Below are 63,137 nucleotides of genomic sequence, written 5' to 3' on the forward strand. Positions count from 1 at the left end.
TGCCCACAACAGGAGGCTGGGTATGTTGGTGTACACAGTTAATTCATGAACTCATAAATCAGGCAGGATGGTCTCTGTCAGTTCAAGGACATTCTGTACTTAATTTATTTGGGGAGTAGGAGAATGTAAGTTGAATTGTAGGTATCAAAAGATAACTTGTAGGAATCAATCTTTCCCTTCCTCTGTTTCCAGTCTCAGGTATCAAATTCAAGTTGTCAGTCAGGCTGCCAAGTAGGTTTATCACATTGGTAGTATGATTTACACTTTGGTTAGCATTAACAGACAAACAGTAGATAAACTCTGCATGTGTGTGTGGGGGGGGTTATTTAACATTAACACAAATGCTAAGCAGTGCATGGGAGGATCAGACAAAGAGATGGGAGTTCATGTGATTGAACACTTGGCCACTGATGGGAGATTGTTTAACTTTCGGGGTCTGGCCTTGCTAGCAGAAGGTTTTCAGTGGTAGATTTTAATGGCTATGACTACTTGTGGTACCAGTACTGTGTTATCTGCTTCCCGGTCTACCAGCATGTGAGAACCAACAATGAACTGCCAAAAGTCAGGCCTCCCTGTTCCTTCCTTGAAATAAGTGACTGGTTTTCCCCATCAGATATTTTGTCACAGAAAGTACAGAAACAAATTCAAAAGTAACAGCCATCTTTCCTGTTTAAATCCCCTTTCAGAAGTTACAAAGCAAGCAGAAGGGTGTGTCTGCTGATCTTACACACACTACTTACTCCTTACTCCACTGCATACTGTCAACACGTAGCTAACTACCTTCCTCTAGACCTCTAATTTCATCATTAGGAAAGAGGAAGTTCAGATATAATTATTACACATAATGGAATCATTAGAAACTGTAATTTACAGAAACCAAACTCAAATGCTCTTCGTTTATGCCTAGATCAATTTGGTTTCCAATTAACTACTACAGGTGATGAACCTGAGTAATTTTTATTCTAGGAAGAACTTAGCAAAGACATAGAACTCAGGTACTTTAATAAACAGAAATTCACTCGGCAATCACCTTCTATTGCAGTGAAAAGTCATTAGAATTTTCTAAACTAAAATTTCTAATGCAAACACATTTTATCCTAACTAGAATTTTATGATGCTATGGAATGTACAAATAATTGTGATGAATATAGTAACTAAATTTTATATGCCCATGATTAGAATACAATCCACAATATCATTACAGCAGTGGGATCTTACAGAGACAACTAAGACAAAGGTAGTTTCCATTCTTCCAAGGAATAAATGTCACTGAAGTAAAACTAAACATCATTTCTGATGTTAAATTTGAGTAAAACCAAACGAACACAAGACTTCCCACAAGACTACATGGGAAATGCAGTGTAATGAGTATAAAATAAAAAAATGAAAGACCTTAGCTAGTTAATACCAGTTCTCTACCCCATGCTAGCGGAATACCAGGTATAAGTCATTATAAACAAGTACAGCCAGCAGGATTTACAATGACACAGGCACATTTCAAAGGTGATGCCTAGTTTGGCTGAAAGAAAAAGATCACATGAATGAGAAATTCACACTTACTACATTTCATTTTTATTCTAAACGGCTATACACCAATCTTTCTCCTTTTATTTTAAAAGCAGTAAATATATATACATATATACATATATACATATACTTGCATATATATGCATGTATACACATCTTCTCACGTACACATATGTAGTTACAAATACATAAATGCGTATAAGTGCACACACATGTGTATATGCATATTTGCCAGCCAGATGGTTCAATGGGGTAGTGATAAGTAGTCTGGTAACACATTGCATATGAAAACATGACTATGTGTGTAACATACCCCATGGTTTGCTATATTCAAGTCTGTCTTTCTCAGGAAATCCAAGGAACTTAAATTCTCTCATGATCCATTTTAATAGTGTGAACACTAAGAGGAAATGCATGCTTCTTCAACATTATTCTTTGATCAACAGTCCTCCTTCACCTGTTCTGTTGAATCTTCTCTGTGATATATTGCTTGTTGATGCAGAGAATGTTTGACGTGTCAGTTTTGCAAGTAAGAAACGTAAATCATCCTCAAACCTGGCACTGAAAGTCAAAAGTAGACTGCCATGTTATGGGTTTCCCTGAGGTGTAAGGAAGAACAAACATGTGAAGATCTTATTTCTTATGCAGTATGAGTCAATGAGGCTTCCCATTTACAATGCAGCATCAAACCCATTCACAAGCCCAACTTCCTGAATTTATCTATTTAAATCAACGAGTGTTCCGGGCATCCTATCTAAGCTAGCTTTATGGAATTTGATAACACATTTTGTGACCAAATCCCCTGGGTAACACCACTTCACAGCTTTGAATGAATCCTTCAGACTCTGTTAAATACACTCTTATTGTAACTAGCTGATGCTTATGTTAGTCACTTTCTATAGTTGTAAAAAATATCATGGGAAAGAAAATGTTTAGAAGAAAGAGATGGTGTGAAGTGGGTCTCTTGGTTAAATTGGATACAGAAATCACCATCATGATTCAGGCAGACAAGCATGACGATGAAGCAGCAGCTGAGAGATCACATCTTGACCTACACAGGAAAGAGAGAACTTAGTGGAAATGACACCAGTCTATTGAAATCTTTTTTTTTTATTAACTTGAGTATTTCTTATTTACATTTCGAATGTTATTCCCTTTCCTGGTTTCTAGGCCAACATCCCCCTAATCCCTCCCCCTCCCCTTCTTTATGGGTGTTCCCCTCCCCATCCTCCCCCCATTGCTGCCCTCCCCCCAACAATCACGTTCACTGGGGGTTCAGTCTTAGCAGGACCAAGGGCTTCCCCTTCCACTGGTGATCTTACTAGAATATTTATTGCTACCTATGAGGTCAGAGTCCAGGGTCAGTCCATGTATAGTCTTTAGGTAGTGGCTTAGTCCCTGGAAGCTCTGGTTGCTTGGCATTGTTGTTCATAAGGGGTCTCGAGCTCCTTCGAGCTCTTTGAGTTCTTTTTCTGATTCCTTCAACGGGGGTCCCGTTCTCAGTTCAGTGGTTTGCTGCTGGCATTCGGCTATGTATTTGCTGTATTCTGGCTGTGTCTCTCAGGAGAGATCTACATCCGTATCCTGACGGCATGCACTTCATCGCTTTATCCATATTGTCTAATTGGGTGGCTGTATATGATTGGGCCACATGTGGGGCAGGCTCTGAATGGGTGTTCCTTCTGTGTCTGTTTTAATCTTTGCCTCTCTATTCCCTGCCAAGGGTATTCTTGTTCCCCTTTTAAAGAAGGAGTGAAGCATTCACATTTTGATCATCTGTCTTGAGTTTCATTTGTTCTATGCATCTAGGGTAATTCAAGCATTTGGGCTAATAGCCACTTATCAATGAGTGCATACCATGTGTGTTTTTCTGTGATTGGGTTGCCTCACTCAGGATGATATTTTCCAGTTGCAGCCATTTGCCTACGAATTTCATAAAGTTATTGTTTTTGATAGCTGAGTAATATTCCATTGTGTAGATGTACCATATTTTCTGTATCCATTCCTCTGTTGAAGGGCATCTGGGTTCTTTCCAGCTTCTGGCTATTATAAATAAGGCTGCTATGAACATAGTGGAGCACGTGTCTTTTTTATATGTCGGGGCAACTTTTGGGTATGTGCCCAAGAGAGGTATAGCTGGATCCTCAGGCAGTTCAATGTCCAATTTTCTGAGGAACCTCCAGACTGATTTCCAGAATGGTTGCACCAGTCTGCTTTCCCACCAACAATGGAGGAGTGTTCCCCTTTCTCCACATCCTCGCCAGCATTTGCTGTCACCTGAGTTTTTGATCTTACCCATTCTCACTGGTGTGAGGTGAAATCTCAGGGTTGTTTTGATTTGCATTTCCATTATGACTAAAGATGTTGAACATTACTTTAGATGTTTCTCAGCCATTTCGCCTTCCTCAGCTGTGAATTCTTTGTTTAGCTCTGAACCCCATTTTTTAATAGGGTTATTTGTCTCGCTGCGGGCTAACTTCTTGAGTTCTTTGTATATTTTGGATATAAGGCCTCTATCTGTTGTAGGATTGGTAAAGATCTTTTCCCAATCTGTTGGTGGCCGTTTTGTCCTACCCACAGTGTCCTTTGCCTTACAGAAGCTTTGCAGTTTTATGAGATCCCATTTGTCGATTCTTGATCTTAGAGCATAAGCCATTGGTGTTTTGTTCAGGAAATTTTTTCCAGTGCCCATGTGTTCCAGATGCTTCCCTAGTTTTTCTTCTATTAGTTTGAGTGTATCTGGTTTGATGTGGAGGTCCTTGATCCACTTGGACTTAAGCTTTGTACAGGGTGATAAGCATGGATCGATCTGCATTCTTCTACATGTTGACCTCCAGTTGAACCAGCACCATTTGCTGAAAATGCTATCTTTTTTCCATTGGATGGTTTTGGCTCCTTTGTCAAAAATCAAGTGCCCATAGGTGTGTGGGTTCATTTCTGGGTCTTCAATTCTGTTTCATTGGTCTATCTGTCTGTCTCTGTTCCAATACCATGCAGTTTTTATCATTATTGCTCTGTAATAGTGCTTGAGTTCAGGGATAGTGATTCCTCCTGAAGTCCTTTTATTGTTGAGGATAGTTTTAGCTATCTTGGGCTTTTTGTTGATGAATTTGCAAATTGTTCTTTCTAACTCTTTGAAGAAATGGATTGGTATTTTGATGGGGATTGCATTGAATCTGTAGATTGCTTTCGGTAAGATGGCCATTTTTACTATATTAATCCTGCCAATCCATGAGCATGGAAGATCTTTCCATCTTCTGAGGTCTTCTTCAATTTCTTTCTTCAGAGTCTTGAAGTTCTTATTGTACAGATCTTTACTTGCTTGGATAAAGTCACACCGAGGTACTTTATATTATTTGGATCTATTATGAAGGGTGTTATTTCCCTAATTTCTTTCTCAGCTTTTTCTCTTTTGTGTAGAGGAAGGCTACTGATTTATTTGAGTTAATTTTATACCCAACCACTTTGCTGAAGTTGTTTATCAGCTTTTGTAGTTCTCTGGTGGAACTTTTGGGATCACTTAAATGTACTATCATATCATCTGCAAATAGTGATATTTTGACTTCTTCTTTTCCCATCTGTATCCCCTTGACCTCCATTTGTTGTCTGATTGCTCTGGCTAGAACTTCAAGAACTATATTGAATAAGTAGGGAGAGAGTGGGCAGCCTTGTCTAGTCCCTGATTTTAGTGGGATTGCTTCAAGTTTCTCTCCATATTGTTTAATGTTAGCAACTGGTTTGCTCTATATGGCTTTTACTATGTTTAGGTATGGGCCTTGAATTCCTATTCTTTCCAGGACTTTTATCATGAAGTGGTGTTGAATTTTGTCAAATGCTTTCTCAGCATCTAATGAAATGATCATGTGGTTCTGTTCTTTCAGTTTGTTTATATAATGGATCACGTTGATGGTTTTCCGTATATTAAACTATCCCTGCATGCCTGGGATGAAGCCTACTTGATCATGGTGGATGATTGTTTTGATGTGTTCTTGGATTTGGTTTGCCAGATATTTATTGAGTATTCTTGTGTCGATATTCATAAGGGAAATTGTTCTGAGGTTCTCTTTCTTTGTTGGGTCTTTGTGTGGTTTAGGTATAAGAGTAATTGTGGCTTCATAGAAGGAATTCGGTAGTGCTCCGTTTGTTTCATTTTTGTGGAATAGTTTGGAGAATATTGGTATGAGGTCTTCTATGAAGGTCTGATAGAATTCTGCACTGAATCCGTCTGGACCTGGGCCCTTTTTGGTTGGGAGACCTTTAATGACTGCTTCCATTTCCTTAGGAGTTATGGGGTTGTTTATCTGGTTTATATGTTCCTGATTTAACTTTGGTACCTGGTATCTGTCTAGGAAATTGTCCATTTCCTGCAGATTTTCAAGTTTTGTTGAATACAGGCTTTTATACTAAGATCTGATGATTTTTTGAATTTCGTCTGAATCTGTAGTTATGTCTCCCTTTTCATTTCTGATTTTGTTAATTTGGACACACTCTCTGTGTCCTCTAGTTAGTCTGGCTAAGGGTTTATCTATCTTAATGATTGTCTCAAAGAACCATCTCTTGGTTCTGTTGATTCTTTCTATGGTCCATTTGTTTCTACTTGGCTGATTTCAGCTCTGAGTTTGATTATTTCCTGCATTCTACTCCTCCTGGGTGTGTTTGCTTCTTTTTGTTCTAGAGCGTTTAGGGGTGTTGTCAAGCTGCTGACATATGCTCTTTCCTCTTTCTTTCTGCAGGCACTCAGCGTTATGAGTTTCCTCATAGCACAGCTTTCATTGTGTCCCATAAGTTTGGGTATGTTGTACCTTCGTTTTCATTAAATTCTAAGCAATCTTTAATTTCTTTCTTTATTTCTTCCTTGACCTGGTTATCATTGAATAGAGCATTGTTTTATTTCCACGTATATGTGGACATTCTTCCATTATTGTTATTGAAGACCAACTTTAGGCCATGGTGGTCTGATAAGATGCATGGGATTATTTCTATCTTTCTGTACCTGTTGAGGCCCGTTTTTTGACCAATTATATGGTCAATTTTGGAGAAAGTACCATGAGGAGCTGAGAAGAAGGTATATCCTTTTGCTTTAGGATAGAATGTTCTATAAATATCCGTTAAGTCCATTTGGCTCATGAATTCTCTTAATCTGTCTAGGTCTCTGTTTAATTTCTATTTCCATGATCTGTCCATTGATGAGAGTGGGGTGTTGAAATCTCCTACCATCATTGTGTGAGGTGCAATGTGTGTTTTGAGCTTTAGTAAGGTTTCTTTTATGTATGTAGGTGCCCTTGTATTTGGGGCATAGATATTTAGGATTGAGAGTTCATCTTGGTGGATTTTTCCTTTGATGAATATAAAGTGTCCTTCCTTATCTTTTTTGATGACTTTTGGTTGAAAATTGATTTTATTTGACATTAGAATGGCTACTCCAGCTTGCTTCTTCTGACCATTTGCTTGGAAAGTTGTTTTCCAGCATTTCACTCTGAGGTAGTGTCTGTCTTTGTCTCTGAGGTGTGTTTCCTGTAGGCAGCAGAATGCAGGGTCCTCGTTGCGTATCCAGTTTGTTAATCTATGTCTTTTCATTGGGGAGTTGAGGCCATTGATGTTGAGAGATATTAAGGAATAGTGATTATTGCTTCCTGTTATATTCATATTTGGATATGAGGTTATGTTTGTGCGCTTTTCTTCTCTTTGTTTTGTTGCCAAGACGATTAGTTTCTTGCTTCGTCTAGGGTATCTCTTGCCTCCTTATGTTGGGCTTTACCATTTATTATCCTTTGTAGTGCTGGATTTGTAGAAAGATATTGTGTAAATTTGGTTTTGTCCTGGAATATCTTGGTTTCTTCATCTATGTTAATTGAGAGTTTTGCAGGATGCAGTAACCTGGGCTGGCATTTGTGTTCTCTTAGGTTCTGTATGACATCTGTCCAGGATCTTCTGGATTTTATAGTTTCTGGCGAAAAGTCTGTATGATTCTGATAGGTCTGCCTTTATGTTACTTGATCTTTTTCCCTTACTGCTTTTAATATTCTTTCTTTATTTTGTGCGTTTGGTGTTTTGACTATTATGTGACGGGAGCTGTTTCTTTTCTGGTCCAATCTATTTGGAGTTCTGTAGGCTTCTTGTATGCTTATGGGTATCTCTTTCTTTAGGTTAGGGAAGATTTCTTCTATGATTTTGTTGAAGATATTTACTGGTCCTTTGAGCTGGGAGTCTTCACTCTCTTCTATACCTATTATCCTTAGGTTTGATCTTCTCATTGAGTCCTGGATTTCCTGTATGTTTTGGACCAGTAGCTTTTTCCGCTTTACATTATCTTTGACTGTTGAGTTGATGATTTCTATGGAATCTTCTGCTCCTGAGATTCTCTCTTCCATATCTTGTATTCTGTTGGTGAAGCTCGTATCTACAGCTCCTTGTCTCTTCTTTAGGTTTTGTATTTCCAGGGTTGTTTCCATGTGTTCTTTCTTGATTGCTTCTATTTCCATTTTCAATTCCTTCAACTGTTTGATTGTGTTTTCCTGGAATTCTTTCAGGGATTTTTGTGACTCCTCTCTATGGGCTTCTACTTGTTTATTTATGTTTTCCTGGAATTCTTTCAGGGATTTTTGCGATTCCTCTCTGTCGGCTTCTACTTGTTCTCTAAGGGAGTTATTCACGTCTTTCTGGAAGTTCTCCAGCATCATGATCAAATATGACTTTGAAACTAGATCTTGCTTTTCTTGTGTGTTTGGATATTTTGTGTTTGCTTTGGTGGGAGAATTGGGCTCCGATGATGCCATGTAGTCTTGGTTTCTGTTGCTTGGGTTCCTGTGCTTGCCTCTCGCCATCAGATTATCTCTAGTGTTACTTTGTTCTGCTATTTCTGACAGTGGCTAGACTGTCCTATATGCCTGTTTTTCAGGAGTGCTGTAGACCTCTTTTCCTGTTTTCTTTCAGCCAGTTATGGGAACAGAGTGTTCTGCTTTGGGGCGTGTAGTTTTTCCTATCTACAGGTCTTCAGCTGTTCCTGTGGGCCTGTGCCCTGAATTCACCAGGCAGGTCACTTGGAGCAGAAAAGTTGGTCTTACCTGTGATCCGGAGGCTCAAGGTTGCTCATGGGGTGTTGCTTATGAGCTCTCCGCGGCGGCAGCCACCAGGAAGTTCTGACCGCCCTTTCCGGGAGCTTCTGTGCACCAGGGTTCCAGATGGCGTTTGGTGTTTTCCTCTGGAGTCAGTAATGTGTGCAGAGTGCAGTCTCTTCTGGTTTCCCAGGCATGTCTGCCTCTCTGAAGGTTTAGCTCTCCCTCCCACAGGATTTGGGTGTAGAGAACTGTTTATATGGTCAGTCCCTTCAGGTTCTGGCGGTGTCTCAGATGCCAAAAGAAAGCACTGTTGTTCTACTCTGTTTCCAGCTCTGTCTCTCTATTGAAATCTTAAACCTCATCCTGGCAACAGTTTTACTACAAAACAGCCCCACCACCTACTCCTTTTGAAAATAATTCAGCGCTCTGCACAGCAAGCATAATGTGAGCCTATGGGGCTGTTGACATTCAAGCCACCACAGAGGTGCTGGATGAGGTCTTAATATACATCCTGTAAGTGTAGCAATAGTCATGATGTTACAGAATAGTTGACGATACTGTGCCCTCCTCCCAGATTGCGTTGTTTACTTATAAACAAATTTCTACTAATTGCTGTGGTTCAGCCTTTGCACAGACCTTTAATCTCTCAAACTGGAATGTAGACATTTCCTTAGTACCCACCCTTAATGCTAAGTAATCAATGTAACCTTAGTTTATAGAATGAAGCACCTTGTTTAAAAGTGATGCTTAATTGCATGAAAGAGAAGGTGATTATCCAGAGAAAGATTTGGTATAAAGAATATTCCCATCTCTCTCACGAAGGAATAAGAAAAGTGGCTACTTGAGGGGTAGTGCAGCAGAAAGTACAAAAAGACGGGGGGAGAGAGAGAGAGAGAGAGAGGGAGGAGGGAGGGAGGGGCGGAGGGAGGGAGGTGGCCTTTTTACTTGGAGAGTTTTAGAGAGAAACAGTGCAGAATGAACCATAGAATATGAAGGAAAGAGAATATTACAAAATCACTATTTAGAGGAAGAGTAGAGCAAAACATCAGAGGCCAAGAGTCACATTTTGTCCTTTCTATTTATATATTTCCATCTTACAAGGAAAAATGACTTCAGGTAGCAAAGAGCAGAAGAAATCTAAGTATAAACCTAAAGAGATCCACAGTAAAGACTTTGAAAAACTCTGGGCCAATTACTCAAGCAGACAGGAAGCAGACTTCACTGAATGTCACTGAATGTCGTGCTAACTTTCGACAGAATACACAAATAGTTTGGGGACTATGAATCCAGGTTCTGACATTATCAGAAGGGTGATAGAATGAATAAAATCAGTAAATTTTCAATCAAAAGTATCACTGCTAATTTTCGTTTTAGGATGAAAAATATAAAACAGATAATTTCTATGCGGTGTCTTCTGAGCATAGAAATTCTATTCCTAAGGCTACTGCTGATCGTGAAGCTTCCACCTCTACTGCTGACAGCCTGGATGCTGCCGAGCCTGACCCAACAAATTCTACAAATGCTACTGACTGTCTGGCTGCTCTTGAGCGTGAGCTGACTAATTCCAACAACACTGCTGACTGTCTGGCTGACCTTGAGCCTGATCCGACGATTTCTACCAATGCCGCTGACTTTCAGGCTGCTGTTGCACCAGAGCCAACTATGTCCACCCACCCTGCTGACTGTCTGCCTGATGTGGAACCAGAGCCAACTATGTCCACCCACCCTGCTGACACTCTGGCTGCTCTTGAGCCTGAGCTGACTACTTTCAACAACACTGCTGACTGTCTGGCTGACCTTGAGCCTGAGCAAAACATGTCCACCCACCCTGCTGACAGTCTGCCTGATGTGGAACCAGAGCCAACTATGTCCAATCACCCTGCAGACACTCTGGCTGCTCTTGAGCCTGAACTGACTAATTCCAACAACACTGCTGACTGTCTGGCTGACCTTGAGCCTGATCCGACGATTTCTACCATTGCCGCTGACTTTCAGGCTGCTGTTGCACCAGAGCCAACTATGTCCACCCACCCTGCTGACTGTCTGCCTGATGTGGAACCAGAGCCAACTATGTCCACCCACCCTGCTGACATTCTGGCTGCTCTTGAGCCTGAGCTGACTACTTTCAACAACACTGCTGACTGTCTGGCTGACCTTGAGCCTGAGCCAAACATGTCCACCCACCCTGCTGACAGTCTGCCTGATGTGGAACCAGAGCCAACTATGTCCAATCACCCTGCAGACACTCTGGCTGCTCTTGAGCCTGAACTGACTAATTCCAACAACACTGCTGACTGTCTGGCTGACCTTGAGCCTGATCCGACGATTTCTACCAATGCCGCTGACTTTCAGGCTGCTGTTGCACCAGAGCCAACTATGTCCACCCACCCTGCTGACTGTCTGCCTGATGTGGAACCAGAGCCAACTATGTCCACCCACCCTGCTGACACTCTGGCTGCTCTTGAGCCTGAGCTGACTACTTTCAACAACACTGCTGACTGTCTGGCTGACCTTGAGCCTGAGCCAAACATGTCCACCCACCCTGCTGACAGTCTGCCTGATGTGGAACCAGAGCCAACTATGTCCACCCACCCTGCTGACACTCTGGCTGCTCTTGAGCCTGAGCTGACCAATTTCAACAACACTGCTGACTGTCTGGCTGACCTTGAGCCTGATCCGACTATTTCTACCAATGCCGCTGACTTTCAGGCTGCTGTTGCACCAGAGCCAACTATGTCCACCTACCCTGCTGACTGTCTGCCAGATGTGGAACCAGAGCCAACTATGTCCACCCACCCTGCTGACACTCTGGCTGATCTTGAGCCTGAGCTGACTAATTCCAACAACACTGCTGACTGTCTGGCTGACCTTGAGCCTGATCCGACGATTTCTACCAATGCCGCTGACTTTCAGGCTGCTGTTGCACCAGAGCCTGCTATGTCCACCTACCCTGCTGACTGTCTGCCAGATGTGGAACCAGAGCCAACTATGTCCACCCACCCTGCTGACACTCTGGCTGCTCTTGAGCCTGAGCTGACTAATTCCAACAACACTGCTGACTGTCTGGCTGACCTTGAGCCTGATCCGACGATTTCTACCAATGCCAATGACTTTCAGGCTGCTGTTGCACCAGAGCCTGCTATGTCCACCAACCCTGCTGACAGTATGGCAGCTGTTGAGCCTGAGCCGACTATGTCCACCCACCCTGCTGACATTCTGACTGCTGATGAGCCTGAACATAATAATTCTACCAAAGCTGCTGACTGTCTGGCTGACCTTGAGCCTGAGCCAAACATGTCCACCCACCCTGCTGACAGTCTGCCTGATGTGGAACCAGAGCCAACTATGTCCACTCACCCTGCTGACACTCTGGCTGCTCTTGAGCCTGAGCTGACCAATTTCAACAACACTGCTGACTGTCTGGCTGACCTTGAGCCTGATCCGACTATTTCTACCAATGCCGCTGACTTTCAGGCTGCTGTTGCACCAGAGCCAACTATGTCCACCCACCCTGCTGACTGTCTGCCTGATGTGGAACCAGAGCCAACTATGTCCACCCACCCTGCTGACACTCTGGCTGCTCTTGAGCCTGAGCTGACTAATTCCAACAACACTGCTGACTGTCTGGCTGACCTTGAGCCTGATCCGACTATTTCTACCAATGCCGCTGACTGTCGGGCTGCTGTTGCACCAGAGCCCGCTATGTCCACCAACCCTGCTGACAGTATGGCAGCTGTTGAGCCTGAGCCGACTATGTCCACCCACCCTGCTGACATTCTGACTGCTGACGAGCCTGAACATAATACTTCTACCAAAGCTGCTGACTGTCGGGCTGACCTTGAGCCTGAGCCAAACATGTCCACCCACCCTGCTGACAGTCTGCCTGATGTGGAACCAGAGCCAACTATGTCCACCCACCCTGCTGACACTCTGGCTGCTCTTGAGCCTGAGCTGACCAATTTCAACAACACTGCTGACTGTCTGGCTGACCTTGAGCCTGATCCGACTATTTCTACCACTGCTGCTGACTTTCAGGCTGCTGTTGCACCAGAGCCAACTATGTCCACCTACCCTGCTGACTGTCTGCCAGATGTGGAACCAGAGCCAACTATGTCCACCCACCCTGCTGACACTCTGGCTGCTCTTGAGCCTGAGCTGACTAATTCCAACAACACTGCTGACTGTCTGGCTGACCTTGAGCCTGATCCGACGATTTCTACCAATGCCGCTGACTTTCAGGCTGCTGTTGCACCAGAGCCTGCTATGTCCACCTACCCTGCTGACTGTCTGCCAGATGTGGAACCAGAGCCAACTATGTCCACCCACCCTGCTGACACTCTGGCTGCTCTTGAGCCTGAGCTGACTAATTCCAACAACACTGCTGACTGTCTGGCTGACCTTGAGCCTGATCCGACGATTTCTACCAATGCCGCTGACTTTCAGGCTGCTGTTGCACCAGAGCCTGCTATGTCCACCAACCCTGCTGACAGTATGGCAGCTGTTGAGCCTGATCCGACTATGTCCACCCACCCTGCTGACATTCTGACTGCTGATGAGCCTGAACATAATAATTCTACCAAAGCTGCTGACTGTCTGGCTGACTTTGAGCCTGAGCCAAACATGTCCACCCACCCTGCTGACAGTCTGCCTGATGTGGAACCAGAGCCAACTATGTCCACTCACCCTGCTGACACTCTGGCTGCTCTTGAGCCTGAGCTGACCAATTTCAGCAACACTGCTGACTGTCTGGCTGACCTTGAGCCTGATCCGACTATTTCTACCAATGCCGCTGACTTTCAGGCTGCTGTTGCACCAGAGCCAGCTATGTCCACCCACCCTGCTGACTGTCTGCCTGATGTGGAACCAGAGCCAACTATGTCCACCCACCCTGCTGACACTCTGGCTGCTCTTGAGCCTGAGCTGACTAATTCCAACAACACTGCTGACTGTCTGGCTGACCTTGAGCCTGATCCGACGATTTCTACCAATGCCGCTGACTTTCAGGCTGCTGTTGCACCAGAGCCTGCTATGTCCACCTACCCTGCTGACTGTCTGCCAGAAGTGGAACCAGAGCCAACTATGTCCACCCACCCTGCTGACACTCTGGCTGCTCTTGAGCCTGAGCTGACTAATTCCAACAACACTGCTGACTGTCTGGCTGACCTTGAGCCTGATCCGACGATTTCTACCAATGCCGCTGACTTTCAGGCTGCTGTTGCACCAGAGCCTGCTATGTCCACCAACCCTGCTGACAGTATGGCAGCTGTTGAGCCTGAGCCGACTATGTCCACCCACCCTGCTGACATTCTGACTGCTGATGAGCCTGAACATAATAATTCTAACAAAGCTGCTGACTGTCTGGCTGACCTTGAGCCTGAGCCAAACTTGTCCACCCACCCTGCTGACAGTCTGCCTGATGTGGAACCAGAGCCAACTATGTCCACCCACCCTGCTGACACTCTGGCTGCTCTTGAGCCTGAGCTTACCAATTTCAACAACACTGCTGACTGTCTGGCTGACCTTGAGCCTGATCCGACTATTTCTACCAATGCCGCTGACTTTCAGACTGCTGTTGCACCAGAGCCAACTATGTCCACCCACCATGCTGACTGTCTGCCTGATGTGGAACCAGAGCCAACTATGTCCACCCACCCTGCTGACACTCTGGCTGCTCTTGAGCCTGAGCTGACTAATTCCAACAACACTGCTGACTGTCTGGCTGACCTTGAGCCTGATCCGACTATTTCTACCAATGCCGCTGACTGTCGGGCTGCTGTTGCACCAGAGCCCGCTATGTCCACCAACCCTGCTGACAGTATGGCAGCTGTTGAGCCTGAGCCGACTATGTCCACTCACCCTGCTGACATTCTGACTGCTGACGAGCCTGAACATAATACTTCTACCAAAGCTGCTGACTGTCGGGCTGACCTTGAGCCTGAGCCAAACATGTCCACCCACCCTGCTGACAGTCTGCCTGATGTGGAACCAGAGCCAACTATGTCCACCCACCCTGCTGACACTCTGGCTGCTCTTGAGCCTGAGCTGACCAATTTCAACAACACTGCTGACTGTCTGGCTGACCTTGAGCCTGATCCGACTATTTCTACCAATGCCGCTGACTTTCAGGCTGCTGTTGCACCAGAGCCAACTATGTCCACCTACCCTGCTGACTGTCTGCCAGATGTGGAACCAGAGCCAACTATGTCCACCCACCCTGCTGACACTCTGGCTGCTCTTGAGCCTGAGCTGACTAATTTCAACAACACTGCTGACTGTCTGGCTGACCTTGAGCCTGATCCGACTATTTCTACCAATGCCGCTGACTGTCGGGCTGCTGTTGCACCAGAGCCCGCTATGTCCACCAAACCTGCTGACAGTATGGCAGCTGTTGAGCCTGAGCCGACTATGTCCACCCACCCTGCTGACATTCTGACTGCTGACGAGCCTGCACATAATACTTCTACCAAAGGTGCTGACTGTCTGGCTGACCTTGAGCCTGAGCCAAACATGTCCACCCACCCTGCTGACAGTCTGCCTGATGTGGAACCAGAGCCAACTATGTCCAATCACCCTGCTGACACACTGGCTGCTCTTGAGCCTGAGTCGACTAAATCCTCCAATGCTGCTGACTGTCTGGCCTATGTTGAGCCAGAGCCAGCTATGTCCACCCACCATGCCGACAGTCTGGCTGCTCTTGAGCATGAGCTGTCTCATGCCAACAAAGATGCTGACTGTCTGGCTTCTCTCAAGGCTGAGCTGATTAATTCCACCAATGCTACTGATTGTCTGGCTTCTGTTGGGACTGAGACAACCATGTCCACCCAGCCTACTGACAATTTGGCAGCTGTTGAGCCTGAACATAATTCCACCAATACTGCTGACGGTAAGGACTCTGTTGAACAAGAGCCATTTAAGCCCACCTACCGTGCCGACAGCCTGGCTGCTCTTGAGCATGAGCTGACTAATTCCAACAACACTGCTGACTGTCTGGCTTCTCAGAAGGCTGAGTCAATTGATTCTACCAATGCTACTGATTGTTTGGCTTCTGTTGGGACTGAGACAACTATGTCCACCCACCCGGCTGACAATATGGCTACTGATGAGCTTGAGGCTACACATTCCACCAATGCTGCTTACTTTCTGGCGGCTCTTGAGCCCCAGTCGACTAATTCCTCCAATGCTGCTGATATTCTGGCTTCTGTTGGGTCTGAGACAACCATGTCTACCCACCTTGCTGATATTCCTATTGCTCATGAGCCTGACTATAATGATTCTACCAATGCTGCTGACAGTCTGGACTCCGTTGAGCCAGAGCCAGCTATGTCCACCCACCGTGCCGACAGTCTGGCTGCTCTTGAGCATGAGCTGTCTCATGCCAACAAAGCTGCTGACTGTCTGGCTTCTCTCAAGGCTGAGCCAACCATGTCCACCCAGCCTGCTGACAGTGCGGCAGCTGTTGAGCCTGAGCCTACAATTTCCACCAGAGCTGCTGATTTTCTGGCTACTGTTCTGCCAGAGCTAACTAGGTCAAACCACCCTGCTGACTGTCTGGACTCTGTTCAGCCTGAGTCATCTATGTCCACACACCCTGCTGATAATATGGCTACTGATGAGCTTGAGCCTACAAATTCGACCAACGCTGCTTACTGTCTGGCTGCTCTTGAGCCTGAGTCGACTAAATCCTCCAATGCTGCTGACTGTCTGGCCTATGTTGAGCCAGAGCCAGGTATGTCCACCCACCGTGCCGACAGTCTGGCTGCTCTTGAGCATGAGCTGTCTCATGCCAACAAAGATGCTGACTGCCTGCCTTCTCTCAAGACTGAGCTGATTAATTCCATCAATGCTACTGATTGTCTGGCTTCTTTTGGGACTGAGACAACCATGTCCACCCAGCCTACTGACAGTGTGGCAGCTGTTGAGCCTGAACATAATAGTTCCACCAATGCTGCTGATGGTCTGGGCTCTGTTGAACAAGAGCCAGCTAATCCCACCCACCATTCCAACAGTCTGGCTGCTCTTGAGCATGAGCTGACTAATTCCAACAACACTGCTGACTGTCTGGCTTCTCAGAAGGCTGAGTCAATTGATTCTACCAATGCTACTGATTGTTTGGCTTCTGTTGGGACTGAGACAACTATGTCCACCCACCCTGCTGACAATATGGCTATGGATGAGCTTGAGCCTACACATTCCACCAATGCTGCTTACTTTCTGGCCGCTCTTGAGCCCCAGTCGACTAATTCCTCCAATACTGCTGATATTCTGGCTTCTGTTGGGTCTGAGACAACCATGTCTACCCACCTTGCTGATATTCCTATTGCTCATGAGCCTGACTATAATGATTCTACCAATGCTGCTGACAGTCTGGACTCCGTTGAGCCAGAGCCAGCTATGTCCACCCACCATGCCGACAGTCTGGCTGCTCTTGAGCATGAGCTGTCTCATGCCAACAAAGCTGCTGACTGTCTGGCTTCTCTCAAGGCTGAGCCAACCATGTCCACCCAGCCTGCTGACAGTTCGGCAGCTGTTGAGCCTGAGCCTACAATTTCCACCAGAGCTGCTGATTTTCTGGCTACTGTTCTGCCAGAGCTAACTAGGTCAAACCACCCTGCTGACTGTCTGGACTCTGTTCAGCCTGAGTCATCTATGTCCACACACCCTGCTGATAATATGGCTACTGATGAGCTTGAGCCTACAAATTCGACCAACGCTGCTTACTGTCTGGCTGCTCTTGAGCCTAAGTCGACTAAATCCTCCAATTCTGCTGACTGTCTGGCCTATGTTGAGCCAGAGCCAGGTATGTCCACCCACCGTGCCGACAGTCTGGCTGCTCTTGAGCATGAGCTGTCTCATGTCAACAAAGATGCTGACTGTCTGGCTTCTCTCAAGGCTGAGCTGATTAATTCCATCAATGCTACTGATTGTCTGGCTTCTGTTGGGACTGAGACAACCATGTCCACCCAGCCTACTGACAGTTTGGCAGCTGTTGAGCCTGAACATAATTCCACCAATGCTGCTGACGGTCTGGACTCTGTTGAACAAGAGCCAGCTAAGCCCACCCACCGTGCCGACAGTCTGGCTGCTCTTGAGCATGAGCTGACTAATTCCAACAACACTGCTGACTGTCTGGCTTCTCAGAAGGCTGAGTCAATTGATTCTACCAATGCTTCTGATTGTTTGGCTTCTGTTGGGACTGAGACAACTATGTCCACCCACCCTGCTGACAATATGGCTACTGATGAGCTTGAGCCTACACATTCCACCAATGCTGCTTACTGTCTGGCGGCTCTTGAGCCTGAGTCGACTAAATCCTCCAGTGCTGCTGACTGCCTGGCCTATGTTGAGCCAGAGCCAGCTATGTCCACCCACCGTGCCGACAGTCTGGCTGCTCTTGAGCATGAGCTGTCTCATGCCAACAAAGATGCTGGCTGTCTGGCTTCTCTCAAGGCTGAGCTGATTAATTCCACCAATGCTACTGAATGTCTGGCTTCTGTTGGGACTGAGACAACCATGTCCACCCAGCCTGCTGACAGTTTGGCAGCTGTTGAGCCTGAACATAATAATTCTACCAATGCTGCTGACGGTCTGGACTCTATTGAACAAGAGCCAGCTATGCCCACCCCCCGTTCCGACAGTCTGGCTGCTCTTGAGCATGAGCTGTCTCATGCCAATAAAGCTGCTGACTGTCTGGCTTCTCTCAAGGCTGAGCCAACCATGTCCACCCAGCCTGCTGACACTTTGGCATCTGTTGAGCCTGAGCCTACTTTTTCCACCAAAGCTGCTGATTGTCTGGCTACTGTTCAGCCTGAGCTAACTAGGTCAAACCACCCTGCTGAATGTCTGGATTCTGTTCAGCCTGAGTCATCTATGTCCCCACACCCTGCTGACAGTTTGGTAGCTATTGAGCCTGAACTGACTAATTCCACCAAAGCTGCTGACTGTCTGGACTCTGCTGAGCCAGAGCCAACTATGGCCACCCACCATGCTGACATTCTGACTGCTGTTGAGCCTGAACATACTAATTGCTCCAGTACTGCTGACTGTCTGCCTGCTGTTCAGCCTGAGTCCAGTATGTCCACCCACCCTGCTGACAGTATGGCTGCTATTGATGCTGAGCCTACAGATCCTGCCATTGTTGCTGACTGTCTGGCTGCTCTTGAACCTCGGCTGTCTGTTACATGTGCTGCTGACAGTAGTGTGTTAGTTGAGAGTCATGACTCAGGACCAGCTAGTCACATTGGATTGGATTATGTAGTTGATTTACCTCTTTACAAGGAGAGTACAAGGTACAAACCCCATGCTGACCCAGAGCCCACTCCTGGTTCCTGCACTTGTTATTCCCTTGACTCCATTCAAATGACTAACCTGACTCTTTTGATATCCCTTAGTGAAGAAGAAATATTTGATTCTGCTACTTCAGATGAGGAATCTTCTTTTACTCCTGACGTAGAAGAAGGTCTGCCTGCTACTCAGGGTGCTGAGGATATTTTTCATGCTTCCGCACGAGCTGAACCAATAAACCACAGCTTGAACCTTCTCAGGGAGAGTGGATATCTTCGGGCAACAGAGATACCACGCATACCTTTTTTGCTCTTCATATGGCTTATATCCTCACTCTTATCCATCATAACATGGATGAAAATCCAAATTCAACAAGCATGGCATGAAGAAAATGGCCAAGGAGCTCCCACTAAGAAGAGAGTCGGACCAGGTAAGTTAAACTAAAATAGTAGCTTAAAATAGATTAAGATTGTTTTACTAGAAACCTAGGTCTCTTTTGTTAATAAATTTCATACTTCTATAGGGCTATTTACGCATAACCTAGAACCTGAAAACTTTATTTTTTCTCAATTTATAGAAAATAATTTTCATAATGTAACAAATCCAGTTTAGAGAAATACAACTGACCAGGTAATATTTTTTCCTACTTGGATGTTTCCTATTCTAGAATGAGGAGATTATTGTCACTTCCAGTGAAAACATGTGTTTCCTGAATGACTAAGCCGGGAAAACTTCCTGTTAAATGTTATTGTCTATTTATCGCTGTCATTCTGAACTCTGACTTCTGAAGTTAGCATAGCCTTTGACCGCAACATTCCAAAAGAAGCAACTTCTGAGATTAAAAATAACAAGAGAAGCATCCACCTTCTCACTGTTTCTCTCTACACTGATATGTCTACATTGATATCTACATGATAATGACACTGATGTTGTTGATGCTGGGCATGACAATATCACCAGAGATGTGCCTGATGATACTGTTAATAATTCTTCTTTTTCTTCTAGTGGCTGCGGCTCCTGATCCCTAGACCCTTGATGCTCCTCCAGGATCGATTGGAATATCAAAACACAGTCTGTGTGGGAGAATTGATCATATATATAAATTTTAAAATAAAATGTTCAGTCTGATTGTAGACTGAAGTAAAAATTGATTGTTTCATTGGAGTCTCAGTTGTGCCATGTGATGCTTCCTGGAAACTTTTTTCAATTATTTTCAATTTTAATATTTTCAATTTTAATATTTACTTATTTACTTTACATCCTGCTCACTGCCCCCTCCCTGTCAGCCTCTCCCATAATTGTTCCCTTGTGCCCCACTCTCCTTCTCCTCTCAGTGGGTAGGGGCCATTTGGTTATCTTCCCACCCTGGAACATGAAGTCTCTGTGAGACTAATCTAGGACACAATCTAGCTAGAAGAACCTATTCTGCATACAGGCAACATCCTTTAGGATAACCCATGCTGTAATTGTTTGGGACTCACACAAAGATCAAGCTGCACATCTCCTACCTATGTGTGTGGAGGCTTAGGACCAGCCTCTGTATGTTCTTTGGTTGGTGGTTCAGTCTCTAAGAGCCCTAAGAGTCCAGGTCAGGTGATTTGGTTAGTCTTCCTGTGGCGTTCTTATCGTCTGAGGGACTGCAATCCTTCCACTTATTTTTCCATGACAGTCTTCAAGATCCATCCAATTTTAGCTGGGAGTGTTCATCTAAGTCAGCTTCTGGGTGAACCCTCTCATGGGACAGCCTATGCTAGACTCTGTCTGCAAGCATAACAGGATATCATTAATAGTGTCAGGGACTGTTGCTTGACAATGCGATGGGTTTCAAGTTGGGTAGGCTGGTGGTTGGCTTTTCCCTCAGTCTCTCCTCCAGCCCTGTTCCTTCATTGACTGTAGACAGGAAAAAAATTGGATTTAAAGTTTTGTGGTTGGGTTGATGTTCGAATTGCTCCAGTGGGCTTGCTGCATAGCTAGAAGAGCCAGTCACCCCAGGCTCTGTATCCCCAAGGCTATGATTCACAACCTCCACTGATTCTTGTGTGCCTCCCCTATCCCATTCTCTGTCTCTCTCTCTGAGGTTGTACCCTCACTCAACACCCTTACAAGTTACAGATCTCCATTCATTATCATGGTTCCCTCCTCCTTCCCACACTGAACCCTGCCTGACCCTATCCCTTTCTATCTCCTTTCTTAATCAGCTCCTTTCATCCATCCATATGCCTTCCATGACCATTCTATATTCTCAAATATCCTTTCTTGTGCCCTTCTTTTTCTACCTTCTTGGGTCTGTAGAGTCTATCATGGGCATCCTGTATTTTATGGGCTGCCTCCTGAGAGGGAGGGGTCATGCTTACCTTCCTTTTCACTGAGCCCCACTGGATTGCATTCCTATTTAGGGCTCCTAGGCATAAGAGGCCTGTATAACTAAAGAGAGCCAATCCTAGGCCTTCTATAAGAAAACATAATCATTGAATTAAGTCATAAATACTTTTCCAATGTTTCTTTTAGAGCCCATCTATTCAGCACTTTAACATGTTTAAGTTAAAGAAATTACATTTTTTTATATCATTAAATTGATTAGATTTATATGTAGAAGATTTTGCTGCTGTGCATTTTCTATGCAGTATGTGTGATAGAATTCAGTACTGGTTCCCCTGGAATTGGAGTTACAGATAGTTGTGAGTGACCAGCAATGTGCTAGCAATTAAAACTGAGAGCTCTACAGTCAAAACTAGAACTCTTAACAGCCCATCCATCTCTAAAGGTATATATATATATATATATATATATATATATATATATATATATATATATATATATATATATATATCTCAACATGGTAAATTTTATCATAAAATCTTATGAAATTTCAATACATTGTCTAGTTTATGTAAAAAAAAATTCACTAAGAACATTTTACTCTAATATGACCTGTGTTTGCAGATGGGTCAAAGACATTTTGAATTGGATCTATGACCCTGAACCCCAGTACTCACATTGTGTACATGTGTACATCTTGTTTGTGCATTGATCCACATATGAAAGATAGAGACTGATATTGTCTTTCTCTCACTTTACCCCCCACACGTGGATTACTGTGTTTGGGCCAAAGGACAATGCCACTTGACAGTTCTGTTCTGCTATACTGTGGGTTCTAGGGACTGAATACAGACCATCAACCCTCATTTTCGTTCCACCCCTGGTCCCTCCATTTTGGAGACTGTTCACTCACTCAAATCCCTAGTGTGTTTGATTTTCTGTCTTGGAGCAAAATTATCTTCATACTTGCAGGAAAGTAAGCTTTGGGGATCCCATTATACCCACATCTGCAATGAGGTTTTCAGGACAAGTGTTTTGCCAATTGAGTTTTACCAAGCACCCCAGTCTCTATCCCTTATTTCCTATTTTTAGGCTGTACTAGCTTAGGAAGGAGAACCAGTAGCACAGTAGTAGACATTCCATTGTCCACATGCTTCTTGATCATCTTGTAGTTCTAAAGGCTTAATTAATTAGTCTTTAAGCTGCAGTTTCATATAAATAATAAATTATGCATTCTAATTCCAAAATATTCCTCTGTTTATTGAACATATTCTTTAAATACTCCGACTTGATGAACTGGAATTTTTCATTCTGTCAGTCCATTTACTCCCCACATGTAACTTCCCACATGTACTGTGTAGAATCCCCATTCTACTATTTCTCAAGATTGTCCCATTCTTACACCTTTTTGTTTCTTTAGCCAGTCAAGATCCTTACACTTCATAAATTTAAATATTATGAAATGAACCCTGGTCTTTGGGACCCTCATTTCATTTTGCTTAAACCATTTTGAATCTAAAATCCAGGAGCTGGGGTGCCATTGTTTCTCACCTCATAGTGATATTTACCAATTTTGGTGTAAGTCCAGGCACACACTGACCATTTTACCATAAAGCGTGAAGTCCTGCTTTGCTACCTTTTAGTCCCTGTGTTACCATTGATACTGTATCTATTACCTAAGAAGCATGTTGTGATCCTGATGGAAGCAAATACAGAAACATTACTCCTGGGCATAAAAAATGAAATTTGGAAATGAAAAAAAAATCAAAGTACTAGTGACTGGGGGTTTCCTTGTTCATTTGTTGGTAAGAATTTACATAGATACACGTGGTCTGAAAACTGCATCAGTGGGTCATGTCTACATTGTGTCAATCATCCAGCCTAAGACCCACAGCCTGTCACTCATCCACAAGACACACAGCTTATCAAAAAATCTGTCCGCAAACCCTCCATAGTCTGTCAATTATCCATAGGGAAATCCCACAGCCTGGCAATCATCAATAAGAATTGCCTAAGTCCTGTCAATCATCCACTGGAAACCTCCTTGTCCTGTCAGTCATCTACAAGCAACTCTCAACTCTCTGTCATCCAGAAGAAATTTTCACAGCCTGTCAATCACGCATAAAAAATAGCCATAGTCTGTTAATCATCCACAGGTCATGTCCACAAGCTTACATACAAACCTTACATGGAGATCTGTAACTTGTAAGAGTGTTGAGTGAGGGTACAACCTCAGAGAGAGAGACAGAGAATGGGATAGGGGAGGCACACAAGAATCAGTGGAGGTTGTGAATCATAGCCTTGGGGATACAGAACCTGGGGTGACTGGCTCTTCTAGCTACACAGCAAGCCCACTGGAGCAATTCGAACATCGACCCAACCACAAAACTTTACATCCAATTTTTTTCCTGTCTACAGTCAATGAAGGAACAGGGCTGGAGTGTAGAGGGCCGCAATAACATTCGCCACCACAAGATGGCGCGGGCCTCCGCCGCGCCAGCCGACTTCCTTTCAGGAAGTTAACTGTGTGTGCATGTGCAAGAGTGCCTTCGTGCCAGGTCTTTGCCCACTCCGGGGTGTGCCTAATGAGATCTTGGGTAAGCGACCAATCAGGTGTGGATGTGCCTCGCTAGGGTGTATATAAGCCGCGCCCTGCCGGCGTCCCGGGCCTCTCCTTAAGATTCAAAAAATGTTTAGCTGCAGTAAGAATTCGTGTGTTCCCATGTATTCTTGCTGGCGAGCTCGCGCGGGACACTGGAGGAGAGACTGAGGGAAAAGCCAACCACTAGCCTACCCAACTTGAAACCCATCACATTGTCAAGCAACAGTCCCTGACACTATTAATGATATCCTGTTATGCTTGCAGACAGAGTCTAGCATAGGCTGTCCCATGAGAGGGTTCACCCAGAAGCTGACTTAGATGAACACTCCCAGCTAAAATTGGATGGATCTTGAAGACTGTCATGGAAAAATAAGTGGAAGGATTGCAGTCCCTCAGACGATAAGAACGCCACAGGAAGACTAACGAAATCAACTGACCTGGACTCTTAGGGCTCTTAGAGACTGAACCACCAACCAAAGAACATACAGAGGCTGGTCCTAAGCCTCAACACACATAGGTAGGAGATGTGCAGCTTGATCTTTGTGTGAGTCCCAAACAATTACAGCATGGGTTATCCTAAAGGATGTTGCCTGTATGCAGAATAGGTTCTTTTTTTTTTTTTTTTTTTTTATTAACTTGAGTATTTCTTATATACATTTCGAGTGTTATTCCCTTTCCTGGTATCCGGGCAAGCATCCCCCTCCCCATTCCCCTTCCTTATGGGTGTTCCCCTCCCAACCTTCCCCCCATTGCCGCCCTCCCCCCACCAGTCTAGTTCACTGGGGGTTCAGTCTTAGCAGGACCCAGGGCTTCCCCTTCCACTGGTGCTCTTACTAGGATATTCATTGCTACCTCTCCCTTCCCTACAATCTTAGTGTTGTTCTTGATGGTGACAATTACTTAAGTATGAATATTAAAATGATATTAAATGATTTGAAAAACTCAGAGACAAATATTTAGAAAGCTTATGACACAGGAAATACGGAGACTGTTCCAACACAACAAAAGAACAGCAGTACCAGGATTACTACATAGTTCAGTAGTTCAGTTCGTGAGTCATGAACCAAGACAAAGAATAAGCTAGATCAGCTGTTGGTCCACTTCAGTATTTTTTATTTTGACACAGTTTGCCACTGAATTAAAGGTCATGTGTGTCATTGGCAAATGTTCTACCATGAATAAACACCCCCAGTCCCTGAGTCTGAAATTTTATAATTTCTGACTCTAAAAATGACAGCATAAGCCACATGTTTAGAATTATACATACATAATCACAGGTAATAAATAGTGTTTCCTAATGATCTGTTTGAGTTTTGAAATGTCCAATGCAGCAGAAAACTACCTTTTGCTAGGAGGTTTTCTGTAAACTTTCATCCTGTAATGAACCAGCAATGTTCTTGATACTGCAGTCCAAGACATTTTTTTGTCATATTTCAGATGGAGCTTTCAATGTGGATATATAAATAGTTCATTTCCTTCCACATATTCTGGTATTGTAGAATTATAAATCTTGTCCTAGACTTTGTTAATGTTTAGCTCTACAAAATGATCTTACAAAGCTATATTCCTTTCCATATGAAATAAAATTGTTTATGCTGAAATTCCCTGTTTAGTACACATGTTTACCTATTGTTTATGTTGAGCCATTATTTCCAGACAACAGATCTGTGCTTTAAGGTGAGCCTTTCTAGAGAGAGCTCACTCTCATTTCAAAACTTTAATGCTCTTTGAAATATTTAATTTTATTTTTTCTTATTCACTTTACATCAAACTCACTGACCCTGTCTCAGTCTCCCTATTCTACAGTCCTTTCCGGTTCCCCTTCCCCTTCACCTCTGAGCAGTCATGGATCCCCTATATATCCCCACACCCAGGCACTTCAAGTCTCTGCAAGGGTAGACACTTCCTCTCTCTCCAAGGTCAGACAAGGCAGCTCAGCTAGAAGGAGGTATCCCATGTATAAGGAACAGTTTTTGATAGGCCCCATCCCAGTTGACTGGGACCTATAAGAAAATCCAGCTACTCTTCTGCTACATATGAGTGGGAAGGTGTGAGTCCAGCCCGTGTATTTTCTGTGGTTGGTGGTTCAGTCTCTGAGAGCCCCAGGTGTCCAGGTTATTTCACTCTGTTGTTTGTCCTCTGGAGTTCTTATCTCCTTGCAGACCTGGAATCTTTCCTCCTAGTGTTCCCTAAGAGTCTAATGCCATACATCCCTGAGCAAGGCAAATCTTGTCATTAGAGTTTTTAAGTGGGAGGAAGGGAGGGAGGGAGGGAGGGAGGGAGGGAGGGAGGGAGGGAGGGAGGGAGGAAGGGAGGGAAAGAGGGAAAGATTGTGTGTATGCTTTCTCGAGCCTTTTAGTTTGTGCTCTATTTAAAACTTAACCATGCCTCATGTTTTCTCTTGTGAAATTCGGGAGGATACCAGTCAATAATCATAATCATTTGCTGAAAAATGAATTAAAGATTATTTGCCTAGACCTGTAGTTCCATGAATTACATCCCAGACTGTGGGAGGTAGGAGACACACAGACCTTTGTGAGTTAAGTCCAACATGGTCTATGGGGTGGGTTTCAGACCAGCATGGCTACATAGTGAGATCCGGTTTCAAAAAAGAATGTTTGTAAACATCTAAACTAAGACACAGGGGACTCAAATATAAAGGGCTTCAAATGCTCGCTAAATGTTTTTCTTATGAATAGTACGATAACCATAACTTTAAAATCTATGCCACAGTGCAAGAAGACCAGCACATAAAAAAAAAAGTGAAGCATGTCAGATTTAACAAAGGTAAGATTTTTATATCATATATAAATTTACTATATTGTAGCTGGTCTTATTCACCCTAGATAAAATAGTGCAGACATTTTAGCTCCTCTCCTACTGTGACCACACAAGGCAGCCCAGCTAGCAGAAAGGAATCCAAATGTGAACAGAATGTGAACCTGCCCTCAGTTCAGTAAACCAGGAGTCCACATGAAGAGCACATGAAGCTGCACATCTGCTACCTGTGAATATGGGGTCTATGTGCAGCCTTGCGTGCTCTTTGATTGGTGGTTCAGTCCCTGTGAGCCCTCATGGTCCCCTGTTGGTTAATCTGTAGGTTTTCTTGTTGTGTTTCTGAACCTTCAATGGCACTGTCCTCCTTTGAATTCAATATCCTTCACCCAACTCTTTCACAAGACGCCCCAACCTCCACCTGATATTTATTTGGCTGTGGGTGTGCACATCTGTTTCTATCCAGGGCTTGATGAAGACTCTCAGAACAATTAGCCAAGGTTTCTGTCTGCAAGCATAGCAAAATATCATTAATGGAGTCAAAGATTGGCTCTCTTCCACAGGGTGGGTCTCAAGTTGGTCCAGTTATTGGTTTGGTATCTCCTTAATGTCCGTTCCATTTTAACCTGCCTATCTTGCTGGTAGGATAAATTTTGGGTTGATGTTTTTCTAAGTGCTTTGGTGTTCTCCTCCTTCTCCTGGAAGTCTCCCCTGTGTACAGAAGATGACCACTGAAAGCTGCATATCACCTGCTGCTAGTAGGCTCCGCGAGTCTCAGCTCCATAGATAGACTGCTAAGAGCCCCCATGGTTCCTGGTCTTTGTTTCACGATAGAGATGCCTCTCCACTGGTATCTTCTGTCCCAGCTCCCACACCACACCTGCTCTGCACCTTAGTTCCCCTCCCCATCTCCCACAAATTTCCCTCCCTCAATTGAATCCTGATATCTATTTCATTTTCTCTCCTGAGTGAGATTCACGCATCTTCCCTTGGGCCCTCATTACTTAGCTTCTTTAGGTCTGTGCACTGTGGCCTGGTTATTCTGTAATTTATGGCTGCTAAGGTCCTCACCTTTAAGTGAGTACATACCATGCCTGTCCTTCTCGGTTTCAGTTACCTCATCCATTATGATGTTTGCCAATCCCATCCATTCTTAATTTTTAGAAAAAAAAAAACTGTCAAGTTCCTTTTCAAAGGGGGTTGTAAATGTGTCCTCCCACCAACAATGGAGGAGTGTTTCCTTTGCTCAATATCCTTGCCAGCATGTGCTGTCACTTGTGTTTTCTATTTTAGCCATTCTGACTGGGGTAGGATGGAATCTAAGAGTTCTTTTTATTTGCATTCAGTGATGACTGAAGACTGAACATTTACTATTTCTCTGCCTCCTGAGATTCCTCTGTTGAGAATTCTCCATCTACCACTTTACCTCACTTTCCAATTGGTTTATTGGTGTCTAACTCCTTGGGTTTTTATATATAATTTGACCATTATTTCTCTTTCAAGTGCAGGACTGGTGAAGATCTTTTCCCAATGCGTAGGCTTCTGTTTTGTCCTTTAATGGTTTCCTTTGCTTTACAGAAGGTTTTCAGTTTCATGAGTCCCCATTTATCAGTTGTTGGTCTTAGAGGCTGGGACATTGGTGTTCTGTTTAGGAAATTGTCTACTGTACTAATGTTCCAAGGATATTAATGTTTCTGCTTCAATGCTGAGGTCTTTCATCCATGTGAACTTGAGTTTTGTGCAGGGTGATAAATACTCATCTATTTGCATTCTTCTTCATGCAGACATCCAGTTACACCTGCATCATTTGTTGAAGATACTTTCATTTTTCCCCCATTGTATGGTTTTGCCTTCTTTGTCATAATCATGTGTTGGTAGATATGTGTGTCTTTTCTTTGATTTGATTCCACCTATCAACTTTTTGTTTCTGTACTAATTCTATACAACTTTTGTTATGATTGCTTTGTGATATGTCTTGAGATCAGGGATGGTGATACCTCCAAGAATTATTTTATTATTCAAGATCTATATCTATATCGATATCTAACTCTATCTATCTATCTATCTATCTATCTATCTATCTATCTATCTATCTATGTCTTAGCGATCTTGGGTTTTTTTTTTTGAAAGAATTGCTCTTTCAAGGTCTGTAAATAACTGTCTTGCAATTTTGATGGGAAGTGCAGTGAATGTGATGATGCTTTTTATAAGATGGCCATTTTCACCTTGTTAATCCTATCCATCTGTAGCATAGGAGACCTTTCCATCTTCAGATGTCCTGTTAATTCCTTTTTCAGAGACATAATGTTTTTGACAGACAGGACTTTAAGTAGCTTGATTAGAGTTGTACTGGGCTATTTAATGTTCCCTGTGGTTACTGTGAAGGGTTTTGCTTGGCTAAATTTTTTCTTATCTCTTTTAACTATTGTATGAGGGAGGGCTGCTGGTTTTCAGAGTTAATCTTGTATCCAGACACTTTTCTGTAAGGGTTTATCACCTTTGGTGTAGGTGTACTTTGGTAGATTTTGCGAGGTCTCCTTTGTATGTGGGCAGCTTTGCTTACTCTCTGGTTTTAAGTTTCTCTGCATTTAAGTTGTTATTGTCTATTGGCTGGTTTAGGTATGCAAATTTGATCACTGAGGTCTCTAAGACTTTTAACATGAAGGGGTGTTTGTTTTTATATGGCTTTATCAGCATCTAATGTGATGATCAAGTAAAATTTTTCCATAACCCCACCCCTACCAGCTGCAGCTATCCATTCATTTTCATGGCTGTCAAGCCATCTCCTCTGTATCTCCCCAGACCCGATCCTGAAACACTCAATTGTCCCAAATTTACCCACTCCCACCTAGTTCCTTCCTTCCTCTGCCTCCTCTGACTATTTTACAGTATGTTCTAAGTTAGATTCAAAATCCTCTCTTGGTTCTTTCTTGCTCATCTTCTTTCGGTCCTGAGTATAGTAGTGATATCCTGTACTTTATTGCTAATATCCACTTAGAAGTGAGTATACACCATCCATGTCTTTTGGGTCTGGGTTATGTCACTCAGGAAGATACTCTCAAGTTCTATTCATTCACCAGCAAAATTCATTATCTTTGTCCTTAGTAGGTGAATGGTATCCCACATTGTCTTTTTTCATTTTAAAAATTTATTTTTTTAAGATTTATTTTATTTATATGAGTACACTGTAGCTGTCTTCAGACACACAGAAGAGGGCATCGGATCCCATTTCAGATGGTTATGTGCCACAATGTGGTTGCTGGGAATCAAACTCAGGACCTCTGGAAGAGCAGACAGTGCTCTTAACTGCTGAGCCAACTCTCCAGCCCATAGCAGCCTTATTTATAATAGCCAGAAGCTGGAAAGAACCCAGATGCCCTTCAACAGAGGAATGGATACAGAAAATGTGGTACATCTACACAATGGAATATTACTTACCTATCAAAAACAATGCCTTTATGAAATTCATAGCAAAGCTACTAGAACATAGTTTAAGATGTGGTTCTTTGGTATCGTGTGACATCTTTCTGACTACACCCAGGAGAGTTATAGCTGGCCCTGGAGGTAGAACTATTCTCAGTTTTCTGAGAAACCACCCAATTGATATCCAGTTATTGTTGACACCCACCAGTGATGGAGTAGACTTCCCTTTGCTCCACATCCTGCCAGCATTTACTCTCACTTGAGTTTGTCACCTTGTTTTGTGATGGGTGTCAAATCACATGTCAGTGGGTTTGAGTAAGCAGCCCTTGGTTTTGTTCTCTGTATTGTTTGCCATGTTTCTATGTTTAATTTTCATACCATCTTCTCTTGAGCCTGTTTGCTTCTTTTTTTCAATATTTCAGATTTGATGTTTAGCTGCTTTTATGAAATTGCTCCATTTTATGAAGGGACATAGTGCTATGAACTTTCCTTTTGCACTGCTTTTATTGTGTTCCCTAAGTTGGGATGTTTTGTGCCTTCATTTTCATTGAATTCTAGAAAGTCTTCGATTTCTTCTTGCACCAGTGGTCACCGAGCATAGCATTGTTCAGTTTCTATCAGATTGTATGCTTTCTGTTGTTTTCTTGTTGATGTAGTCCAGCTTTAGTCCATGGTGACCTTATTAGATGCAAGAGTTTTTTGGGGGGATTGTTGTTGGTTCTTTTTTTCCCTTTTCTTTTATCTGTTGATGTAGATCTGTATCTATATATGTTCAATTTTGGAGAACATTCCATGAGATGCTGAGACGGTACATATTTTTTATTTGTGTGAAAGGTTCTGTAGATATCTGTTAGGTCCATTTGGTACATGCCATCTATGAGTTGCATAATTTTTCAGTTTAGTTTCTCTTTTGGTGACATGTCCTTTGGTCATAATAGTGATAATATGTAGTTGATGCCCCCTACTCTTAATTTGTGAGGTTTGAGGTGTGGTTTAAGCTTTAGCCAAATTAGTAAATGTTTCTTTTATGAAGCAGGATGCCCTTGCATCTCAGGCATTGTTCAGAATTGAGACATCATGTTGGTGTATTTTCCTTTGATTTGTATGCAGTGTCCTTTCCCATCTCTTTTGATTATTTCTGATCGAAGGTCTATTTTACCAGTTATTAGATTGACTGCTTCAGCTTGTGTCTTGGGTCCATTTGCTTTTCAGTCCTTTGGTTCAGCCCTTTATTTTGTGGTAGTTTTTATCTTTGTGGCTGAGTTCCGTTTCGATATGCAACAGAACGATAGATTCTGTTTATACATCTGCTCTCTTAGACCCTGTCTTTTTGTTTGGCAAGTGAATCTGTTCCTGTTCAGAGGTATTAATGACTAACGATTGCTTTTACTTATTATTTTGATGTTGGTTTGCATGTCTTTCTCTTCTATTGGTTTTGCTGTGTGATTATTAATTTCTTCTGTTTTGTTGAGTTCAGTTACTCTACTTGTCTTGGAGTTTTGCTTGTAGCATCCCTGGTAGGTATGGATTAGTAGAAAGATATAGTTTGTATTTGGTTTTGTCACAAAATATCTTTTTACTCCATGTATGTTGTTTGAAAATTTTGTTAAGTGTTGTAGTCTGGGCTGACAGTTGTAGTCTCTTAGGTTCTAGAAGACATCTCATTGGCACTTCTGGCTTTTAATTCTCTGTTGAGAAGTTCGGTATATTTCTGATTGGTTTGCCTTTATATGTAATATGTTACTTGCCTCTTTCTCCTTGCCGCTTTTTAATTTTCTCTCTTTTTTGGTGGATTTACTGTTTTGGTTATTATGTAGCTGGAGGATTTTCTTTTCTGGCACAATAAAGTACTATTTGTACTTTAAGCTTCTTGTGTGTAGATAGGCATCTTTTTCTTGAAGTTTGGGATGTTTTCTTCTATGATGTTGTTGAGGATATTTTCTGTGCCTTTAATCTGGGAAACTTCTTCCATTCCTATTTTTCATAGATTTGGTCCTAATTTCACATCCTGCTTGTCAGGCTGTGTCTTTTTAGTGGGGAAGATGAGTTCACTTATATTGAGAGATATTAATAGCCAATGAGTGTTAATTCCTACCATTCTCGTTTTGTGAAGAGATTATTATGTGTTGGGAACACTAATCAATTTGGTGTTCTGTGAGGTTCTTTTATGTTCATAAGCATTCTTTCTTTACGTTGTATAAATTATCTTCTATGATTTTGCTGAACATATGTTCTCATCCTTGGAGCTCGTACTCTCCACTTTTGCTCATGGCTATTATTCTTAGTAGGAAATTTCACAGTGTCTCAGACTACCTGAACATTTTGGGTCAGTCATTTTTTTAGGTAACCTTTTCTTTGGATGATGTATTAATTTCTTAAAGTATATATTCTATGCCTGAGATCATCTCTTCCAATTCTTTTATTGTGTTGGCTGTGCTTCTGTTCTTGTTCTCTTTTGTAGATTTTCCATCTCCAAGGTTCCATCAGTTTGTTTCCTTTATTTCTTTTTTTATCATTTGCAGGTATTGACATGTTTTATTCATTTTTCACCTGTTTGATTATATTTTCCTGTACATTTTAAGGGATTTATTAATTTCTCCTTTAAATTCCTCTATCATATCAATAAGATTGGTTTCAAAGTAATTTCATTGTGCTTTGATTGTGTTAGGATATCCAGGTCTTGCTGTAGTAGGATATCTGGGCTCAGGATGTGTCATGTTGATTTGGCTCTTGTTGAATGTATTCTCATGCTGGCCCTCAGCCAACTGTTTATCCCTGGGTGTTTTTCAGGTGCAGTGTCCTGAGGTGGGCTCTGGGTTTTTCTCTTTTTACGGGTGAAGTTGAGACATTGTCTCACTAAATTGTAGTTCTGTTTGTCTAAGGAATCACAGTGATCAATGTGTTTTTGCTTCCTCAGTGTTGGTATTCATGTTATGCACCACCAGACCCAATCTGTTATTCTTTCCAGAATCATTAGCCCAGAGTAAAAAGAATCACAGTTGATTATATTCATACTGGTAAGGATTGGGCTTCCTGTCATTCTGAGAGAGTTCAGTTAGGATCATCGCAATTGTTTACGGCTATTTATTTCTAGACATTAATGTTTGATAAATTGCTGTCATCCTTGATTTGAAATATATAGGGAATGGATTGGTTCTAAGTGAAGTAATTGGCTACAAATGAATATTTACTCTAGAATACTCTCTAGATTGCTCTTATAGACATTGATACTAATAATGAGTCTGATTATTCGTAATATTCTTCTATACTTGTAATAATACATTCTTTGTTTTTATTTTCAGAAGTATTTGTTTTTAACAATGAAAGGCCTTTGTCCCGGTAAGGTTTAACAATACATTAATACTAGAGAAATGCAAAGATAATAAGTAAATTATTTTGGGTATACTTTGAGACTTGTGTCTTACAGGTCCCACAATATTCTGAATATAATTTTAGGTTGAAAACTTGTTCGGTGTATTTCATAAGAAAATGAAAATTATACTCACCCACCATTTCCAAGAACAAACTATACAGTTTTTAAAAAGAGCCTGCTAGGATTAACTGTGCAAGTTAGTGTCTACTTAAGATTCTTTGGCTTTTCAAAGCCTTACTAAATACTTGTACACTAAGACCCACACTCATAGTTATCATTTCAGTCATTCATCTTGTCTGACATGTTACATAATTTGGAATGATTCTCAGTCAGTCATTACTAGAGGATGGCAACAATTTCTTTCCTCCTTTGGCACCAGCTATGAATGCAAAGGTGTAGCATATATCATAGATGTTGGAAGACACCCATGAGTTGCAGTCCATCCAATGACAGGCTGAGAGAATTTGAAGGTGGATGTTAAGAATTCTCTCTGTACATTTATTGGGTGTTATGGTTATTCTGAAGGGATGGATATGTACAGGATTTTGGGTGTCTAGATGAACAAACTATATCTTATCTTGGTGGGCGGTTTATGTCCTTATAAGTTAGTTATAAGTTAATTGTGCGAATGTATTGTTCATTAAGTAATTAACATATGACTCTGGTTGCTGGGCTACAGTTTGTTGAGTCATGACTTCACTGGGTTGTTGGGAGTGTGAGAAGAGTCTGTGACAGGAAGCCGTGCTAGGCTATAGAATGCTTGGGGCTAGCTTGACATTTGGCCACACTAGCATGGCCCACGGAACGTGATGTGGGTTTCAGGTTGGGAACAACCCTTTATGGAGACAGTGTGTGAAAATGGAGGACAGAGAAACATCTAGAGCATGTGATTCCACCTGGCATTGGAACTCGAGGGAATCATTCACCTTTTAATTATTCCACAAGTCCAATGTCTTCCTGAAAGTTCCACCCGTCAATTATCCATTCATATGATCTGCTTTCCACAGTAACAGATCCTTTGAATCTCAATAGGTTAGCTGAATGTATAGAACTAAATGACCATGTGACAATTATTTATCTCTGTATAAAAGGGGTTTTTGCCTTCCACATCAGTTGGACATGAACATACAGGTGAAGGCCCATCCATTCCTGTCCAGGATGCTAGGTTAGACACTGGTTTGGTAGAAAATTAAAAGGTGTATTTCAAGCTAATTCTGTGCTCATTAAGAGTAATTACCTCCACAAGAGAAGACAATTATGTTGTTCTCTTTATTTGGGCTCTACATCAGGAAAACATTTTATAAATACTATCAAATGACTTATTTCCTCCATGTTTAAAATTTCCTAAATCATACAAGCTAATGTCAAAAATCAAGATTCAAACTTTTCCATACTAAAACTGTTCAAAGACTCCTTGCAAAATATGCATTTTAACTTATACTTGGAAGTGCAAACAGTTTCACAGTCTCAATGCGCTTAGTCTTATTGTTCTTTTTTTCTGTTATTACCTTCTTATGTTCATAAAAACGCATAAATGGCACAGAAACAGGCATATTGTGACTTCAGGATTCATTCATGCATGAGTTAAGAAGGAGCAGCTTGAACATTACAAAAGCAGTGGTGGGTTTTGAAGAGTTCTAGCAGCAACAGAAATCTATTTGATGTTCGACAAGCAAACCACTTGGGTGATACCATCATAGATAGTGAAATATTCACAAAGTATCATGGGAAAAGGTGCTTTGTTGCATCAGGGGCAGAGACTGTTATGATTAATGTAGTCAGGGGACTAATTCCATTGCATCTACGGATTAAAAATATCACTTGGTATAGCTATGAGAGCAAAAGCTGGAAAGGTGTGTGTGTGTGTGTGTGTGTGTGTGTGTGTGTGTGTGTGTAACTGTGTAATGGTTTCATTTGTGTTGCTAAATTCCTTCCCTTTTTTCCACATGGGGAAAAGTTGAAAGGAAAGTATTCCCAGACTTGTAATGTAATATAAGTTAGGAAATCAAACAAGAAGTAATTCAATGCATTGGATTAATGTTTAATATGAATATTAACATAACATTCTTAAAATACCCCGCAGTCGAGTAAGATCACCAAGACAGCTAAAATCCATTCTGAAAACATCTATCCAGCATAATTCAGGTAAGATTAAGTGTAAGTCCTCTACTGATTCTACCCTTACTATAAAAAGAATAAGGAAATCAAATACGAATATATTTATATTCTTTGTTCACTTGCTGGCAACCATTTTTAGACTATAGATTTATTAAGGTATTGTTTCTAAGCAATGTCAAATTCAAATTATACCGTCTGACGTGTTAGCTTCTTCAAATTGAACTACTCATGCGTGTAGTGTCTTATGATACAAAAAATACACTATTCCATGATTTGTGTCTTCTCTAGACACATAGCAGTAAGTTGACTTTGTAATAAAATACATTTTTATTTCAGTTTTTATATATAATATATATATGATTAATGCTACGTATTATAGGTGTTAGTGTCTGTAAAATATGATAAGGTTAAAAAACAAACCAAAACAATATTCAATTACTTTCATTATGTTTTGGAGACTAAATGTTTTTAGCATAATCTGGAATTTTTCCCTTCATAATATTTCAATCATACTTATTTGATAATTCATAGATTATCTTATAGTTATTTTTAGATGTCTTCCATTTAATGTAAATATCTTGATATTATAAATATCTGGCTCACTCAGGAACCCTTGGAGAAGTGAATAGTGTGTGAGATTTGTAGGTAGTGCTGGGGAATAAAAACTGATATTCTTAGCATTCAATGAAAGCGGCTTCCATATGGGCTACTCTGACAGCACCTTTTCCCTGTAGTCCTATTAATTAGCAAAAGATATAGTGCTACTTGATTTATATGCTGCAAGACAAAATTTCCAGTAAAAACAACATTGACACAGTAGATGGAAGGTTGAAAAACCACATCATTCTCCAGTACACAGCACTGAATGATCCCTTGATTGAGTCTGAATAAGATTAGATTCCAACAGTGGGAGAAGCACCACAGAATTTATCCTTTCAGCAACCTACACCACAGCATCTCTCATACCTACTGTGCCTTTGGAGAGAGCCAGCCAGAGAATAGTGTAGAGGAACCTAAATGACCCTCTTCACATAACCCTGAGGGAAACAGAATTATCATAATGTGGGTGTCTTTTTTAAAAATGTATTTCAGCACTGGAGTTTTGTTTGTGTTGTCGAGGACTGAAAGAGGCCCCACACATGCTGAGCATACGGTCCACCATAGAGACATTTTCTCAGCCCATTTGTTGATAGGACAAAAAACTTGCTCTGGTCATGGGCAATGCCAAGGGGTGTGCAGTGGAGTTTTACATACTGTAAAGGAAATGAACTAGGGTTGTTCATTCTCTGAAGCATGTTTCGAGGGCAGGCTTTATCCAGAGAGTGAAACTTGAGACACACTATGGTTTATATGTGGAAATATATTTTAAAAATGTTTTATGTGAGATTGCTGCTCTATCTGCAAGTTTCTTTCATGCTTCTCTCTCTGGAGTAATAATTCATGTTGCATAACTACTAAGGAAGTCTTTCCAGTTGCTCTTGCCATGGCCGGCAATGGAAGTTGATGTTGAACTTCTTTTTGATGGAAATGAGCTAGGGGTCAATGCTAGATCTGAGGGCCCTTAACATCTTCTTCAGAAGATCTCGACTACAGTAACACACTGATCTCTCAAGAGCTTTGTCACACTTGCAGCTGGAAATGTTTTGTAAAGTTCTTTGGGTCTCCTATACTTGACTGTCCTGCAATGACAGTCACCAGAGACTGTGCTTCCCGGTGGTAGCAATGAATGTTCCTCCACAGTGAAGGAAGTTCAAGTCGACCTTTGTAGCAGCCCCTTTCACTACTGTATGAGATGAGCATGCTCACTTAGAGCGCTGCAAACAACCCCAGTCCAGAGGCAAAAAGCAGCAGTGGCAACATGACGCTGTCCTTTTAACCCTTCACTATGGGACAACAATTCAGGCTAAGATGGTAATTTCTGTGTCTGATAGTGATCAGGATCATAGGTAATTTGCACAACAATTTTTATAAGTAGTAACTTTTGATGAAATTTTTTCTTTGTCTTTAAAATATACTAGGAAATGGGAAGGAAGGTTTTTGCATATATTTATTATTTACAAATAATTATTCACTTTAAAGGCTTTTCATAAATGGTGCCAAAAGATATAGGGTCACAAATATTAGCCTTTGCACTTATTGTCATGTTTCCTATAGTTGTTTAGTGACAAATTTTGCTTCCCTATTTAGAAGCTGGTATGCAACTTACAGGAAGATCACCGTGGTAAGAATGTGTGCATTGTACAATACATTAATCTGTAAAAAGTATAATGTTCAGAACATGACACTGTCTTTGCCTTTGTGTACAACGATTTCAGCTTCTTTATTTCTTCTATAATCACAAGCTAAACAATTATTTGTAGAGCAAACCATGTTCAAACTACTAGACCTATCTCCCACACAGCATGAGATATGGACAAACATCCTTAGGAAGGGAGATGATTCAGTGGATAAAGTGCTTGCCATGAGTCTGTGAGAATGGAAGTTTGGATTCTCAGAATCCACATGAAGTCTGATGATCTCACGTGCATCTGAATCCTGGGGCACATACGATGAGGCAAGAGGTGGTGACAGAGAATCCCCTGAAGTTTACTGGCTAGTTTGCCTGGGTTTCTTATTCAAGAAGAAGGGATTGAGCCACCTAACTGAGGTTGGAAGAATGTTGCATGCTGTTATTCTAAAGGCTCCCTGACAAGCCCTCCTTTGTTGTTCCTAGGTGTGTGAATGTGGATAATGTCAGCTCTACCTCCTCTGTGAAGGTAAAATGCTTCTTTGTGAAATTAATTTTCTTATGAATTTTGTTATAATTCAGCAATAGTGTAACTGGGATCAGTTTTATATGGAAAGATTGCTCAAGGGAGTCTACATTGTAGATGTGGAGATTTCTACAAACTGCAAGTGAGCAGTAAGTCCTTGTGGGTAGTGGTGGTCAATAAGAGAATGGACTCAAAATACATAGTGAGTGGAAGATTGAGCACAGTCCTTGTACAATAGAAGATGTCTGATGTTTGACAAGTATTGTTTGCAGAGATGAGTACACATTTGACTGATTTTAAAATGTGACTCTTACTAGACCATAATATTTCTTTTTTAAAAATTCTTTATTAGATATATTTCTTTACTTTTCCAATGTTTTTCCCCTTCCCGGTTTCCTGTCCATGAGCCCCCATCCCTTCCCCCTCACCCTCTCCCATACGGGTTTTCCTGGAGTGGAGAGATGGCTCAGTGGTTAAGAGCACTGACTGCTCTTCCAGAGGTCTTGATGAATCCAATTCCCAGCAACCACATGGTGGCTCACAACCATCTATAATGAGATCTGATGATCTCTCCTGGTGTGTCTGAAGACAGCTACAGTGTACTTATATATAATAAGTACTTCTTAGTAAGTCCAGACATTTCTATAATCCAGGAATCTCCTAAGTGACTTGACCCTCAGGAAAATGCATGCAATTTTTTTCATCTTTATTAACTTGGGTATTTCTTATTTAGATTTCGATTCTTATTCTGTTTTCGGGTTTCTGGCCAACATCTCCCTAAACCCTCCCCATCCCCCTAGCCCCTCCCTGTCGCCTTCTCTATGTGTGTTCCCCTCTCCATCCTCCCCCCATTACCGTCCTCCTCTGCTAAGTTGTAAGTAGGCATATTAGAAGATATTTTATATTTAATAATGAATTTTAATTTTCATGTGTCAATATCCTGTAATTCCTAAGTAATAAAGTTGATTTAAAAGCATGCATCCTAAAAGAAAAGAGTTAATTTCGGGACCAAATAAAAAGTTAACTGTCCCCTCTGCATTGCAGGGAGAATCAGGGAGAAAGATCCACATAAAACCTAAGAAGAGCCAGAACAGTTTTAGAAAATCTGGAGTTTATGTGTCTTCTCGGGTAGACCCAATTCTTGAAGTATGGGAAGAAAATACATCTGCAACGGTAATCCCCACTGATGTGAGAAGTAACCTATTTCCTTTTGTGAAGGGGAGTGATGGGTGTTTGTGCCTATGCCTTCCTAGTGCAAGTAGTGAACGAGTAGAGAAAGATCAGCCTTGAGCATTCCCTTCACACTCTCCATATCCTCACTCCTTGCCAGTCACTGCATTAGGCAGTGCTTCTCAACCTTCCTAATGCTGTGACCTTTAATACAGTTCCTCATGCTGTGGTGATTCCCAACCATACAACTGTTTTGTTGCTACTGCATCAGTGTCAGATTGATAATATCATCAACTGTAATGTCGTATTGGTATTTTCAGAAGGTCTTTGCCAACCTGTGTGAGACTGTTCTATGCCCTCCTCCAATAGGGTATGACAGACAGGTTGAGAATCACTGTCATAAAATGTAATAATAGTAAATTAGACTATGGAAACAGAAGAAAAAACAGAAAATGAGCATGTTTTTAACTCACTGAGGAGAACTCATAAAAATACAGAAACCAAATAGTACATGCTCCTGGAAATAGGTACAGTCAACATGAAAGCGACCACCATAGTTGTGTTTCATTTACTTTGGATTGACTGACTTTATGTGTGTGAATGTTTTGCGTGTATTCTGTCTGTATACCATGTGCGTGTGCTTCCCACAAAAATCAGAAGAGGTCATTTCATCCTTTGTTCTTGTTGTTCCAGAACTTTGTCAGCCAATATTATGTGTTTTACAAAGCAAAGCCAGGTGTCCTGGAGGAGCAATGAATGTTTTAAACTCCTCAGCCCCTTTTCCAGCACACAGATTTAATATGTTTGATAGGCAAAAAGATTAAAATTATCATCAGGGGAAATAAGAAGTCAGTCTTCTGATATTTCTTAACTTCCTGGACAGGACCTCAGCATTCTGGTTTTACCCATTGAAGTCCAAAGTACTTATAGGCAGGGTGCCCACAACATGTGGCTGGGTATGTTGGAGTACACAGTTAATTCACGAACTCATAAAGCAGGCAGGGTGGTCTCTGTCAGTTCAAGGACGTCCTGTTCTTAATTTATTTGGGGAGTAGGAGAATGTAAGTTGAATTGTGGGTATCAAAAGATAACTTGTATGAATGAATCTTTCCCTTCCTCTGTTTCCAGTCTCAGGTATGAAATTCAAGTTATCAGTCAGGCTTCCAAGTAGGTTTATCACATTTGTAGCATGATTTACACTTTGGTTAGCATTAACAGACAAACAGTAGATAAACTCTGCATGTGTGTGTGTGGGGCGGGGTTATTTAACATTAACACAAATGCTAAGCAGTGCATGGGAGGATCAGACAAAGAGATGTGAGTTCATGTGTTTGAACACTTGGCCACTGTTTGCGAGATTGTTTAACTTTTGGGGTCTGGCCTCGCTAGCAGAAGGTTTTCAGTGGTAGATTTTAATGGCTGTGACTACTTGTGGTACCAGTACTGTGTTATCTGCTTCCCGGTCTACCAGCCTGTGAGAACCAATAATGTACTGCCAAAAGTCAGGCCTCCCTGTTCCTTCCTTGAAATAAGTGACTGGTTTTCCCCATCAGATATTTTGTCACAGAAAGTACAGAAACAAATTCAAAAGTAACAGCCATCTTTCCTGTTTAAATCCCCTTTCAGAAGTTACAAAGCAAGCAGAAGGGTGTGTCTGCTGATCTTACACACACTACTTACTCCTTACTCCACTGCATACTGTCAACACATAGCTAACTACCTTCCTCTAGACCTCTAATTTCATCATTAGGAAAGAGGAAGTTCAGATATAATTATTACACATAATGGAATCATTAGAAACTGTAAATTTATAGAAACCAAACTCAAATGCTCTTCGTTTATGCCTAGATCAATTTGGTTTCCAATTAACTACTACAGGTGATGAACCTGAGTAATTTTTATTCTAGGAAGAACTTAGCAAAGACATGGAACTCAGGTACTTTTTATTTTTATTTTTTTTCTTTATTAACTTGAGTATTTCTTATTTACATTTCGATTGTATTTCCCTTTCCCGATTTCCAGGCCAACGTCCCCCTAGCCCCTCCCCCCTGCTCCCCTCCCCATCCTCCTCCCATTACCTCCCTCCCCCTAACAATCTTGTTCACTGGGAGTTCAGTCTTAGTAGGACTAAGGGCTTCCCCTTCCACTGGTGCTCTTACTAGGATATTCATTGCTACCTATGAGGTCGGAGCCCAGGGTCAGTCCATGTATAGTCTTTGGGTAGTGGCTTAGTCCCTGGAAGCTCTGGTTGCTTGGCCTTGTTGTTCATATGGGGTCTCAAGCCCCTTCATGCTCTTCCAGTCCATTCTCTGATTCCTTCAACGGGGGTCCCGTTCTCAGTTCAGTGGTTTCATGCGGGCATTCGCCTATGTATTTGCTGTATTCTGGCTGTGTCTCTCAGGAGAGATCTACATTCGGCCCCTGTCGGCCTGTACTTCTTTACTTCATCCATCTTGTCTAACTGGACTGCTGTATATGTGTGGGCCACTTGTGGGGCAGGCTCTGAATGGGTGTTCCTTCTGCATCTGTTTTAAACTTTGCCTCTCTATTCCCTGCCAAGGATATTCTTGTTCCCCTTTTAAAGAAGGAGTGAAGCATTCACATTTTGATCATCCATCTTGAGTTTCATTTGTTCTAGGCATCTAGGGTAATTCAAGCATTTGGGCTAATAGCCACTTATCAATGAGTGCATGCCATGTGTGTTTTTCTGTGATTGGGTTACCTCACTCAGGATGATATTTTCCAGTTCCAACCATTTGCCTATGAATTTCATAAAGTCATTGTTTTTGATAGCTGAGTAATATTCCATTGTGTAGATGTACCACATTTTCTGTATCCATTCCTCTGTTGAAGGGCATCTGGGTTCTTTCCAGCTTCTGGCTATTATAAATAAGGCTGCTATGAACATAGTGGAGCACGTGTCTTTTTTATAAGTTGGGGCATCTTTTGGGTATATGCCCAAGAGAGGTATAGCTGGGTCCTCGGGTAGTTCAATGTCCAATTTTCTGAGGAGACTCCAGACTGATTTCCAGAATGGTTGTACCAGTCTGCAATCTCACCACATCCTCGCCAGCATTTGCTGTCACCTGAGTTTCTGATCTTAGCCATTCTCACCGGTGTGAGATGAAATCACAGGTTTGTTTTGATTTGCATTTCCCTTATGACTAAAAATGTTGAACATTTCTTTAGGTTTTTTCCCAGCCATTCAGCATTCCCCAGCTGTGAATTCTTTGTTTCGCTCTGAACCCAATTTTTTAGTAGGGTTATTTGTCTCCCTGCGGTCTAAATTCTTGAGTTCTTTGTCTATTTTGGATATAAGCCCTCTATCTGTTGTAGGATTGGTAAAGATCTTTTCCCAATCTGTTGGTTGCCGTTTTGTCCTAACAACAGTGTCCTTTGCCTTACAGAAGCTTTCCAGTTTTATGAGATCCTGTTTGTCCATTCTTGATCTTAGAGCATAAGCCATTGGTGTTTTGTTCAGGAAATTTTCTCCAGTGCCCATGTGTTCCAGATGCTTCCCCACTTTTTCTTCTATTGTTTGAGTGTATCTGGTTTGATGTGGAGGTCCTTGATCCACTTGGACTTAAGCTTTGTACAAGGTGATAAGCATGGATCGATCTGCATTCTTCTACATGTTGACCTTCTGTTGAACTGCACCATTTGCTGAAAATGCTATGTTTTTTTTCTATTGGATGGTTTTGGCTCCTTTGTCAAAAATCAAGTGCCCATAGGTGTGTGGGTTCATTTCTGGGTTTTCAATTCTAGTCCGTTGGTCTATCTGTCTGTCTCTGTACCAATACCATGCAGTTTTTATCACTATTACTCTGCAATACTGCTTGAGTTCAGAGATAGTGATTCCCCCTGAAGTCCTTTTATTGTTGAGGATAGTTTTAGCTATCCTGGGTTTTTTGTTATTCCAGAGGAATTTGCAAATTGTTCTAACTCTGTGAAGAATTGGATTGATATTTTGATGGGGATTGCGTTGAATCTGTAGATCACTTTTGGTAAAATGGCCATTTTTACTATATTAATCCTGCCAATCCATGAGCATGGGAGATCTTTCCATCTTCTGAGGTCTTCTTCAATTTCTTTCTTCAGAGACTTGAAGTTCTTATTGTACAGATCTTTTACTTGCTTGGTTAAAGTCACACTGAGGTACTTTATATTCTTTGGGACTATTATGAAGGGTGTCGTTTCCCTAATTTCTTTCTCGGCTTGTTTCTCTTTTGTGTAGAGGAAGGCTACTGATTTATTTGAGTTAATTTTATACCCAGCCACTTTGCTGAAGTTTTTTATCAGGTGTAGTAGTTCTCTGGTGGAACTTTTGGGATGAACCATAGAATGTGAAGGAGAGAGAATATTACAAAATCGTTATTTCGAGGAGAAGCAGAGCAAAACATCAGAGGCCAAGAAACACATTTTGTCACTTCTTTTTATATATTTCCATCTTAAAAGGTACCATGAGTTTAGATCCCAAAGAGCAGAATAGTGGTAAGTTTAAACCTAAGCATGTCCACATTAAAGACTTTTAAAGACTCTGGGCCGTTTACTCATCCTGAAAGGAATCAGACGTTACTGAATATCATTGAATGTAGTGCTAAATATCGACGGAATACAGAAATAGTTTGGGGACTATAAATCAAGGTCCTGACTTTATCAGAAGGGTGATGAAATGAATAAAATCAGTGAATTTTAAATCAAAAATAACAATGATAATTTTCCTTATAGGATGAAAAAACTAAAATGGAAAATTTCCATTCCGTGCCTTCTGAGGCTGCTGCTGATGTTGGACCTTCCACTTCTACTGCTGACAGCCTGGATGCTGCTGAGCCTGCGCAGAATAAGTCCACCAAGGAGGCTGCCAGTCTGACTGCAGTTGAGCCTGAGCCAACTAAGTCCACCATTGCCGCTGACAGTCTGACTGCAGTTGAGCCTGCGCCAACTAAGTCCACCATTGCCACTGACAGTCTGACTGCAGTTGAGCCTGCGCAGACTAAGTCCCCCAAGGAGGCTGCCAGTCTGACTGCAGCTGAGCCTGCGCCGACTAAGTCCACCAAGGATGCTGCCAGTCTGACTGCAGCTGAGCCTGCGCCGACTAAGTCCACCACTGCCGCTGACAGTCTGACTGCAGTTGAGCCTGTGCCGACTAAGTCCACCAATGCCGCTGACAGTCTGACTGCAGTTGAGCCTGTGCCGACTAAGTCCACCACTGCCGCTGCCAGTCTGACTGCAGCTGAGCTTGCGCTGACTAAGTCCACCAATTCCGCTGACGGTCTGACTGCAGATGAGCCCGAGCTGTCCCATACAAATGCTGATGACAGTACTGTGTCAGGTGACTCAGGACCAGCTAGTCACATTGGATTGGATTATGTAGTTGATTTACCTCTTTACAAGGAGAGTACAAGGTACAAACCCCATGCTGACCCAGAGCCCACTCCTGGTTCCTGCACTTGTGATTCCCTTGACTCCATTCAAATGACTAACCTGACTCTTTTGATATCCCTTAGTGAAGAAGAAATATTTTATACTGCTTCTTCAGATGAGGAATCTTCTTTTATTCCTGACATAGAAGAAGGTCTGCCTGCTACTCAGGCACCTGTTGATAATTTTGATGCTTCTGCGTCAGCTGAACCAATAAACCACAGCATGAACCCTCTCAGGGTGGGTGGATATCTTCCGGCACCAGCGATAGCACACATCCCCTTTTTGCCTTTTTTATGGCTTGTATCCTCACTTTTCTCTGTCATAACATGGATGAAAATCCAAATTCAACATGCATGGCATGAAGAAAATGGCCAAGGAGCTCCCACTGACAAAAAAGTTGGATCAGATTAGTTAGACAAAAATAGTAGCTTAAAATAGATGAATTTTTTTCCCTTGAAACCTAGGTCTGTTTTGTTAATAAATTTCATGCTTCTATAGGGCTATTCATGAATAACCTAGAACCTGAAACTTTTTTTCAATTTATATATTTTTAGTAACATGATAAATCCAGTTTGGACAAATACAAGTGACATGTAAAACTGTTTTCTGATTGGTTGTTTTCTAGTCTAGAATGAGGAGATTATGGTCACTCCCAGTGAAGACCTTGTGTTTCCTGAATGACTAAGCAGGGGTAACTTCCTGTTAAATGTTATTGTCTATTTAATGCTGTCATTCTGAACTCTGACTTCTGAGGTTAGCATAGCCTTTGACCGCAACATTCCAAAAGAAGCAACTTCTGAGATTAAAAATAACAAGAGAAGCATCCACCTTCTCACTGTTTCTCACTACATTGATCCCGATGATAATGATACTGATGTTGTTGATGCTGGGCATGACAATATCACCAGTGATGTGCCTGATGATGCTGTTGATAATTCTTGTTTTTCTTCTAGTGGCTGCGGCTCCTGATCCCTAGACCCTTGATATTCCTCCAGGATCGATTGGAATGCCACAGCAGTCTGTGTGGGAGAATTGATCATATATATAAATTGTAGAGTTAAAGGTATAATGTGATAGTAGACTGAAGTAAAAATTTATTGTTTCACTGGAGACTCAGTTGTGCCATGTGATGCTTCCTAGAAAAAATGTTCAATTATTTTCAATTTTATTTTTTACTTGTTTACTTTACATCCTGCTCACTGCCCCCTCCCTGTCAGCCTCTCCCACAATCCTTCCCTTGCGCCCCACCTCCTTCTCCTCTGAGAGGGTAGGGGCCACTTGGTTATCTTCCCACCCTGGAACATGAAGTCTCTGTGAGACTATGCCCTTCCTCTCCCACTGAGTCCAGACAAGGCCGTCTAGATAGAAGGACATATCCCGCATAGGGGCAACAGCTTTAAGGATAGTCCCTGCTGCAGTTTTTTTTGGGACTCACACGAAGATCGAGCTCCATATGTGCTACCTATGTGTGTGGAGGCTTAGGACCAGCCTCTGTATATTCTTTGGTTGGTGGATCAGTCTCTAAGAGCCCTAAGAGTCCAGGTCAATCGATTTTGTTAGTCTTCCTGTTGCGTTCTTATCCTCTGAGGGACTGCAATCCTTCTACTTTTTCTTCCATAAGAGTCTTCAAGATCCATCCAATTTTAGCTGTGGGTGTGTACATCTAAGTCAGCTGCTGGGTGCAACCTCTCCAGACAGCCTGTGCTAGACTCTGTCTGCTAGCATAACAGGGTATCATTCAGAGTCAGGGACTGTCGCTTGTTCAAGGGATCAGTTTCAAGTTGGGTGGGTTATTGGTTGGCTGTTCCCTCAGTCTCCCCTCCAGCCCTATTCCTTCATTTCCTGTAGACAGGAAAAAATTTGGATTTAAAGTTTTGTGGTTGGGTCGATGTTCCAGTTGCTCCACTGGGCTTCCTGCATAGCGAGAAGAGCCAGGATCCCCATGCTCTGTATCCCCAGTGCAGTGAGTCACAAGCTCCAGTGATTCTTGTTGCCTCCCCTACCTCAGTCTCTGTCTCTCTCTGAGGTCGCCTCCTCACTCACCACCCCTATCTGTTGCAGATTTCCATTCATTATCATAGTTCCCTCCCCCTCCCCACACTGGACCCTCAGTGACCCTATTCCTTCCTTTCTCCTTTCCCAACTGCTTCCCTTCATCCATATGCCTTCCATGACCCTTCCATATTCTCAATTATCCTTTCTTGTGCCCTTCTTTTGTTCAGTCTTCTTGGCTCTGTGGAGTGTAGCACTGGGCATCCTTTATTTTATAGGCTCCTTACTGAGAGGGGAGAGGTCATGCTTAGCTTCCTTTTCACTGAGCCCCACTGGATTGCATACCTACTTTAGGCTCCTAGGCATATGAGAGCTGCGTACCTGAAGACAGCAGCTCATAGGCCTTCTGTACAGAAAACAGAAACATTGAGTTAGTTTATCAATTCTTTTCCATGGTCTCCTTTAGAGCCCGTTATTGGGCACATGTTTTAGGTCAAGAAGTGAATACATTTTATTTTCTTTGTCTATCATTAAATTGATTAGATTTATATGTAGGAGTTTTTACTGCTGTGCGTTTTCTATGCAGTATGTGTGATAGAACCCAGTGCTGGTTCCCCTGGAACTGGATTTACAGATGGTTGGTTTTGAGTGGCCAGCGATGTGCTAGCAATTAAAACTGAGTGCTCTACAAACAAAACTAGAACTCTTAACTGCGTCTCCATCTCTCTAGGCCATATGTGTGTATGTATGTGTGTGTGTGTGTATGTATATGTATATGTATGTTAATATTATACAACATGGTAAATTTCACCATAAGATAAATTTTTATCATGAAACTTCAATAAATTTTCTAGTATAGTGCAAAAATTTTCACCAAGAGATATTTACACCAATATGACTTGTGCTTGCAGATGGGTCAAACAAAGACATTTTGAATTGGATCTATAACCCTGAACCCCAGTATAAACCTTGTGTACATCTTGTGTGTGCATTGATCCACATGTGAAGGATAGAGACTGATATTGTCTTCCTCTCTATTTCCTGTACCCCACTCACATGTGTAATTGTGTGGGTCAAAGGACAATGCCACTCTACAGTTCTGTTCCGCCACATTGTGGGTTCTAGGGACTGAACTCAGGCCATCATCCCTCTGTATGGGTTCCACCCCTGGTCCCTCAGTTCTGGGGACATGTTCATTCACTCAAATCCTAGTGTCTTGGAGCACACTGATCTTCATCCTTGCATGAAAGCAAGTTTTGGGGATCCCCTTATTTCCACATCTGCAGTGAGGTTTTCAGGAAACGTGTTTTACCAAACACCTCAGGCTCTAATCCTTATTTCCTATTGTTAGGCTGTACTAGGTTATGAAGGAGAACCATAGCACAGTAGTAGATATTCCATAATCCACATGCTTCTTGATAATTTTGTAGATCTAAAGGCCTTTAGTCTTTAAGTTACAGTTTCATATAAATAATAAATTCTGAATTAGAATTCCAAGATCTTCCTCTTTATTGAATATTTTCTTTAAATACACTGACTTGTCCTACTGTAGTTTTTCATTCTGTCAGTCCATTTACTCCCCACATGTAACTTAGATGTGTACTGAGTACAATACACATTCTACTATCTCTCAAAATCGTCCCATTCTTAACCTTTTGTTTCTGTGCCCAGTCTCAGAGCCTGTAAATCATTCATAGGTAATGTCAACAGCCTGTGAATCAACCCCAAGAAACACATACCAACTCTGTCACTTCTCTAAAGGACAAGCCTACAGTCTGTCAGTCATTCATAAGAAATGACTACACCCTGACCATCATTCATAAGAAACACCCAACGCGAATCACTATCCCTGAACTCAAGCAGTATATCCTCCATTGTTGGTGGGATTGCAGACTGGTACAACCATTCTGGAAATCAGTCTGGAGGTTCCTCAGAAAATTGGACATTGAACTGCCTGAGGACCCAGCTATACCTCTCTTGGGCATATACGCAAAAGATGCCCCAACTTATAAAAAAGACACGTGCTCCACTATGTTCATCACAGCCTTATTTATAATAGCCAGAAACTGGAAAGAACCCAGATGCCCATAAACAGAGGAATGGATACAGAAAATGTGGTACATCTACACAATGGAATATTACTCAGCTATCAAAAACAATGAGTTTATGAAATTCGTAGGCAAATGGTTGGAACTGGAAAATATCATCCTGAGTGAGGTAACCCAATGACAGAAAAACACACATGGTATGCACTCATTGGTAAGTGGCTATTAGCCCAAATGCTTGAATTACCCTAGATGCCTAGAACAAATGAAACTCAAGACGGATGATCAAAATGTGAATGCTTCACTCCTTCTTTAAAAGGGGAACAAGAATATCCTTGGCAGGGAATAGAGAGGCAAAGATTAAAACAGAGATTGAAGTAACACCCATTCAGAGCCTGCCCCACATGTGGCCCATACATATACAGCCACCCAATTAGACAAGATGGATGAAGCAAAGAAGTGCAGGCTGACAGGAACCAGATGTAGATCTCTCCTGAGAGACACAGCCAGAATACAGCAAATACATAGGCGAATGCCAGCAGCAAAGCACTGAACTGAGAATAGGACTCCCATTGAAGGAATCAGAGAAAGAACTGGAAGAGCTTGAAGGGGCTCGAGACCCCTTATGAACAACAAGGCCAAGCAACCAGAGCTTCCAGGGACTAAGCCACTACCTAAAGACTATACATGGACTGACCCTGGACTCTGACCTCATAGGTAGCAATGAATATCCTAGTAAGAGCACCAGTGGAAGGGGAAGCCCTGGGTCCTGCTAAGACTGAACCCCCAGTGAACTAGATTGTTGGGGGAGGGCGGCAATGGGGGGAGGATGGGGAGGGGAACACCGATAAGAAAGGGGAGGGGGAGAGGGGAGGGGGATGTTTGCCTGGAAACCGGGAAAGGGAATAACACTCGAAACGTATATAAGAAATACTCAAGTTAATTAAAAAAAAAAACAAAAAAAAAACCACCCAATGCCTGTCAACCATACATAGTACATATCTACAATTGTTCAATATGCACAGTAAACATGTACAGCCTTCTAGTCAGTCATCCATATTAACTGAGTGCTACCTGCAAATCATCCATAGGAAGTACCCACATCCTGTCAGGCATTCATAGGGAATGCCCACAGCCTGTCAATCATTTATAGGAAATAGCTACAGCTTGTTAGTCATCAATACACATGGCACACCCCCAAGCTGGCAATCATCTGGAGGAAGAACCTACGTCCTATCAATCATCCATAAGAATTCCCTACAGCCTTAGAATCATTTATAAGAAATGACCATATCCTGTCATCTATTAGAAACACACACAGTCTGTCAGTCATCCACACATCACATACATTGCGTGAGAGTCATCCATAGGAAAAGCTAAGTGCCTGTCATGCATACAAAGGAAATGAACACAACCAGTAAATCATGCATAGGAATCTCCAACAGTCTGTCAGTTATCAAGAGAAAATTCACACAGTCTTTCAATTATCCAAAGTAAACAGCAACAGTATTCAATTAAGATTAAACAGAAAAATTTCAAAAACCCACAACCCTCACACACTGATATCATAAATAGGGACGTGATAAACCTGGGAGACAGCACACAATAAATCATGCCGAGAGCAAAGATTCATCTCTGCCTCAGGCTCCTCCTCCTACATCATTCAGGCCTCAGGTTTGCCATGCAGAGCCGATCCTGTTACCATGCCTGCTTGAAATAAAATGGGGAGATGTTTGTGATGATGAACTTCATGTATTTATTCTTTATGAAAAATAATGTAGTGAAGGAAGCGCAGGATTTTGTTTCTGTTGACAGCACATTTTCAGAAGGATTTAGAACACTTTTTCTGCATACAGGTAGCTAATTCTTCAGAGCTCCTGATAAAGCAGAAGATTGTATAATAGGAAAACAAGGCAGCAAGTTTGTGTCCATTCAAGAGTCCATCCTCATATTATTTTGATTATATTGACAATAGCGAAAAGTTCAGAAAAAATAAAGGAAACTCCTCATTCTGAATGATCACAGGTTACCATGGACACACAAACACCAATGTTTTTAACAATGTGAGCGTAGAATTAATATTTTATGAGTAAATCACATTGACAGGTTTGTAACCTGCTTTAATGGTTTACGTTCCTGTATGAAAGGCACACACACACACCGACACACAGACACACACACAGACATGCACACACACACACCGACACACAGACACACACACCGACACACAGACACACACACAGACACACACACACACAAAGGTTTTATGTTTTGATATATCTTGATCAGTACCGTAGATAGGCCATTGCTTAATCTCCACATGGTTAATTCACCTTCTGCCAATAATTCTGAGTTTTTACTTACTAAATGCTGAAACAAGATGCCATTTAAGACAGTCAGAGAGTGAAACATTCAAGGTTTTGTGTGTAGATATTTCAGAGAGAATCACAGAGACTAGGTGCAAAATAATTCTTTATAACAATGGATGTAAGTTGAATGTGCTTCCTGAAGTATTTTCAGGGGGAAAATCGGGATCACATTAGGAGACAGTGTTCTTTCTGCAGTTTTTCCCTGGCTCTTTGCCAGGCACACCTTTCTTATTGCAGTTCGTTTGAACGGGCAGCACTCATTTTCCTACCCTAGGTTTTGATGTTCGTGGGCTGGATCCTGCTACTCTGTCTCTATTTCCTCATTCACACAATTTGCTTTAAGTTCTTCTTAGAAATGTTACTTCTTCAAATATTAATTTGTGGATCTACACTATTCCTCTCATATGAAAGCCACGGACTTCAGGCTGTCTGGTAAGCTTTTCTTTATAAAACTTTCTGGGATATTTATCATGGCTGTAATTATAATAGATTTTTTAACTTGATTCTTCATAATCTTAATGTTTTTATTCCTTGATAATACTCACTAAATCTTTAGTTAATAGCTAAGGAAACCTGAGTTTTCTGGTGGATAACGGAGCAGTCCCACTGATGTCCACATCCTAAAATTCCCTAATTTGCCTAAACCGCAGCATGCTTGGTGAATCTAAACATACAGTGGAGTGGTGGATATTATCCCAAAATTTCAGAATACTGACCATATAATTTAGAGACTATTTGTAGCTCAAGAAGACGAACGACAAAAATGTGATGCTTCAGTACTTCTTAGAAGGGGGTACAAAATAGTCCAGGAGGAAATATGAAGACAAAGTATGGAGCAGAGACTGAAGGAAAGGCCATCCAGAGAGTAACACATATGTGGATCCATCCCACATGAGGTCACCAAACCCATTCACTATTGGGGTGACAAGAGGTACATGCTGACAGGAGCCTGATACAGCTGCCTCCTGAGAGAATATGCCAGAGCCTGACAAATCAGAGGCAGATGCTCTCAGCAAGCCATTGGATTGAGAACTGGGACCTCAATGGGGGAGTTAGTGAAAGGACTGAGGTAATTGAGGGGATGTGCAACCCCATAGGAAGAACTACAGTATCAACCAACCAGATACTGCAGAGCTACCAGGGACTAAAGCACCAAGTAAAGAGTACACATGGAACGAACCCTGGCTCCAGCAGCATGTGTAGCAGAAGATGGGCCTTGTTGGGCATCAATGGGAGGAGAGACCCGTGGTCCTGTGAAGGCTCAATGACAAGTATAGGGGAATGCCAGGGCAGGGAGGCAGGAGGGAGTGTGTGGGTGTGTGGGAGTTCACCCTCATGGAGGCAGGGGTTGAGGAGATGGGATGGAGTAGCGGTTTTCTGGACTGGAAGCAGAGAAGCAGGATAACATTTGAAATGTAAATAAAGCAATTATCTAATAAAAGCAATAAAAATCAGTGGAGGGCTATTCCTATAAAAACTTAAATTCAAGGGAGCTAAATCATTCGCTAAGAGTAGTTTAAAGAAGTACATGGCTGTGGCAATTTTAGACGATGTCAAGAGACTTCAAAACATTTCATTTTGTATGTTGAACACAAATTTGTCTTCTGCATTCTTAAGGTTAATCTCTCTCACTGACTGTCACCTTTCTCAATCCTGTAGGAGAGTGAGGTCCACTTGATTCCTACACTTCCATGCTTAGTGATCAAGAAAGTGGTTCTCTCATTAAATTCCCTGTTTATGAGTCTACAACTAGTTTGTTGTTTCTTTGGTTGCAATAATCGCAACCCCCTACACTCTTATGCAACTCTGAGATTTTCTGAGCACTTTTAAAATTGATTCTATAGTATTTTATCTTTTAGAATATTTTTAGGAGATGTGGCCCAGTGGTTAAACGCACTGGCTAACTGCCCTTCTAGGAGACATGAGCCTAATATCTAGCTGTACATGGTGGCCATCAGCTGTCTGTAACTACAGTTTGAAGGAGATCTGGCAGTGGTACCCACTTCTGAATGCTTCAGGCACTACATTCATTCGGTGCACAGAAATACATGCAGACAAAATATCTATACAGGTCAAACATCAAAATAATAAACGCTTGTCATGTGCGTCTGTGTTTGCCACCTATGTCATATCTAGAGCATCCAGAAGATAAGGTCAGGTACTCTTGAGCCACTGGATAAGTTCTGAGAATAGAACATAGATTTTTGGCAAATGCACCAGGCCCTTATCAATACTGAGCCATCCCTGCAACCCCCATATAGGTTCTTCCTATGTCACAGTGCAATCATCTTTGGCTTTCATTTTGGCATTTGGAGCTCATTACGCTAGAACAACTTCTTAAGCCCTGCCAGGTCAGGATTTCTGGTCCCTGGGTTTATCAATTTAAAATGGCATACAAAGATAAGCAGGGAATCCTCAACAAAGGAACCTCAAATGGCCAAGAAATCTTCAAAGTACTTAGCCATCTTGGAAATGAGTATCAAAATGACCCTGAGATTCCATATCCACTGTTAGAATGGCTAAGTCCAAAAATTCAAGTGATAGCACATGCTGGTAAGGATGTAGAGCACAGGAAAGAGTTTCTCAGTGTTGCTGGAGTGGAAACTTGTACAATGAATTTGGAAAATTAATTTGGAGGTTTCTCAGATAACTAAAAATTGTTTTACCTCAAGACCCAGGTATACCACTCCTAGGCATATACCAAAAAGATAACCAACCATACGACAGGGACACCTGCTCAACTCTCACTTTCCAGTGCCCCACACATGTGGAGCTAAGTGTGTAGTGGCCAGAAGGCAGGGTCAACTACCGTTCTGTTCTGCCACATTGTGGCTTCTGAGGACTGAACTCAGGCCATCAGGCCGCCCTGTGGGTTCCACCCCTGGTCCCTCTGTTCTGGAGACAAACCTCACTCACCCACGTCCCTGGTGTGGTTGATTTACTATCTTGGAGCGCACTGATATTCACACTTGCAGGCAAGTAGCTTTGGGGATCCCCTTGTCCCCACATCTGCAGTTGGGTTTTCAAGGCAAGAGTTTTACCAAGTGAGGTTTACCAACCACCCCTTCCCCTCATCCTTTTTTGGGGAGGAGTATTTGATTTTTTTTATTTCCATTTCAAATGTTATCCCCTTTCCTGGTTTCCCACCCATGAACGCCCATCTCATCTTCCCTTCCCCTCTTCTATGAGGCTGTTCCCCCACCTATCCACTCACCCCTTCCCACCTCCCTCCCTGTCTCAGCATTCCTTTACACTGTGGAGGTAGAGCCTTGGCAAGACCAAGGGCTTCTCCTCCCATTGGTTCCCCACAAGGCCATCCTCTGCTACATGTGCACCTAAGACATGGGTCTGTCAGTGTACTCTGTAGATGGAGGGACATCTGGGTTCTTTCCAGCTCCTGGCAATTACAAATAAGGGTTCTATGAACATAATGGAGCATGTTTCCTTGCCACATGTTGGCACCCCTTTTGGGTATATGCCCAGGAGGGTGTATAGCTAGGTCCTCAGGTAGTACTATGTCCGAATTCTGAGGAACTTACAAACTAATTTCCAGAGTTAGTATAAGAGCTTGCAATCCCACCTACAGTGGAGGAATGTTTCTCTTTCTCCTCATCCTCGTCAACATTTGTTGTCACTTTAGACTTTTTTCTTAGTCATTCTGAGTGGTGTGAGGTCAAATCTCAACATTTTCTTGGTTTGATTTTTGCTGATGATTAAGGATGTTTAATAGTTCCTTAGGAGCTTCAGGGCCATTTGATATTCCTCAGCTTAGAATTCTTTGTTTAGCTCTGCACCTCATTTTGTGCTAGAGTTATTTAATTCTCTGCAGTCTAAACTTATGAATTTCTTTGTATGCATATTAGCCCTCTATCAGATATAGATATAGATACAGATTCTCTGGCTTCTCCTTCTATTCCTGCTTCTCCTTCTACTCCGGCTTCTCCTCCTCCTTCTTCTCCTTCTCCTTTTTCTCCTTCTCCTTCTCCTTCTTCTCCTTCTCCTTCTTCTTCTCCTTCACCTTCTTCTCCTTCACCTTCTTCCTTTTCTTCGGCTTCTTCTTCTTCTTGTCCTAGTCATCTTTGTGGTTGTCATCATCTCCTCCTTCCCCACCTTCTCCCCTTTGTTTCCCCTCCCCCTCCCCCTCCTCCTCTGTCTTCTTCCTTGTCCTCATTGGCTTCTTTGGCTTTGTTGACTTCTTATGCTTCGCCAGGTTCTTCTGCTTCGGCTTCGCCTTCTGCTTCTTCTTTGGCTTCTGCTTAGGCTTCGGCTTGGCGGTTTTGGCATCGGCTTTAGCTGCTTCGGCGGCTTCTGTGGCTATGGAGGCTTTGGCGGCTTTGGCGGCTTCGGTGACTTCCGGGGTTTCGGCGGATTAGGTGGCTTAGGCTTCCGCTGTTTTGGCTTCAGCTGCTTTGGCTTTGGCTGCTTCTGTTGGAGCTTGGGCTGCGGCTTCGGGTGCTGCTTCTGTTGCTGCTGCTGCTGTTGCTGCTGCTGCTGCTGCTGCTGCTGATGCTGCTGCTGCTGCTGCTTCTGTTGCTGCTGCTGCTCCTTGTCCTCGTCCTCGTCCTCCTCCACCCCTCCTCCTCCTCCTCGTCCTCGTCCTCCTCCTCGCCCTCCTCCTCCTCGTCCTCGTCCTCCTCGTCCTCGTCCTCGTCGTCCTCGTCCTCCTCGTCCTCGTCCTCCTCGTCCTCGTCCTCGTCGTCCTCGTCCTCCTCCTCATCCTCCTTCTCCTCCCCCTCCTCCTCCTCCTCGTCCTCCTCGTCCTCCTCCTCCCCCTCCTCGTCCTTCTCTTCCTCCACCTTGTCGTCCTCTTGGTCCTCCTCCTCCTCGTCGTCGTCCTCCTCCTCCTCTACTTATTTTTCTTCTTTTTTTAATTGGATATGTTTCTTTATTTACATTTCAAATGTTATTGCCTTTCCCAGTTTCCTGTCCTTAAACCCCTATGCCCTCCCCCTTCCCTGTAAGGGTGTCCCTCCCCGAATCCAACCCCCTTACAATCCACCCCTACATTCCCCTGCACTGGGGATCCAACCAGGGTAGGATCAAGGGCTTCCCCTTCCACTGGTGACCAACAAGTGTATTCTCTGCTACATACACAGCTGGAGCCCTGGGTCCATATATAGTCTTTGGGTAGTGGTTTAGTCCCTGGCAATCTTTGGCATTGTTATTCTTATGGGGTTGCAAGCCCCTTCAGCTCTTTCAATCCTTTCTCTAATCCCTGAAAGGGCGTCCTGTTCTCAGTTCAGTAGTTTGCTGCTAGTGTTAACCTCTGTATTTGACATGCTCTGGTTGTGTCTCTCAGGAGATATCTATATCCAGTTCCGGACATGACGCACTTCTTAGCTTCATCAGTCTAATCTAGTTTTGGTGGCTGTATATGTATGGGCCACATGTGGGCCAGGCTCTGAATGGCTGTTCCTTCAGTCTCTGCTCTAAACTTTGCCTCTATATCCCTTCCTATGGATATTTCTGTTATCCCATTATAATAAGTAGTGGAAGCATCTGTATTTTATTCAATCTTTTTCTTGAGCTTCAAGTGGTCTGTGGATTGCATCTTGGGTAATTCGAGGTTTTGGGCTAATATCCACTTATCGATGAGTGCGTGCCATGTGTGTTTTCTGTGGTGGGTTACCTCCCTCAGGATGATATTTTCTAGTTCATTCCATTTGCCTATGAATCTCATGAAGTCATTGTTTTTGATACCTGAGTAGTACTCCATTGTGTAAATGTACCACATTTTCTGTATCCATTCCTCTGTTGAAGGGCACCTGGGTTTTTTCCAGCTTCTGGCTATTATAAATAAGGCTGCTATGAACATAGTGGAGCATGTGTCTTTATTGTATGTTGGAGCATCTTTGGGTGTATGCCCAAGGGTTGTAGAGCTGGGTTCTGAGGTAGTGTAATGCCCAATTTTCTGAAGAACCTCCAGACTGATTTCCAGAGAGGTTGTAGAAGTTTGCAATCCCACCAACAATGGAGGAGTGTTCCTCTTTCTCCACATCCTCACCAGCGTCTGCTGTCATCTGAGCTTTTTTTATCTCAGGGCTGCTTTGATTTGCATTTACCTGATGACTAAGGATGTTGAACATTTCTTTAGATGCTTTTTGGCCATTTGATAATCCTCAGCTGAGAATGTTTTCTTTAGCTCTGTACCCTATTTTTTGATAGGGTGATTTGGCTCTCTGGAGTCCATCTCCTTGAGTTCTTTGTATATTTTGGATTAATATTAGCTCTCTGTCAGATGTAGGATTGGTAAAGATCTTTTCCCAGTCTGTTGGTTGCCATTTTGTCCTAATGACATTGTCTTTTGCTTTACAAAAGCTTTGCAGTCTTATGAGGTCCCATTTGTTGATTCTTGATCTTAGAGCGTAAGACATTGTTTTGTTCAGGAAATTTTCTCCAGTGCCCATGTGTTTGAGATGCTTCCCCACTTTTTCTTCTATTAATTTGAGTGTATCTGGTTTGATGTGGAGGTCCTTGATCCACTTCTTTGTACAGGGTGATAAGCATGGATCGATTTGCCTTTTTCTATATGCTGACCTCCAGTTGAACCAGCACCATTTGTTGAAAATGTTATCTTTTTTCCATTGGAAGGTTTTAGCTCCTTAGTCAAAGATCAAGAGGCTATAGGTGTGTGTTTCATTGCTGGGTCTTCAATTCTGTTGCACTGATCTACCTGCCTGTCTCTGTAGCAATACCATACAGTTTTGAAGACTATTGCTCTGTAATACTGCTTGAAGTCAGGGATGGTGATTCCCCCAGAATTTCTTTTACTGTTGAGTATAGTTTTCGCTATTCTGGGTTTTTTGTTATTCCAAATGAATTTGCAAATTGCTCTTTCTATCTCTATAAAGAATTGAGTAGGAAATTTGATGGGAATTGCATTGACCTATAGATTGATTTTGGCAAAATGGCCATCTTTACTATATTAATCCTGCCAATCCATGACCATGGAAGATCTTGTCATCTTCTGAGATCTTCTTCAATTTCTTCAGAGATTTGAAGTTCTTGTCATACAGATCTCTCACTTGCTTGGTTAAAGTCACATCAAGATATTTTCTGTTATTTGGGACTATTTTTAAGGGTGTCATTCCCTAATTTCTCTCTCAGCCGGTTTATCCTTTGGGTAGAGTAAGGCTACTGATTTGTTTGAGTTAATTTTATGCCCCGGCACTTTGCTGAAGTTGTTTATCAGGTTAAGTAGTTCTCTGGTGGATCGTTTGTGTTCGCTTAAGTACACTATCATATCATCTGCAAATAGTGATATTTTGATTTCTTCCCTTCCAATTTGTATCCCTTTGACCTCCTTTCGCTGTCTGATTGCTCTGGCTAGAACTTCAAGAACTATATTGAATAAGTAGGGAGAGCGTGGGCAGCCTTGTCTAGTCCCTGATTTTAGTGGGATTGCTTCAAGTTTCTCTCCATTTAGTTTGATGTCAGCTACTGGTTTGCTGTATATTGCTTTTAGAATGTTTAGATATAGGCCTTGAATTCCTGATCTTTTCAGGACTTTTATCATGAAGGGGTGTGGAATTTTGTCAAATGCTTTCTCAGCATCTAATGAAATGACCATGTGCTTCTTATCTTTGAGTTGTTTACGTAGTGGATTACATTGATGGATTTTCATACATTAAACCATCCCTGCATCCCTGGGATGAAGCCTACTTGATCATGATGGATGATCGTTTTGATGTGTTCTTAGATTCAGTTTGCAAGAATTTTATTGAGTATTTTTGCATTGATATTCTTAAGGGAAATTGTTCTAAAGTTCTCTTTCTTTGTTGGGTCTTTGTGTGGTTTAGGTATAAGAGTAATTGTGGCTTCATAGAAGGAATTTGGTAGTGCTCCGTCTGTTTTAATTTTGTGGAATAGTTTGGACAGTATTGATTTGAGATCTTCTATGAAGGTATGATAGAATTCTGCACTGAACCCATCTGGACCTGGGCTCTGTTTGGTTGGGAGACTTCTAATAACTGCTTTTATTTCTATAGAGTTACGGGGTTGTTTAGATGATTTATTTGTTCTTGATTTAACTTTGGTACCTGGTATATGCCTAGAAAATTGTCCATTTCCTCCAGATTTTCCAGTTTTATTTAATACAGGCTTTTGTAGTAGGATATGATGATTTTTTAAAATTTACTCAGATTTTGTTATGTCTCCCTTTTCATTTCTGATTTTGTTAATTTGGATACACTGTCTGTGACTACTGGTTAGTCTGGCTAAGGGTTTATCTATCTTGTTGATTTTCTCAAAGAACCAGCTCCTGATTTTGTTGATTCTTTGTATAGTCCATTCCATTTCTACTTGGTTGATTTCAGCTCTGAGTTTGATTTTTTTCCTGCCTTCTACTCCTCTTGGGTTTATTTATTTCCTTTTGTTCTAGAGCTTTAAGATGTGATGTCAAGCTGCTGACATATGCTCTCTCCTGTTTCTATTTGTAGGCACTCAGAGCTATGAGTTTTCCTCTTAGTACCGCTTTCATTGTGTCCCATAAGCTAGGGAATGTTTCATCTTCATTTTCATTAAATTCTAAGAAGTCTTAATTTCTTTCTTTATTTCTTCCTTGACCACATTGTCCTTGAGTAGAGCATTGATCAACTTCCATGTATATGTGGGCTTTCTGTCATTATTGTTGTTACTGAAGACCAGTCTTAGCTCATGGTGATCTGATAGGACGCATGGGATCATTTCTATCTTCCTGTATCTGTTGAGGCCTGTTTTGTGACTGATTATATGGTCAGTTTTAGAGAAGGGTCCATGAGGTGCTGAAAAGAAAGTATATCGTTTTGTTTTAGGATGGAATGTTCTGTAAATATCTGTTAAATCAAATTGGTTCATAACTTCTGTTAGTTTTTGTATGTCTCTGTTTAATTTCTGTTTCCATGATCTGTCCAGTGATGAGAGTGAGGGGTTGAAGTCTCCTGGTATTATTGTGTAAGTTACAATGTGTGCTTTGAGCTTTAGTAAGGTTTCTTTTATGAATGTAGTTGACCTTGCATTAGGAGCATAGATATTTAGGATTGAGAGTTCATCTTGGTGGATTTTTCCTTTGATGAATATAAAGTGTCCTTCCTTATCTTTTTTAATGACTGTTGGTTGAAATTCAATTTTATTTGGTATTAGAATGGCAACTCCAGCTTGTTTTTTTGGCCATTTGCTTGGAAAATTTTTTCCAGCCATTTACTCTGAGGTAGTGTCTGTCTTTGTCTCTGACGTGTGTTTCCTGCATGTTGCAAAATGCTGGGTCCTCTTTATGTATTCAGTCTGTTAGCCTATGTCTTTTTATTGGGGAATCAAGTCTGTTGATGGTGAGAGGTGTTAAGGGATAGTGATTGTAGCTTCCTGTTATTTTCATTGTTAGAGGTGAAATTATGTTTGTTTGTCTCTCTTTTGGTTTCAATGCAAGGAAATTATATTCTTGCTTTCTGTATGGTGTAGTTCCTCTCCCTGTCTTGGAGTTTTCTATCTCTTATCCTTTGTAGGCCTGAATTTGTAAAAAGATATTGTGTAAATTTGGTTTAGTCATGGAATAGCTTGGTTTCTCCATCTATGTTAATTGAAAGTTTTACTGGATACAGTAACTAGGGCTGGCAGTTGTGTTCTCTTAGGGTCTGTATGACATCTGTCCTGGATCTTATATCTTTCCTAGTCTCTGGTGAGAAGTCTGGTGTAATTCTTATAGGTCTGCCTTTGTATGTCACTTGACCTTTTTCCCTTACCGCTTTTAATATTCTCTCTTTGTTTTGTGCATTTGCTGTTTTAACTATTATGTGACGGGAGGAATTTCTCTTCTAGTCCAATCTATTTGGAGGTCTGTAGGCTTCTTGTATGTTTATGGGCATCTCTTTCTTTAGGTTAGGGAAGTTTTCTTCTATAAGTTTGTTGAATAATTTACTGGCCCTTTAAGTTGTGAGTCTTCACTTTCTTCTATACCTATTATCCTTAGGTTTGATCTTCTCATTGTGTCCTGGATTTCCTGTATGTTTTGGGCTAGGAGATTTTTGCGTTTTACATTATCTTTGACAGTTGTGTCGATGTTTTCTACAGTATCTTCTGCCCCTGAGATTCTCTCATCTATCTCTTGCATTCTATTGGTGATGCTTGTGTCTATGACTCCTTGTCTCTTCCTTTGGTTTTCTTTATCCAGAGTTGTCTCCCTTTGTGCTTTCTTTATTGTCTCTATTTTCATTTTCAACTCTTTCACCTGTTTTGTTTCATTGTGTTTTCCTGTAATTCTTTCAGTGATTTTTGTGTTTCCTCTCTAAGGGCTTCTACTTGTTTACTTGTGCATTCCTGCATTTCTCTAAGGGAGTTCTTTATGTCTTTCTTAAAATCCTCCATCATTATCAAAAAATGTAATTTCAAATCCAAATCTTGCTTTTCTGGTGTGTTTGGATATCCAATATTTTCTTTGGTTGGAGAACTGGGCTCTGTTGATTCAAAGTAGTCTTGGTTACTGTTTATTATGTTCCTGCGTTTGCCTCTAGCCATTGTGTTGTCTCTGGTGTTTGCTTGTCTTGCCATATCTGGGAGTGTCTTGTCCCTGTGAGAGGCCTGTGTGGCCCCACTTCTGTAGAACTGTTTTCCTGTTTTCTTTCAGCCTTTCCTGAGAACAGGTGCTTGCTCTCAGCTGTGGCAGCACTCCTGGAGACTGTATTCCAGCTCTAGGCATGGGCAGGTATCAAAGGGTCCTGCCCCTGATTGCTCATGTAGGTCCTTGCACCCAGCGGGCACACTTGGCACTATTCAATTCCCTCTTGGGTCTGGACTGTGGGCAGAGGGTATTCTCCACTGACTTCTCAGGAGTATCCACACTTCTGAGATTCCAGCTCTCTCCCCCATGGGATTTGGCTTCAGGAAGCTGTTTGGGGGATCAGTTCCGTCCTGGGCGCAGACCAGAACTGCAGGTACTGGCAGTTGTCTGTTCTTATATCCCTCTGTCCAGAGGCATTGTGCAGTTTCCCCTTGGACCAGGAATGTGGGCCGAGGTGTTCAGAGGTGGCAGTCTGTCCTGGGGCCTTGGGATGTCTGCGCGCCTGGGTGGTCTGCTCTCTTTCCCAAGGGATTTGGGTGCAGGGAACTGTGGGATGGTATTAGTTCACCAGCAGCCTTATTTGTAGTAGCCAGAAGCTGCAGACAAACCAGATCTCCCTCAATAGAGGGATGGATACAGAAAATGTGGTATATTTGCATAATAAAGTAATTTTCAGCTGTAAAAAAATGTCTATGTGAAATTTGCAGACAAATGGATGGAACTAGAAAAGATCTTCCTGTGTAAGGTAACCCAGACACAAAAAGGTCACATAGGGTCACTGATCATATGGTCACATATCACTTATCTCACTGATAAGTGGATATTAGCCCAAATTTCACAATACTCACAATATAATTCACAGATCATATGAAGCCCAAGAATGAAGAGCAAAATGTAGATGTTTCATTCCTACTTGGAGGGGGGAACAAAATAATTATGGGAGGTAGAAGAGGGAGGAACCTGGGAGGGAGATAGCAGGCACAGGGAAAAATGGTGGCAGGAAGAGGTCTGGGAGGAGAAGGGGAGATGTACTAAGGGTCAGGAAAATGAACAGAGGTGTGCAGTAGTGGGGTATGGGTACTGGTGACAACTACTAGATAGTCCCAGATGCCAGGGAAGCAAGAGTTTCCTAGGACCCAATCGGAATGACATTAGGCAAAATACTCAACAAAGAGGAGAGAGAACCAGTAGAGACTATATCCTGTTGATAGCATGGCCCCAGCTGAGGGATGTGGCCACCCACCATTTCAAAATATTAACCCAGAATTGTTCATGTCTAAAGGAAATATAGACAAAGAGTGGAGCAAAGACTGAAACACCATCCAGGGACCACTCTACCTGGGGATCCATGCCATCTGCAGACACCAAACACAGACA

General features: G+C 42.1%; 2 protein-coding genes across 2 annotated transcripts; both read left to right on the forward strand.

Annotated features, from left to right (window-relative positions):
- The first annotated feature begins 13,163 nt into the window (after positions 1-13,163).
- Positions 13,164-20,015, forward strand: LOC148000439 (uncharacterized). Its single transcript, XM_087589333.1, has 3 exons — positions 13,164-18,871; positions 18,974-19,296; positions 19,872-20,015. Exons 1-3 carry the CDS (start codon positions 13,206-13,208, stop codon positions 19,892-19,894), a joined length of 6,012 nt encoding a protein of 2,003 aa, XP_087445459.1. The 5' UTR covers positions 13,164-13,205; the 3' UTR covers positions 19,895-20,015.
- A 12,867-nt stretch (positions 20,016-32,882) lies between these two features.
- LOC148000435 (uncharacterized) lies at positions 32,883-45,933 on the forward strand. The gene is made up of 8 exons (XM_087589577.1): positions 32,883-32,907; positions 33,288-33,324; positions 35,442-35,503; positions 37,664-37,697; positions 38,190-38,232; positions 39,274-39,402; positions 44,128-44,804; positions 44,907-45,933. Exons 1-8 carry the CDS (start codon positions 32,883-32,885, stop codon positions 45,232-45,234), a joined length of 1,335 nt encoding a protein of 444 aa, XP_087445703.1. The 3' UTR covers positions 45,235-45,933.
- The last annotated feature ends 17,204 nt before the right edge of the window (positions 45,934-63,137 follow it).

Source organism: Rattus norvegicus, chromosome 16 (genome assembly GCF_021556685.1).
Source record: "Rattus norvegicus strain SHRSP/BbbUtx chromosome 16, alternate assembly SHRSP_T2T, whole genome shotgun sequence".
Lineage (NCBI taxonomy): Eukaryota > Metazoa > Chordata > Mammalia > Rodentia > Muridae > Rattus > Rattus norvegicus.

Bases quoted from the DNA above. Each gene is read 5' to 3' on its own strand.
- LOC148000439 (XM_087589333.1), top strand. From the start codon at position 13,206: ATGTCCACCCACCCTGCTGACAGTCTGCCTGATGTGGAACCAGAGCCA. The intron at 18,872-18,973 runs GTACAAACCCCA...GATATCCCTTAG, and splicing joins CTTTACAAGGAGAGTACAAG to TGAAGAAGAAATATTTGATT. The intron at 19,297-19,871 runs GTAAGTTAAACT...TTTTTCTTCTAG, and splicing joins TAAGAAGAGAGTCGGACCAG to TGGCTGCGGCTCCTGATCCC.
- LOC148000435 (XM_087589577.1), top strand. From the start codon at position 32,883: ATGTGTTTTTGCTTCCTCAGTGTTG. The intron at 33,325-35,441 runs GTAAGGTTTAAC...AATACCCCGCAG, and splicing joins AATGAAAGGCCTTTGTCCCG to TCGAGTAAGATCACCAAGAC. The intron at 35,504-37,663 runs GTAAGATTAAGT...TTCCCTATTTAG, and splicing joins ATCTATCCAGCATAATTCAG to AAGCTGGTATGCAACTTACA.